General features: G+C 33.3%; 1 pseudogene; it reads left to right on the top strand.

Moving 5' to 3' along the window:
* The first annotated feature begins 25,740 nt into the window (after positions 1 to 25,740).
* Positions 25,741 to 60,525, top strand: LOC121474058 (annotated as a pseudogene).
* Positions 60,526 to 72,089: the final 11,564 nt, after the last annotated feature.

The following is a 72,089-nucleotide window of genomic DNA, read 5'->3' as shown; positions in this document are numbered from 1 at the left end:
TGGATGTTATTCTGTATGTTGGCAAATTGAACACCAACAAAAAATAAATTTATTATAAAAAATAGTAGTAAAAGAAATATATGTTTATGTATGTTGGTCATGTGTGTTGGGCTACGGAGAAGAAGTAACCTGTGACTATTTTTTCTTCCAGCATCTCTATCCACCAGTTTCTATTAATAGAACTTACTCTCCTGACCACTTAGGGTTTGTAATGTGATCAATGTTGGGAAAATCATAGCATCCAAGGCCCAGGACAAAATGATTGACCAAAGGCATGCTTGTACCTTGAGCCACTGTGACAACTGGCTTTCACCCATGGAATTTTCTTCTTTCTTTCCTTAGATCCCCAAGAAAATATTCTCCTTTCTCTCTGATATAAAGCTTTTAAGATAATATTTCAAGAACTCCCAGGAATCCTGCTAAACACACACACACACACAAAGTCATGAATGGTAAGAATCAAATCAGAAAAGAGATTCAGATTATAACCCAAGTATTCAATCTCTGACAATCCTAAAGCTGCCCCGTTTCCTGAAGCTCTGCCCTTAATTCTCTGGGTTATCCAGAGCTCTTCAAATAAGGTGTGTGTGTGTGTGTGTGTGTGTGTGTGTGTGTGTGTTTAAATCATTCTTTCTTCAGTTGAATTGGGTTTCTGCCACTGGCAACTAAAAATTCCTGAATAATGCAGTTAACTTCCAACTCTGACATGCTTAGATTCTAAGTTACTATGTTTGTCACCAGAGACATACGCAAGACTATTTCAGTATTCAATAAATATGAAAAGGTTAATGATCAAAGGGAGCCCTTTCATAATTAAATTTGTCATTGGTCTTTCAGGCTGTACTATATTTAGCGTTTCAATCATAACAGCTACCTGAAATAGTGATCTATAAAAATGAAAGTGATGAAAACATATGATTAAAAAAATGATTTCCTGCCTTTATTCATCTTCCTTAATCTACTTAAAATAATTTATGAGATTAAGCTTCATTGGAATAGTATCGTTGGCTGTAATATTAATTTTCACCAGACTAATCCTCATGAAGGACAAGATCACATCTGTTTTGTTTAACACTGTATCATATAAAAGATATCCTGTTAACATTTCTAGAACTCATATATTATTTTAACTCCACTACTTGCTTTCTTGACACCGTGAGCCTCTGATGTCTCTTCTCAGAGCCTCAGTTTTCTCTTCTATAAAAACAGATATGGGATAGTGACATGTTATAGGTATTCAATGAATGTTTTCAATTTCAGAGTACGGACAACTGGCAAAGACAAGCTAATAAGAATTCATAGACCCATCCACCACTGATATGTGACCTAGAGCAAGTTACTTAACTTTATCTGTACCTCTTAAGAAAAGTGCAGTGATTCTCCTTTATATTTCCCATCTCCATCACCCTTGATATCAATGGTTTGTTTCTTTGCCTCATCCACCTCTTCAAGAAAATAATTTCCAGTGAATATGAAATATAGAAACTTAAATTACTATATATCTTATGCAAGTTCTTTTAGAAAATAGTTTTAAAAGTGATGCTATGTGTTCACATTTTGTAAATTATATGCAAAACTTTATATTCCTAAAATTAGTATTGTTTATTTCTTTTACATGCATAATGTATGATGAAAGTAATATACCCATAAACCAGAAATAGGGATAAGATAAGATCAACAGAGAATATCCTTGGAAGTGATTAAGAAGATAGAAATTAAGATGGGATGAATAAATAAGAATTACCTCGTTTTTTAAAACTGAAGAATTATTTGTGTGTATGTTTTTAAAGTATGAAATGATGGAAAGTGAGGAATAAGGTTCATTCTATGATCACGGCTTCATCAAAAATGTATGAAGCACAGATGAGCAAGACTGGGAAAACAGGTCGGGGTTGGAAAAGTAAATATAAATTCCATTTAAGCTACCCTCTAGGTGAAAAATTCAAGTAACAAAATGTAATATATTGAGTCTGGGACTACGGGTCAAAAATGAGGGTTGACTTATGAATTTGGAAATTATCAGCACATGTAGTATTTAAAGCCTGAGAACAAATGTTATTACTAATAAGAGAGCACATCCCAGAAAGAGAGCAAGAATTAATTCTTGGGTTATACAAACGCTAAGAGATATGTAGGTGAAGAACTCACCCAAGAGAAACTTCAAGGGTCCAGGGAGATCAGAGAAAAATTAGGATAGTGGCTTTCCCCAGAAATTCAATAAAGAAAGTGAGTCATGGATAGGATGTTCAAAAGCTGAGTCAAATCATGATACAATGACGTAGAATTGGCCATTGGGTTTGAAAAGGAATTCTTGGAAAAATTGACAAGAACATTTTCAATAGGGTGCTGTATATTACTGTATATTATATCTTTATTGAAAAGGTAAAATTAAGTCAGTTGATACAGAAAACATTCTTGAGAAAAAGTTTTTTAATATGGACAAGATAAATAAGGTAGGAGTTTGTTTCATAGAAGTGTTTTTAAATTTTAACATTAAGTGTGAGAGAGCTTTGTGTGTATGTGTACACAAACTTGAGGAACAAAATATTTTGGCTGATGAGGTGAAATTTACTCAATATATAACAGTCTCTGCTCTTAGCTATATTGAAAAAGAAATTTCTCTTCATAACATTTTTTTAAAAAAGCCAAGTAGATGGAAGTATACAATTGAAGTCCTATTTTGAAGCATTCTTGAAGTAAACCAAACAATTGGAAAAGCATGCTTTGAATAAAATAAATGAATAAAATCTCATGCTTACGTAAATGCTCAGCAAACTGTTTCATTTCTGGGTATGACATTAATTATGTAAGTCCACAAAATCGCAAACAATTTACAAGGTAGTTTTTTAGATAATTACTATTTGCTCTTCGTGGCATTTGCTTTAAATCACCTCTGGATGTCATAAACTTACAATTCTTGGTTAGATATGGGTAATACACTATGGGAAAAATGTAAAAATAAAAATATATGAAATATTTAGGCTATCAAAACAAATGGAAGTAATACTGTCGCTTGTTCCACTTAAATTAATACTGGACATGTCCATATGTCGAAACCTTGCCTTTACACAGTGATCTATTCAAATCATTGACTTAAATGAGATTCTGTGTTTATCAAGTACATTCACAAGATAGAACCAAAGTATCAATTGCATTTAAGCATCATTCTGAACTTGAAATGTTATTTTCATAAACATGATTCATATCAGGTACAATTCTTATGAGTGGCAAAAATTTTGCATAATAAAAGTGTTTCAAGTGGTAGGTAAACTACCATTTAGCTTTCAAAAATCTAGGTAAACAATATCTTGGCCGAAATTACATATTGGTTAAGTGACGCATCTTCTAGTACTTAAGTCCAAAACATTTTATATTTTCCTTCCATAAAATACAAATAACTATATGTTTCAGAGGATTTTATTCCCATTTTATGACCTCATCACTCTTTATAGCTGATCTCTATGAAATAGCATAGTTTCTAGAGAAGCAAAATACATATATCTTTTGTTTTAGAGATGAATAGTGCTCACCAGATACCTCAAAAACATTAATATTATTAAGTTAGAAAAATCTCTCTCTCATTCACTCAGTTTTGCAATGTATTTCGTCAATGGACACTATGAGAGAAACAATTTAAACCAAGAAAAAACAGTTTAACCTCTATATTCATCTGGATTTGGAACATAGTGAGAAAATATTTTAGGAAATGGAGAATACTGTTTTCTCTCTGATATTTTGTACTGATAGCTTTCTACATGTAAACAATTTATGGAGTTACTAAGAGTCTCATTTTCCTTCAGAATATTTAACAGAAACATACTTATTTTGAGACCTTCTTCTAAAGAAACAACCTTGTGCTAGGAACTTTCTCAATCTAATAAAAAGTGTCTATGAGAGACTTACAATTAAAATCATGCTTTATGGCGAAAGACTAAAAAATTCCCTCTAAGATCAGAAATAAGGTAAGGATAACTGCTCTGAGATATTCTATTCAAAGTAGAACTAGAGAATGTAGCTAATGTAATAAGGTAAGAAAAGAAAATATTGCACACCATAAATTTTGATGGTTGTTTGCCAGTTCTTATTTAGTTTTAAATATTTTCTTAAATTCTTTTGTGAGTTTTCCTTTGACTCATAAAATACTAATTATATAGTGTAATTTCCAAATATTTGTAAATTGTCCCCAATTTATTTGTGCTGATGCTTTCTAAGTTAACTGTAGTGTGTTCAGAAAACATTCTGAACTATTTCAAATTTTTCACATTTATTAAGACTTGTTAATTTATGGTCTCTCTTTTGTGTTTTTTTAAATTTTTATTTATTTATGATAGTCACAGAGAGAGAGAGAGAGGCAGAGACACAGGCAGAGGGAGAAGCAGGCTCCATGCACCGGGAGCCCGACGTGGGATTCGATCCTGGGTCTCCAGGATTGCACCCTGGGCTAAAGGCAGGCACTAAACCGCTGCGCCACCCAGGGATCCCTCTCTTTTGATATATCCTGGAGAATGGTTCATGTGTGTTTGAAAATAATTTTTATTCTGTGTTACTGGAATAGTGTGAAACTCTAATGTCAAGTGCATATACCTTTATACTTGTTATATCTTCCCAATATATTGATCCTTTCAGTATTGTAAAACACAGCTTTATAAATCTCTAGAAATATTTGTTTTCTTAAAGTTTATTTTGTATGATCAATTAATATAACCACTCCTGATCACTTACCATTTTAAAATGTTATATATTTTTTCCATTGAAAATATTTTTAAACATATTTGGAAAAAAATAGTTTGATCCTACTTTTATTGTATATAACAATCTGAGTTTTCGTGGGAGTGCTTAGTCTAAACTCATTTAATATAATCATTCCTATGATTGTATTTATGCCTGAAATTTTGCTACTTATTTGCTACATTATTACATCTACTTTATTTCATCTGTTGATATACTAAATTCAGTGTGTTAAATAAATATAATGATATACAAGTTCTAATTCTTTGTTGATATTTTACCTATATTTTTTACTTTGTTTCTTAGTGGTTTATCAAGGAATTATAATATATATCATAATTTATCACTAATTCATGTAAATTATTTTTTTTAAAACACAGTAATCTGGAGCACCTGGGTGTCTCAGTAGGTTGAGAATTTGTATCTTTATTTCAGTCAGGTCATAATCTTGGGTCGTGAGATCAAGTGCCACATCTGGCTCCATGCTCAGTATAGAGTCTGCTTGAGATTCTCCCCCGCACCCTCTCTCTCTCTGCTTCTCCCCACTCTCACACACACATACTATCTCTCAAATAAATAAATACATATTTTTTAAAAAATACAGTAATCTTACTCAAATCTTGCTCAAATCTTGCTCTACCCTTCCTTACCTGTTTTTATTATAATTATATGCATCATTTGCTTATATTATAAACTCAACAAAGTATTGTGATAATTATTGGTCTATACAATATTACTTTAAAACATTAAGTTAAAAATTTGAAAATATTTCATGAAGTCTTTTATGTTTTTCAATATATTACCAATTCCTTTGCTCTTTTGTTTTTTCCTATGGATTATTGTTACTGTCAGGTAACACTTCTTTTTTAGACTTAAGGAATTCTGTTATTTATTGTACAATAAATATCCTAATAACAAGTTTCTCGGTGTTTTTTTTTTAATTCCAGGAATGTATTTATCTTACTTTCATTTCAAAAGAATTTTTTGACTGATATAAAACTCTTGGGTAATAATTATTTTTTTCCACAACATAAAATGTTTTATTCTATTATATTCTGAATTAATTTAAGAAGAGATTTCCATGTATGGAAATGTAAATGGTATAGCTGTTCTTTTGAATATGGTGATACCTTGCTCTGTTGCTGTAAATGTTCTCTGACTTTGGGCAATGTGTTTAGAGTGAATCATTTTGTGTCCCTCCTACTTGGGATTCAGTGAACTTATATATTTATATTTTTTAAGAAATCAAATTTGTTATATGTCATTAAATCTTCTAATAGAGTTTTTCTTCCCTTCCCCTCTCATCCATGAGTCCCAATGCACATATATGTTTTTAGTTACATCCACAGATCTGAAGTTTGTATATATGCATTCAAATGTACATTTCTTTCTGTTGTTCAGGTTTTGTAATTAATATTGATCAAAATTCAAGTTCACCAATTCTATTACCTGTCACTTTAAATATGTCTAGCATGATTCATATTTATTATAATAATTTGAAGAGTGCTAACAGTAATTTAGAAAAAAAAATATATATGGATAGGTTTATCCATAACAAGCATAATCACGGGAGGATTTAAGTGGGAAATTGTTACTTTCCCTCGAAATTGGAAAAGATAATGCTCAATTGTCCCAATGCTTCTAAAAAATTGGAATTTTGGGGATTCCTGGGTGGCTCAGTGGTTGAGCGTCTGCCTTCGGCCCAGGGAGTGATCCTGGAGTCCCAGGATGGAGTCCCACGTCAGGCTCCCTGCTTGGAGCCTGCTTCTCCCTCTGTCTGTGTCTCTGCCCCCACCCCTCTCCCTGTGTCTCTCATGAATAAATAAAATCTTTAAAAATTTTTGGAATTTTGTCTTACGATAGAATAATCTTTCTATTTTAAGATACTAATTATACATTTACCAGGTTGTTTTGTGCACCAAAGCCATAATTTAAAAAACATTTACTAGTGGGTAAATGTATAGTCTCGAAAGACATCTACTTTCTTATTTGTAATAATTTTAACTTATTTTAAAAAATAAATCGTGGGGAAATCTTCATAGATTAAATACTTGCCTATGATTAAATACTTCTGGCAGCAAGAGACTAACTCAAGGTAATAAATCTGACTGCAAACATGAAATCCATTAGAAAGTCCTTTCCAATACTGAGCCAAAGTATTAGCATCTTTGAATTCCATCTGTAAATCTTTACTTGAGCTTCTATGACCATATATACTTTTTTTTAATCTTAATTTTACAAAGTAGACAAAGATTTTGGGTGAGCAACAAATCTTTTGACTCTCCGTTTTATTTCAAAATATTTGCTACTATGTTAGTTTTTCTTTAAAAGATTTATGTATTCCAATAGAAAGGGAAAGGGAGCAAAATAATTCAGGAGGTGTTTTTTTTTTTTTTTTTAACAAGGTGAAACAGAAGCTTGAACTCTCTTTTTATGAAATTTATACTGTTATTAATGTAGTCTATTATCAATTACTGGCTTAGGTAAACACAACTTATTTTCCATATAGATTTAAAGTGAATCTAAGTCCATTTGCTTGATTTTAGAAATGTCTATGATAGTGCTTTGCATTTAGTGTCAAAAAAGGCTGTTGTAGTATCAAATGAATTGTTAGTGACATAAATCTTTCCATCTGTGTGGGTCTCAGTCTAAGTCTTGACTTATTTAGCAGAATAGATACATTCAGGAAGGATTAATCAAAAACTGAATTATAGTAAAAAGAATGCATACTTAACCATTCTCTATTTTATCTGCAACATAATTATAGGCTTGTTAAAGGACCAGTCCACAAAAAAAGACAAAATGAACAAAAGTATATACAGAGCATATCTGAGTGTTGGCAAACATACCAAGCATGTGGGCTCCCACCCACTGTATTCACAGCCAATATTTTTCAGATCATCTTCTGTCCTTAGCCCTCTGAAATATGTTCCTTTAAAAGTTAACAAAAAATATGCCTTTGTTAAATCTGAAGAATAAATTGGCTATGTTTGAAGTATGATAATTTATTTTGATAATTTCTCTACAACCCACTTACATTTTTACTTGGGCTAATTTACTATTGAATTATTCATAGCCTGATTGCTGTTGATTTGACTTCCACCAAAGTATTCATGAAAAAAGTATATACATATTTTAAAGAGGGACCATTTCTTTAAAAGTGCCAAAAAGTGTTATAAATGCTTCCTGTATAGTGTCATTACTTACAACAACCCCTAAATGCAGGAACTATAGTTATTCCTACTTCACGGGTAGAACTAAAGCATTGAAAAGCCATTTAATATGAAAAAGATTTTTAAATTTTATTTTATTTATTCAATGACATTTAGAAGCAATTTGAGATCAATGTGCAATGGTTCCAGAGCCTATGCTCCTAACCATTTCTGTTACTGAAAAACATCTACCATTTTATTCTTTATAATTAATTAGACTTTTAAAAAGGAAATAAATCCAGTGATATCTTTGGATTAAGACTTATATTTTATTAATGAGGCACTGAATCACTCAATAAAGAGAAGAAACACATTTCTGTATTTATTCTGCCTATAAACAATCCCCAGCTTTAAAGTGAATTCATGACATGAACTTTCCTTTAAAATTGTCAAAGATCAAAAAGTAACACAAACTGTTTTGACAGACAATTTTATAGAACTATGCAATATAATATAAAAGAAACATGAATATGTTTTAGCATTCATGAAATAGAAAAAATGCTAAAAATAAATTCATGTAATGATACCTCACCAAATTATTAAGTATGTTATACATAGGACCAAGTTGGCTGGGAGAGATAAATAATGACTTTATCTTTTTTCTATGCCTCAAATTTATTAATTTTTTACAGTGTGACTTTACCTTATAATATTAAACTTAAAAATTTAAATCAATGAATACTAGTGACTCAAGGGAACATGTTAAATACCCAGAAGAAGTAAACATATTTCTCAAGTTGACTCTATCATAGAACACGGTATTTCTGTTTTTAAAAGACTATTTTTCTTAATTATAAGATGTTTTAAGAAATTAGTTAATTTTATTTATATTTTTGAATCAAGGCATACTGGGCAAATAAAAGCAAGAATCATGTGACATACATATGAAATAAACTTTTAAAAACATTTTACAAATATATCTTTTCCAAATATTTTCACCCAGTCTGTAGGTTGTCTTAACAGTTTCTTTTGGTGGGCAAAATTTTTCATTTTAATGAAGTAGAGTTTATCAATTATTTATTTCATGGATTGTGGCTTTGATGTAGCTAAAAAGTAACTGCCATGGCCCAGATTATTTAGGGTTTTTTTCCCTATGTTTTACTCTAGGAGTTTTATAGTTTTACAGTTTACATTTAAATCTCTCTCATTTTAGTCTATTATTATTATTTTTTAATCTCTTCCATTTTAACATCCGGAAAGCTGTGTTAAAGTCTGGGTTTAGAATTTTTATTTTTATTTATTTATTTATTTATTTATTTTATTTTTTTGTGGAAGTCCAGTTGTTTCAACACCATTTGTGGAAAAGGCCCTTTGCTCCATTGTACTGCCTTTCCTTTTTTCCAAATACCAATTGACTGTGTATATGTGGGTCTCTTACTGGGTTTCCTGATCTATTCTATTTATCTGTTGATCTGTTTTATCACCTATCCTATGCTATCTTGATTCCTATAAATTTATAGTAAGTCTTAAAGTTGCATAGTGTCAATCCTCTAATTTTGTTCATTTCCTTCAATATTGTGTTGACTATCCTGGGTCTTTTGTATCTCCATATAAACTTTAGAATCACGTTTGTTGATATCCACAAAACAACTTGTTGGGATTTTGACTGAGACATGATTTATATATATCAGTTTGAGAAAAATTGAGTTTCTCAGTTTTAAGCATGATGTTTGCTATAGGTTTTTATAGATTGTCATTATCAAGTTGAAAAAATTCCCTTCAATTCTTACTAAGGTTTTGTTTAGTTTTGTTTTATCACGAATTAGTATTGGAATTTTGTAAAATGCTTTTTTCTGCATCAACTGATATGATCATGTGAATTTTCTTTTTAGTCAGTTGGTATAATGGATCATATTAATTAATTGATTTTTGAACGTTGAACTGGTTTTGCATTACCCAGAATAAATTCAAGGTAGTCATAGTGTATGATTCTTATTAAACATTGTTGAATTGAACTTCCTAATGTTTTGTTTAAAAATTTTTGCATACATGATCATAAGAGACCTTTGTCTGTAGTTTTCTTTTGTTATAATGTCTTTATTTGGATTAGGTATTGGAATAATCCTAGCCTCCCACAATGAGTTAGGAAGTCTTCCCACTATCTTTATTTTACAGACAACGTTGCAGAGAAATGACAATTTCTTCCTTAAATGTTTGATAATATTCGCTAGTAAACTCATCTGCAGCTTGTGCTTTTTCTTTTGAAAGGTCATTAATTATATCTTCAATTTCCTTAATAAATATAGGCTTATTCAGAAAGTCTATTTCTTCCTCTGTGAGTTTCATCAGATTTATCTTTCAAAGAACTGGTCCATTTCAAATCAAATACGTGGATAAAGAGTACTTCATAAAACTCGTTTATTGTCCTTTTAATGTCCACAAGAACCATACTGATGTTTCATATAACATTGGCAATTTGTGTCTTCTCTCCTTTATTCTTAGTTGGATTAGCTAGAAATTTATTTTATCAGTCTTTTCAAACAACCAGCTTTTGCTTTTCATTTTCTCTACTGATTCCAAGTTTTAATTTCATTGCTTCTCCTCTAATTATTATTTACTTCTGCGGCTTAGTTTTATTTTTTTATAATAAATTTATTTTTTATTGGTGTTCAATTTGCCAACATACAGAATAACACCCAGTGCTCATCCCGTCAAGTGCCCCCCTCAGTGCCCGTCACCAATTCACCCCCAACCCCCGCCCTCCACCCCTTCCACTACCCCTAGTTCGTTTCCCAGAGTTAGGAGTCTTTATGTTCTGTCTCCCTTTCCGATATTTCCCACACATTTCTTATCCCTTCCCTTCTATTCCCTTTCACTATTATTTATATTCCCCAAATGAATGAGACCATATAATGTTTGTCCTTCTCCGATTGACTCACTTCACTCAGCATAATACCCTCCAGTTCCATCCACGTTGAAGCAAATGGTGGGTATTTGTCGTTTCTAATTGCTGAGTAATATTCCATTGTATACATAGACCACATCTTCTTTATCCATTCATCTTTCGATGGACACCGAGGCTCCTTCCACAGTTTGGCTATTGTGGCCATTGCTGATAGAAACATCGGGGTGCAGGTGTCCCGACGTTTCATTGCATCTGAATCTTTGGGGTAAATCCCCAACAGTGCAATTGCTGGGTCGTAGGGCAGGTCTATTTTTAACTCTTTGAGGAACCTCCACACAGTTTTCCAGAGAGGCTGCACCAGTTCACATTCCCACCAACAGTGTAAGAGGGTTCCCTTTTCTCCACATCCTCTCCAACATTTGTTGTTTCCTGCCTTGTTAATTTTCCCCATTCTCACTGGTGTGAGGTGGTATCTCATTGTGGTTTTGATTTGTATTTCCCTGATGGCAAGTGATGCGGAGCATTTTCTCATGTGCATGTTGGCCATGTCCATGTCTTCCTCTGTGAGATTTCTCTTCATGTCTTTTGCCCATTTCATGATTGGATTGTTTGTTTCTTTGCTGTTGAGTTTAATAAGTTCTTTATAGATCTTGGAAACTAGCCCTTTATCTGATACATCATTTGCAAGTATCTTCTCCCATTCTGTAGGTTGTCTTTGTTGACTGTCTCCTTTGCTGTGCAAAAGCTTCTTATCTTGATGAAGTCCCAATAGTTCATTTTTGCTTTTGTTTCTTTTGTCTTCGTGGATGTATCTTGCAAGAAGTTACTGTGGCCGAGTTCAAAAAGGGTGTTGCTTGTGTTCTTCTCTAGGATTTTGATGGAATCTTGTCTCACATTTAGATATTTCACCCATTTTGAGTTTATCTTTGTGTATGGTGAAAGAGAGTGGTCTAGTTTCATTCTTCTGCATGTGGATGTCCAATTTTCCCAGCAGCATTATTGAAGAGATCATGGGACTTCTCAGATTCTGTAATAACATGAACCAAGTCCTCATAAAACTAATTAAATTTCTCCCGCAGATCTCTTTCTTTGGAGATCCCTGATGAATACAATCTCCAAGCATTTGGGGATTTCCTACCAATCTTCCTGTTATTGATTTCTCATTTAATTCCATTTTGTTTGGAAGCAGACATTGTATGATTTCTTATTCTTTAAAATTTGTCAAGGTGTGTTTTACGGTCCAAAATGTGTTTTCTTTTCCTCTGTAAATGTTCCACGTACCCTGGATGAAACAGTTGATAGATGACAATTATATCCAGTTGACTGATGGTACCTTTGAGATAAACTATGATCTCACTGATTTTCTGTCTACTGGACCTATCCATTTGTTACAAAGAAGCATTGTAGTCTCCAGCTATAATCATGGATTAGTTCTATTTAATCTATGGATTAAATCATACAGATTCTGACACTTTGTTGTTAAATTTATACATACTAAGTATTGTTATGTCTTCCCCATATCCTCATCATTATCTAATGCCCCACTTTGTCCCTGATAACTTTCTTTGCTCTGAAGTCTGCTATGTCTGAGATTAACATAGATTCTCCCCCGTTTTTTATTAGTGTTAGCATGATATGTCTATCTCCATCCATTTACTTTTTTAAATTTAAATTCAATTAGCCAACATGTAGTATATTATTCCTTTCAGATGTAGTGTTTAATAATTTATCAGTTGCATATAACACACAGTGCTCATCATATCATATGCCCTCCTTAATGCCCATGACCCAATTATCCCATCACCCCACCCACCTGTCCTCCAGCAGCCCTCAGTTTGTTTCCTACAGTTAGGAGTTTCTCATGGCTTTTCTCCTTCTCTTATGACTTCCCATTCAGTTTTCTTCCCTTCCCCTATGATCCTCTGTACTGTTTCTTATATTCCACATATGAGTGAAACCATATAATTGTCTTTCTCTGATTGACTTATTTCACTCAGCATAATACCCTCTAGTTCCACTTACATTGATATAAATGGTAAGTATCTTTTCTGATGACTGAGAAAATATCCATTATATATCCATTCATCTGTTAATGGACACTTTGGCTCTTTCCACAGTTTGGCTATTGTGGACATTGCTCCTATAAACATTGAGGTGCCCCTTCAGATCACTACATTTGTATATTTGGGGTAAATACCTAGTAGTGCAATTGCTGGGTCATAGGGTAGCTCTATTTTTAACTTCTTGAAGAACTTCCATACTGTTTTCCAGGGTGACTGTACCAGTTTGCATTCCTACCAACAGGTTCCCTTTTCTCTGAATCCTTGCCAACATTTGTTGTTTCCTGTCTTGTTAATTTTAGCCATTCTCACTGGTGTGAGGTAGTGTCTCATTGTGTTTTTGATTTGTATTTCCCAGATGTCAAGTGGTGTAAAGCATTTTTTTCATGTATCTGTTGGCCATTTGTATGTCTTCTTTGGAGTAATGTCTGTTAATGTCTTCTTGTTAGACATGTCTCCCAAGGCAAAGGAAATAAAAGCAAAAATGAACTATTGAGACTTCATCAAGATAAAAATCTTCTGCAAAGTGAAGGAGACAGTCAATAAAACTCAAAACAACCTATGGAATGGGAGAAGATATTTGCAAATGGCATATCAGATAAAGGACTAGTACCCAAGATCTATAAAGACCTTATTAAACTCAATATTTAAAAAACAAATGTTGCAGTCAAGAAAATAGGCAGAAGACATCTATTTACTTTTAATCCGTATGTATTTTTTAATTTAAAGTGGATCTGGTGTATACAACATATAGTTGGGTCTGGGTTTTTGATCCACTCTGACATTTCTGTCTTTTAAATGTTACATTTAGGCTACTAATGTTCAATGTGATTATTCACATAGTATCTGCATATGTATCATATTTGTTACTGTTTTGTATTTGTTGCCCTTTCTCTTTATTCCTAATTTGTCTTCTACTGTTTGCCAGTTTGATGGGGTGTAATTGGACATTTCATGTTGTATTGTTTCTCCCCTTTTGTATCACATTTTTCTCCTCCTACTACTCTCCCCTCCTTCCTCCTCCCTTTTTCCCCTCTTCTTCCTTCTCCTTCTTCTCCCATTTTTAGTGGTTGCCATAGAATTTGCAAGATGAATAATCCAAACCCTCTTTCAGATAACACTACACCATGGGCAAATATAGTACATCATGTCTGGGTATCAAGAAATATCAAAATAATCCTAATTCTTCACTCCCATTCCTTGTAACATTGCTGTCATTCATATCATAAATAAATAGATAAATGTATAAGTATCTATCTATACATAATATATAATATCCATATACACAATAACATCTATATAGATATCTGTCTATACATATCTGTATATAATAGCCATATTATAGAAATAATCTATATAATATATATAATAATATATATAATTAAGTATAATAGCAAAAAAAGTTTTTATTGTTCCTTCACTTACACCATTTTTGATGCTTCGTTTTTCCTTATACAGATATAAGCTCCTGGCCTATATTATTTTCATTCTCTCTGAAGAATTATTTTTAACATTTCTTGCAAGACAGATCAACTGTCACCTGGCAACAAATCCCCTTAATTCTGTTTATCTGGAAGTTATTTCTCCTTCATTTTTTGAAGGATAGCTTTGCAGGGTACAGAATTCTAAGTTGTTACTTTTTCCCCTCTCAATAATTAAAATATTTCACATCAGTTTCTTCTTGCTTGTATGGCTTCTAAGGAGAAGTAATCTATATTTTTACTATTCTATAGTTAACACATTTTTTTCCTCCCTGGCCTCTTTCAAAATTCCTTTATTTTTTTTTATTTTCTGTAGTTCAAATGAGATATGTCTAGAGGTAGATTTTGTTTTTGCTTTATGTAAGTTTGAGCTTTTTTTCATTTATCCTGTATAGCATTCTCTGAGCTTACTTGATGTATAGTTTGGTGTCTGATATTAACTCGAAGGAAATTCTCTGTCATTATTGCTTCAAATATACTTTTTTTCTACTTCATTCTCTCTTTTTTTCTGCTTCTGGTATTCCCATTACACATAAGCTACACATTTTGTAGTTGTCCCACAGTTCTTGGTAACTCTGACATAGTTTGTTTGTTTTCCAGGATTTTTCCTATTTATGTTTTAGTTTTCAAAATTACTATTGACACATCCTTAGGCTCAGAGTCTTTCTTCAGCCATGTACAGTCCCTTCATAAGCTAAAGGCATTCTTCATTTCACTCCCTCTTCCTTTAGTGTTTTTGGTCATTAGCATTTCATTTTGATTCTTTCTTAGAATTCCCATTTCTCTGCTTATGTTGCCCATTTATTCTTGTATGCCAACTGCTTTATCCATTAGCACACTTAGCATATTAATCATAGGTAGGTTTCTTAAGATTTTATGTATTTATTCATGAGAGACACACACAGAGAGAGGCAGAGACATAGGCAGAGGGACAAGCAGGCTCCCTGCAGGGAGCCTAATGTAGGACTCAATCCCAGGACCTTGGGATCATGCCCTGAGCCAAAGGCAGACTCTCAACCACTGAGCCACCCATGTGCCCCCAATCATAGGTGTTTAAAAATTCTCAGTTTTAAAATCCTAACATTTCTGTCAGGTCTTGGTCTGAGCTTACACTGTCTTTTTAAATTGCTATTTATTATTATTATTATTATTATTATTATTATTATTATTATTTTGCCTTTTGGTATGCCTGGTAATTTTTTCGTGATGCTCATACATAATATGTACTATTTAAAAAGAGTTTTGGTTATTAGGCTAGTATTACTATTATTGGTTATTAGTAACATGGTGGTAAGGCATGTTAAGACATATTCTTTTGTCCTATGATTCTCAGTCTAGTACCTCTGTACCCCAAACTTAAATAATGCCGTGCAGTGTTTTCCTCCCTTAGGATAGGAGGGCTAGAGTAGGCTAGAGTAGTGTCTGTCCCTTTCCAGAGGTCAGTCAGGCTCTGAAAAAGCCTCAATAATTCAGGCTTTAGCAAAATAGTGTTTCTTGGGGCCAAGACTTGTCACAAAAATTCTCTGGAGTTTTTCAAAATGGTTATTTTTCTCCTCCCTCTGCCAGAAGCAGGAGGGGATTTTTCGCTGATATTCACTTTGGAAATTTTCTGGAGGTAAAACTCACAAAAGTAAGGGCACTCTCCCCACCATGTCTGGGTTTCCTGGAGTTTTTAACCTTCAGAGTTGTCCACAGTGAGTCTCTGCCAACTTGTCAATTACAATTTGGTTTTCCCATATTAACACTGTTCCCACAGAGATTTCTGCTGGTGGGTTCTCCTTCAATAACTTGTGATTCTCTGTATTCACCTGTCTCTCCAATTATGGGGGCAGAGTTTTGCCCTATAGCTTCATTGATAGATTAAGAAAAGTTGTTAATCTTTCAGCTTCTTTTTGTTTTTATTTGTTGTTAGGACAGAATAAGGACTTCCAATTTCTTTACCTGCTAGACCAGGATTCAGGAACTTTTTTTTTTTTTTTTTTTTTTTTAGTTTTATAAGATGCTACACTGCTGTAAATCCTTAAGTTTTGAGTATATATGATTAATAAATAAATAAACTGCTGTCGATCTCATCTGTCAAGTATCTGGTGCTATGTTAGTCATCCTCAGGAACCTAGAGTGGAAATCCCTCTAGTAACAAAAAGTGAATTATTTAAATATTATGAATAATACTTAAATATATATTTATTTATTCATATTATCCTGAAAATAGACATGAGATTTATGGGGCATGGATAGATTGTTATCCTCCTTCCCAGAAACAACTGCATTTTTTCCCCTTTGCCCTTATGCTATATGAGCTGGATATCATCCTGTATATGGTGGATTTTGTGCTGTAGAAGAAGAACACCCAAATTTAGGATATTTTAGGAAATTTATTTTAAATTGTTTTTCTTTTTTCAGCGTCAACCCTAATATGCATACTTTCGATTTCCCTTTCCTATGATCTATATCTATAATGTTAACTTTAATTCACTATATTCTTTCTCATTATATATAAAATTATAGCAATATTTTTTTTTATCTTCTGCATTCTCATTGTGCTATCAGGTCTATTTTCTTTTGTGTTTCTTTTATATATTCTTTATGATTTTTTCCTCCTTTCTTTTCATTTTGTCAGAATTCATTTCACATTCCACTGCTGTCCTGTCATTAGATTCTACTTCTGATTTACTGTTATTTGAATTTCTGGATGTTTACGCTTGGTGCTACTTCATAAACCTGACTGTGTCATTATAAACAAAAAATGTGTTGAAAATACGTTATCATGTTTTTGTTATCGAAACCTTTTTTTTTTTTTTTGGTGATTTTTTTCATCTTTAGAATTGTCCTATTGATCTTTTAAAATATTTTGTGAAAGCCTGCTTCTATGGAGCTTTGAGTATTCCTTTTCCAGCGCTTGTGTTGGACTGAATTAATTCTCCTGCACTAATAGCAGGAGGCTTCAGTGGAGTGTAAAAAGAGGGGAGCTTTTCAGGCTTCACAGTTTCAGGTTTCCCTCATCTGTTATTACAGTAGTAATTCATGCCACCTCTGTGTAGCCATCCCTCCTGTGACCCTTAGAACCTATTCTATTTCATGGGGACTTCTACTGATAAGTTGGGTTTTCTTTGATATTTTTTTACAGTCTGCTGTCACCAAGAGACACAGTCCTTTCTTCAAATGTGAAGCCGTCACTTTTAGAAGACATATTTGGTAGAAACTATGAGATCAGTCACCTCTGGGCACTCCCACACACTTTTGCACCTTCTTTCTTCTCAATTCACAGTGACAATTCTACACTTAACTGCAGATTTTTCTCAGGATGAGGCTTTTTGTTTTCTTCTGGAAGTGAATATGTGCTATAGAGTTCTGAAATATGCAACCACAAGATGCTTTTTCTCCTTAAGGTACTTCCTTGACTTCCCATGTGGTCTCACTAGCTGGCATTGCTTTTTGGCTACATTTTTACCACATGTGAAATTTGGAGGCATTTCTCTGTGCTAATTTAGCTGAGAATGTAGTTTTTAAAATCTTCTGATTACTCTTGATGACCTCATTGGTTTTTGAATGAGAAGTGAAGAAATTACAACTAAATTGCTGCCTTGTCTTACCAAGGATGAACATTTTTGTTTAAAAAATGTCTCTAAAATTAACATTCAAATTTTGGCATATACTTTCATGTAATTTCAACCTATTTATATATAGTATCCAGAAAAATTTGATATATCATCATCACTGCGTTGGTTTAGAAAAAAATGAAACTGAAAGCCAGATATTGACAGATCCAAATTATTCTCAACAGTCTATTATCACACATACATGCATAAAAAAAATTTAAATTTCATTAAAACGAAACTAAGAACCAGTTTCTCTTTAAATATTCACTTAGTTCATATTTATAATATTCCACCTAAAATATTCAATTAGAATTTGTACTATTGGTATACAAAATTGGAAGATATATACTGGAATAAAGAGAGAAATCTAGTTATGAATTAAATGTTGGGATTTAGGGAATGTGATAATTATTCATCAATCGGACTTACAGTAAATATTTTAATTTTATTAACTTGATCCAAAAATTCTGTTAGTACTACAAAATAATTTATTTTGTTGGTGACATTTTTTCCAACTTTCTTTCTTTGCATTTTTTTCTGTATTTCTCATATTACTCTTCAAACTAATGTAGCTTTTATGATCCAAGAATTCTCTCTCTCCTCTCTCTCTCAATACTAGTTTAATTAATGTAGCTTTAGTGACAAACTGTAATAATTATTTTATATTATTTTATATCATTGCCTCATATGACATATTGCAAAAATTTAAATCTGTTGTCTTTGAAGTTACCTATTTTAAAGCTAAATGGCAGATTTAGATAGAAATACATATAAATTATCTAACCATAATTCCTTTTGCCTAGTTTAAGTCATTATTATCACAATAGCTCGGAAAATTCTTCAACTCACTTTCTGGAAAACAATAGTGTTAAAATCCATGGTATCTCCAGAGGTAGGTGGATAAAACATTATAGGCAACACAAACTAAATATTAAAACGTGATTACATATATATATATATTTTTTTATTTTAGGCTGTATATTTTATTTATTTTTATATTTTAAAGATTTTATTTATCCATTCATGAAAGACACACAGAGAGAGAGAAAGAAGCAGATACACAGGCAGAGGAAGAAGCAGGCTCCATGCAGGGAGCCCGACATGGGACTCAATCCTGGGTCTCTAGGATTCCGGCTTGGGATGAAGGTGGCGCTAAACCGCTGAGTCCCCCCCCCCCGCCCCCCGCCCTGTGCTATATATTTTAGTAGTAGGGATTCTTGGTGTCTGTAACTCTCAGCATTATTTTTTTTCCATAATGTTTTAAGATACTTCATCGCTCATTCAGAGAGCTGTAAATATGTTATATAAATTAAAATTATCCTGATGTGTACAAAATATAAAGTAGAAAGTTACCTGAATTAGCAATAGCATAAATTAAATTCTGTAAAACACCTGAGATGATGAAAAAAAAACTTGTCATCATCTAAAATAAATATAAGTTAGAGCTTAGAGAATTTCTAGAAAACAATATTTGTAACACCATGTAAGAGCCATCTGTCAATGCAGAGGTGGATTTTAGAAAAAATATGACAGGAAGCTTAAGAACAGATGAATAATATTGAACTCCATATGATTGTAGATGCTGAGGTCTAATTAAAAGAAGAAGAATCAAGCCAGTCTAAATTTAAAGCTCCCGAGACTACTTTCTCCTCCTCCCCAGTGTCCCCAGTGTCGATTCATCTGCTTACTAGTCTAGGAATGAGTTATAATTTGGCCTGGTTACGGTGGCTAGTTCCTTTCTTTCTGATCATTCAGCCTGTTTGGAGTTAGGAGAGATTCTATGGTTTAGTTTTGTTTGTTTGTTTGTTTTAATGAGGTAAAGTGTCTTTTTGTTTAATTTTAGTATAGTTGATGCAAAATAGATTAGTTGGAGTTGTACAACATAATGACTCAACAGGTCTATGCTATGCTATGCTCACCACAAGTGTTCCTATCCTTCATTTCAACTTTATTTGTCCTTTTAATAATTAATTTAGATGAATGGAGGAAGCATCTATAAGCTTTTTTTTTTTTTTTTTTTTTAATGATAGTCACAGAGAGAGAGAGAGAGAGGCAGAGACACAGGCAGAGGGAGAAGCAGGATCCATGCACCGGGAGCCCGACGTGGGATTGGATCCTGGGCCTCCAGGATCGCGCCCTGGGTCAAAGGCAGGCGCTAAACCGCTGTGCCACCCAGGGATCCCTATCTATAAGCTTTTAAAGAAATCAGGAATTATGAGTTTTTTCAACTTTATCACCCTAAAATGGCATTAGGTAAAAACTCACTATGACTGATGAAATAAAAGAAGCACATTTCAATTTGAAATTAAAACGCACACAATTATTTCTAATGTTATTTAATATAAGCATATTGCATTCTCTCAGTCTGTAAAATAGGCACTCTTCGGGAGATAAACACATTCCCAGTAATGTGACTTACTTGCCTATTATCACACGCAGTGTAGAAAGAAAAGGGATTGAAAAATGAACTTTGACTTGAGAATTCGAGCTCAAAATTCAGATGACCTCAGTGATTTTTGAAATCATATTACTATAATATGTGATTTGCTTTTGGATACTGTAAAGTAGCACTATATTAATTTGAGAATAATCTGTCCAATGGGATTGTACCAGGCACATAAAGACTATACAGATCACTTGAATATTCTGTTTACCTCATTTTTCAAATAGCTAGTTTTACACATAATCTTCAGATGCTTTATAAGTACCTATTAACGTTCCTTATAGTGATGTTTTAGTATCATCACAATTTTACCCAGCACCAAACAAAAAAATCAAAGCCTCTATTTTTCTTTGCTTTTAGGATTGTCTGGAGAAGAGAGGTGCATGGCAGATATTAGTTGCACAGACCTTTTCAAAATTTGTCACATCTGACATAAGCATGACAGTAGGGATTGTAGCCGCGTGATGGGAATTCCATTGTTGTTACAGCTTTCCTATCTCTTTAGCAATAGTACTTCTCACTACAGTTCACTAGGTGAGGAAAGATAGAGCTTTTACTTCAGAAAGCATTGGATTTTTATCCAACTGCCTCCACTGTAAACTTTAATAGCAGTTTTTTTTTTTTTTTTTTTTTTTAGAATATCTACCTGTTCTCTGCCTGCCATATCTTTTTCCAGAACAATGTGGAGAAAATGGTAAGATGCCTAATATGATTATGTAATTGTCATGTTTTAGTGATAAGAAACATCTTTCAAACATGTTTCACAATGTCAACTTACAGGAGTTCTTTAGATGGCAAAGAATTTTAAGTGGGAAAAGATTTTAGAAATTACTGGTACATTCATTTATATGCTAAATAGTTTTCCTAAAGTTTTACAATGTATTAGTGACAGGGTTATGAAAAGAAACGTGGTCTCCTGACTCTAAATTATCTTAATTATCCCACAGTCTGCTCATTTACTAGTTACAACTTTCAAAAAACATTGAGGAAACCACCAATAAAATGAGATAATAAGTTAATGACAAGGGCTTTTAACTTGAAGATATAGACAGGTGGAAAAATCTTTTTTGAAAAATATTCCCTAAAATGTATTTCATTTCTTGCTTTAACCATAATGGATGGTAGAAGAGTGATTATCATAATTCCTTAATTATAAGTATTACATATAAGGTATGAAAGCAGAGCCTTGTTTTGCACAAGAAACCTCTTCCCAAACTGGCAAAGAAAATTCCAAAATATAATTACCTTTGTATAGCAGATAAATAAAGGAGAATCATGGGAATGAGCTAAGTGATCTATAATGCCATCTAATTTCTCATCGTTAGATGTTAATGTACCTATGGAGTCACCTGTAAATAATAAAAACTGCACATGTTAAAGCTTCAAAAAAGATTCCACTTACTCAAATGTGTTCTTTAATATGTCACTTAATGAAAGCAAAAATTGAGAAGTATTGAATTTACACTTTATATATTTCACCGTACACATCAAAAAGTAAAGACTATTCAGTGGATTTTCAATAATTTCTAGTTCCTTTTCATAAAATTATTAAAAACCCTAAAAGAAAAAAAAATGCCTGTTTTCTTTCCATTTCCAAACTTGACTGACTTGTCTACCACCTTGCCCTTCCACTTCACTCCCTGCTTGGATGTTGATTCCTTTTTGTTTGTTTGTTTTTAAAGACCTTATTCTCAATTTTGTATGGTTTATTTAATCAAGTTATTTCTGAACAAGGTTTAGTTTGTTGATACTAATGGAAACTTACTACTTCCAAATTTAATTTTTACAGTTTTACTGTTTTACTTTTAAAGTTCGACCTTTTTTGTCTTGTTTTGTTTTTACTTGTTATAGTTTGCCTTTATCACATAGGTATAAATGGGAGTAGTTGAGAGTTGTATCATATCAATGATAGAAAAACAATTTTTCCCTCCTTAGAAACGCAAGCATCATGCCAATTTAGCAGCCTAAAGAGAGGATCAAGAGTTGCTAAAGTTAAGGGATTGAGAAACAGGAATATGAAAACAAGAGTTCAACAGCTGAAAGATGAAAAAAACAGCACAAAGGAAAATTGTCTAGAAATTATTTTATTTGCTTATTTGTTTTGGTAGCTTTTTTATTTTTTACATTTTTGATCCAATGAGGACAGGCTTCCTGGTTTTAATTTAGTTCAAGGTACTGGGAAAATGTTGAATAATGGAAAGGAATGGCGGTGTGTGGAGAGTGGGACAGGGAGAAAGAGTGATTTTCTTCTTTTGTAATATAGCTTGAAAATTTCCACATTGGGCAGGAATGTCATCAATGTATCATTTTCTCAATAAAGATGAACATTCATCCATAATCTAGCTCAGTTTAGTTGTTTTAATTTACATATTGAACATACTATACAGTAGAACCTATTTATCAACTGTCAAATACACTATTAATATGTCATAAATATTTCTATGTGAAGAGAGAGTAAGATGACCACATTGGGGAGGTTAAGGATAAGAGCTGACATTTTACAATAGGATGTGCAAGGTCATATTTTAATTTCATCCTCTCTACAACTTTCTGAGTTAGGTGCTATTATTATCTCAATTGTATAGACATTGAAGCAGATATATATAGAAAAAATATCTAGAATATCAAAACCCAAATGAATACTTGAGAACCAAGGTATCTGCAGTAAACTCAGTATATGGGTATTTTGAAATACAGAAACTTTAAATCCACTCATAGTAAAAAAACTTGAATGTAATTCAAATCTCCTAATGGTCTCAAGTCTTTTTTTCTTTTAAGATTTTATTTATTTATTCATGAGAGACAGAGAGAGAGAGAGAGAGAGAGGCAGAGACACAGGCAGAGGGAGAAGCAGGCTCTGTGCAGGGGGCCCGATGTGGGACTCGATCCCAGGACTCCAGGACCATGCCCTGGAAGGCTTGTTTGAATAAAAATGTACCACATAAACTCAATGAACTCATTATAAGAAGCTCTGGGTTCTGTTGAGTTTAAATAGGATTGAATTAATGACTGTTACACATGCAAGGACCCCAGAGAGTCCCTGTACTACTTTCTAAATCTCCAGATAAAGAACCTGAAACCCAAAGAGTTTGAATGCTTGCTTAAGTCGAGGAATTAGTTGTTGGTAAAGCTTTGATTCAGATTTCACAACTCAGAATTATGGATTCTGCACTCTTCTATCACCCAGATTAAAATTTGGTTGGAAGAATAACTATTTAGTAAAAAAAAGCAAAACAAAACAAAACAAAACAAAAACCAGAGAGGTTATAATTTGGTTGAAATGCCTCATGAAGTCTATTTCTGTTCCTCCAAATGAAAGTTCCTTGCAAAATAAATGTGTATATAAGTTGTAAAGTTTCCCTCAATATTAATTTAAAAGGAAGCTATCAGTATTTCTTAATATTATGTATCAGAATTGTACTGAACTCCTAATTGAATGTATCTATGACAAACTTTAGATTGATAAAAATTTGATATTAAAAAGGAAGCGACAAAACTCCGGACTGTGAGTAAAAAGAAATGTATTCGATTTCTAGATTAATCTTTAAGTGAACTATATTTCTTTGTGGAAGTCACTTTGTATCTCTAAATCTAATTTTCATCATCTACAGACCAAGGTATTGGACTTTGATAATATTTATTATTTTTAGCACTATATTTCCATAATTTTGTTTGAACTTTGATTACCTCACTCCTTTTGCAATTCATTTTTAACTGCAAGCTCTATTTTCTGTCCCCTTTTTTCCAAATATTCTCTCTACTTTCATATTCATTTTCTTAACATTGTTATAATAACAGAATTCATGCAGAATCCTTCATCAATTGCTAATTTCATTTCATTTATTTACTTATCAAGATTTCATTTGTTTATTTATTCATGAGAGACACACAGAGAGAGGCAGAGACATAGGTAGAGGGAGAACAGCTTCCCTGCTGATTAGGTGGCCAAAGGCGGATGTTCAACCACTGAGCCACCCATGTATCCCCTGCTAATTTCACTTTAAATAAAAATCAAATGCATTAGTTTGAACTTAAGACTCTTCTTTTTAATAGTAGGGTCCTAAACATACTTTCATCCTGTAGCTAGCTACCACTCCATGTAGTTTAGAAGACTTTAAAAATTATCTTTGTAGAAAAATTATATTTATATATCAAACATTCATGGATCTTCATTTCTTTTGTGTGTGTGTGAGTAAAGGGATAGAAGTTTATTAAGCAAAGAGACAGAAAGCTCTCAGGAATGAGAGGGGTCCCGACAGGGTTGCCCTATAGATCTTCATTTCAAAGAATAAACTGAAATTAAAAAAAATGGGTATGAAACATACTTCACGGTCCATAGCTATTCTCTTAAAAAAAAAAAAAAGGACTCTCTTAAAAACATCAAAATATGTAATTTCTGACATTTTTTTTATTTACTTTGACATTAAATATATATACCTGATAAATAATTTGCATGTTTGTCATTTCTTTTAACATAAGCATCATATAAAAAATGTTGCTTCTTTTTAACATACAAAAACGTTTTATTTTTTAGCCAAAAATGTACTTATATTGGACAATAGGATATGCCCTGTAAGGGCAGCATTTTTTTTTTTTTTTTAAGGGCAGCATTTTGTAATGGGAGTCACCTACTTAATTGCCATATATGGACAGCAAAATTTTGACTCATTAATAATGTAAAGAGCTCCAAGAAAATTTTTACTAGCATCTATTTGTAACTTGGAATTTTTTAAAAGACAAAAATCTTTTTACCAGAATATTAAATTAACATAGTAGAAGAAGCTCAGTTTGTTTCAACCACTCTAGCCTCAAATCAAAGTAAAATATAGATATGCATATAAATATTGTATTATAAATACATACATATGCACATATATATGTGTGAAGATCTATTTTATATGTCAAAAATGACTGGACTAAGGGGTACCCAGATAGCTGGTAAACCATTATTTGTGGGTGTGCCTAAAAGGCTGTTTCTTAAAGATAATAGTATTTACATTGGCCCACTGAGTGAAGGTCACCCTCACCAGTATGGGTAGGTTGAGGAATCACTGGAAGAGTAACTTTCAATGAGTAATAAGATGGCTAGAGCCACCATCAGTAGAATTCCAGAAGTGATCAGAAGAAGACTGTTGTGAATGCAAAAGTGGGAGAGGTGAGATGGACACAGGGGAGGTGGAGGGGATGGGACTCACACTAAGATTAGGAGAAACAAAGCATTCTGTGGCAAACACCAGGCAGATACAGTTTTGAGCAACTGATAGGTCAGTGCCTCTTCCAAACTCATCCCTAGACAGCTGGAAGAAGTGAGATTTACCAAAAGTAGAGAGAACAGATGTTTGGATCAAAGAGGTAACAACAACAAAAAGTCGATGGATGACAGAGTGCCACCATCCTTCAAAGGTAAGCTACCACTATATCTCCTTGAACCTCCTATTCCACAATCATTTGAATAGTCAGAAAATCCAACTATATACCTATCATCGAGACTCACTGAAGCTTGTGAGAAGCAATAGCAAGGAAGAAAAGCAGCAAAATAAAATATAATAAAGCTCTTAACCAAGAGAAAACAGAAGTTTTAGGATAACTAATATCTTCAGAGAGATCTTAGAATATTGTGTACAAACGTAAAATAACTATATAGATTGGTTTTTATAAAAGATGTAGATTGTGGGAGTGAAAATAAAATTAAAGGACAAAAATTCAGAATGGACTTGACTGAAGAGTAAATTATTGAGCTGGGAGTGGGCTAAGAAAGATCTAGGAAGACAGAAATAATATATTTATTGAAAATAGAAAATAATTATCAGAAAAATAATATAATTATCAGAATATAGAAAAAATTTATGAAGAAGTAGTGAGTGGAATGACTGAGTGTGCACTTTGGATTGAGACTGTCAGGAACTAAATCCTGGTTTCTCTTAATATCTGCATCAACTTTGACAAGTAATTTAGCCTTTCTATTTTTTTCACTTTTAGAATACAAATACTAATATGAATAGTAGTAGTAGGAGTAATATAATAATAGCTATTTTTTAGAAATATTGTGGAGTTCAATTGTTAATATACGCAAAGCCCTTACAAGTGTATTTGACAAAATTAATTGCTTGGTAAATATTAGCTAGCATTAATATTGTAATGGCGAAATTATGCCATTTTATCATCACCCCTTTAATTTGACTCCTTGGAAGCATAATGGACTTGATAGTAGGGCTGGTCTATTGTTTTTAAGGGCTTTCTGACTCGCAGAAATATAAGCACGTGACCGAAATAAACTCAAGAGTCCCTCAGGAGTTACAGGAGACTATCACAATGTACAACCATGTGTCAAGGAGACAAGAAGTATTTTCATTGTTCTTTCTTCTGTTCTACCTAATGTGTGTGAAATTCTGTCTAGACTTTGTAGTGTCTTTTGCAGACTGCCTACAATATGCATTGCACTATAGATATATACCACTTTGTAATAAAATTATTTTCTTTCTTTTCCTTGTTTGGGGGAGAGAATTCTGTCTTGATAGGATTTGTTTTTTTTTTTCTCAGCACTAGATTTACAGACATTGCAATGTCCATTTAGTAGAAGTTCTAGAAAAAAAACACTAAAAAAATGAAGGAGTGGATAAGATAATAATAACAATGAAAAAAATAGAATGAAGATGACTTTAGTCAAACAATTAGAATTTTCAGATTAAAAGGACTCAATTAGGGATGCCTGTATGGCTCAGCGGTTGAGCATCTGCCTTTGGTTCAGGTCCTGCTCCCGAGATCCAGGATCCAGTCCACATCGGGCTCCTTGTGGGGCGCCTGCTTTTCCTTCTGCCTATCTCTTTTCCTCTGTGTGTGTGTGTCTTTCATGAATAAATAAATAAAATCTTTAAAATAAATAAATAAATAAATAAACCCAATTAATTTCTCTTTAAATGGAAAAAAAAAAGAGCTCACAGTTAATTTCATTGTGATGAAATTTAAGAACACTAAGACTCAAGATTAAAGTCTAAATGTTCCTAGACAGAAGAATAATACTCCAAAGGAACAAGAATTAAGATATTATCACAACTTGGCAAGCTCTAGTTAAAGATAATAGAAATAGACCCAATGGAGAGAGAAATCTATGATGAATGAAATAATGTGGCATCTGGATTTATTTATCAATTCTTTTTCTCTTAAGGACTGGTAAAAATACTTTATCAGGATTGACTAAAATAATTTTCTGTATATTTATATGATCTTCCTTTCTTATCTTCCTTCGTTTCACTTCTAAAGATATATCTCATCTTACTTTCATGTCTCTCAAATCACTTTTTAATCCACATAGCTCTGTGATTCCTCAAAAACAACACTCAGTGTTAATTCAAGAAAATCGGACACTATAAGGTAGGTAAAGATGAAACTCTAAATTTAAAAAAAATGCTCTATCAATTGATTTCTAGATGACTTTATTTCCTTCCTCTGGAACTAATATCAATCTAGTTTATTTTACTACATACCAGACAGTGGTTTCCTTTTGTATTTGTGTTGTGCTCTAGTAGTTTTTCTCTTTTCTGTGTGTTTTTCACTAATCTGTGATTATGTTTTGTCTGTTGAAATAATAAGCAATGTTTTTCCAAGCTGTCTTTTAGGGGGGAGAAAACAGATTTCTAATTATGTAGAAATATTCACATCACAATACCTGTTAGAAACTATCACATTTTTCTTTTATTTGCAAAAGCTCTGGGTAAATTTTAATCATTTAAGATAATTTTCATGTCACTGCCACACATAATTTTGTGGCGTATGTTTCTTGGTCAATATCCATTCCTTTAGGGAATCGGTCTTCCTGAACTCCATATGGTCTAAGATGATGTGTCAATGATCATCTCTATCATTCTCAAAAGGGACACATTATCCCTGTGGTCACAAAATTGATTCAGAGAACATCTGACTGAAGCCAAGTCATTTATGTGTTTTCCTCCCAGAGTTGGAAGGATAGATCCTCTCGTTCCCATATATTACAATGTAGATTGCATTTGAATTTGGACCATCTGAAATCAACTCCCTTACTGCATCTAAAGAGCATAATTAGAGAATGAAATCTATATACGGAAGTAAGGTAGAATGGGAATGAAATGAGTAACAGAAATTTGACAACATTTCTTGAATTCCCAGTTTCCAGCTGCATCTTATACCTATGGGTTTCCTAATTAATTCAGCTTTCCTTTATTTGCACCTGAAAGATTCTCAACCGGTACAGAGATATTATCTCAATTTTACATAAGAAAAGACTAAGATTAAGAATTTAAGTAATTCTCTCAGTGTAGATGCATTCACATATATATGTGCATCTGTGCACGCTTATTTATCGATCTATTTTTTGTTTGAGACATTCTTTCTCCTTCCAACATTGCAGAACAATAATATATAACAGATTCCATGTTAAGTAGGCATCTATAATTCATTACCTAATATCCTTTCTGTTAAAACATAAAATAAATAGATCGACAGATAAATAAGATAAAATAATGAAGTAGACCAATAATTGATCATTTAGAATTAGTCCTTTCTCCTTTCCTCCAAAATCATTTAGTTACTAAGGCCATCTTCAAACATTCATTTCTCAAGACATATTGTGGCGAGTGGAATTTTGTTGGAAGATTTCTTAGAGGAATTTACCTACTACTTTTCTCACCATTTGGTACACCAGCCTTATTCTTAATAGTAGAAGCTTATCTCTCTCATGGTTTATAGTATCAATAAACATCACTGAAATAGGGAATAAAGAGGCAGAATGCCCAGAGATTCACTTAATCCCAATCAAATAATTAATCCTGGGGTTGTAATTGGGTGTTTCCTCAGGGAGTATTTCCTTATATATAGCTACTATAAAGTCCTTTACTCAGATCCACTAGGAAAAATATAAACTGTCATTTCTCACTTACTGGTTTTTCTATGTAGAGTCTTTCAACATGTGTTCTTGATTTATGGATTTCAGCTGCTTAATTCCATGGCTAGTCATGTCCTGTATGTTTCTGGAAGTGGCCCAACAACTGTACAGCATTGACGATGAGACATAATCTCCCTCACCCCCAATGTATTTCCTAAGACTAAAGGTCCTAAACTGTCTGAACTCTAAGTATTAGAGATTTTTCTATGGTTTATATATACATGATCTTCAGTGGGAACATAATGATTTACCTTTTTTCAAATGGGCTTCCTTAGTCTTATAGATAACATGAGATCCTTAAGGAATCCACAGTCAAATGTAACATTTGGCAATGCCACACAGAGAATCAAGTATCTATTCTTGTATTTGAAAACTTTTGAAAATATATTTATAAAATTTTCTGCAATATATTGTAAAATCTGTTCCAACTACCCATGCCTCTCCTTGTTTCTATATTTTCAGAGTCTCCCCTATTGAAGAAGTACACTTCTCACTATAATGACTTTGGGACTGTCTATATGACTTACTTTTTCTTAAAAAAAAAAAAATGCACAGATGGGACATAAGCCATATCTGAACCTAAGTTCCAAGAGGAGGATTAAGGTTTTTCTTTCAGTCTAGACCCTGAATGAATACTCCATAAACAGCACAAAGTCTGACCCATAGCAATATATAAAATGAGCAAGAAATAAACTTTTGATATTCTTTTAATTTAGGACCTATTATTACAGCATAACTATAGAAAGCTAACTAATATATTCAGACTGCTTACAATTCTAAGTAATTTATTTTTGATGTCTCACACTAATTTTGAAAATCATTTTTTCCAACATTTTCTTTCCACTTTATAAATATTTGCTTCATTTCACAAATTTTATTTCTTATAGTGACTAATGAAAATCTTGGTTAATCTTCAAAAAAACTGTTCTGATTAGAAGAATCTGCCTATTGATGTTCTCTATGATTCCTTTAAGGCCTTTTGAATATATCTGCTTTCATTTCATATTAGTGTTAGGGGAGGTCTTTAAGAAGATGTGACCATTGGTTGGCCCTTGAGCTGGATCCAGACAATTGGCAGCACCTCACTGCCTCCTCTGTCTTCCCAAATGTGTGTTCTGTTTATGTCCCCTGCTCCTAGAAGCTGCCTTGAGAGGCAGATACAGTCTTGAGATAGTAATGTGGTGGTTAGACTATCTGGACCATGTATGTGAATGAGTCCAGTGAAGGTCTGTAAATAAACTTTTAAGATTCTGGTGGGCAGGTGCAGGAATCAAATCATCTTGCAGCCACACAAGACAATCCTTATAAGCAAGTTCCCTTGCTTATTAAACCTACCACTTACCAACTTGGAGTGGTCTTTCTTCCCTCTCAATTGTCCTCCACATATGGGGACCAGTTTCATAGCATACCCAGGAAGCCCCTGAAGTTGCAAAGCAACAATAACAATTAGAAAACTTTTCACTGTGCTTCTACTCATTCAGATTATATTATTTATTCTTGCATTTTACACTGTCAACTAAAATACCTAAGAATTACTTTTAGCTTTCTCTATTGACATTTTCTGTTCTATACTCCAGGTTGTCACAAAAGTGTTTCAATAGACTTCCTCATTAATTTATAAGGATAAGAATAACAATATTCTTAAAAATATTGACTTGAAGCTGGAATAGTTAAATTAGTTCACTGGAAAATAAATGTATTCTGTTTTATGTTATATCTATTTTTTATTTCAACTTATTTTGAAGATTATTTTTATATCCAATTTCACAATGTTACAAAATCAAAGGGCCTACTTTTTTATTCAATCTTTTTTTGGTGGTTAGTTCCTGAGTAACTTCTATGTCTCAGAGGTTATGTTGTTCTTGATTTGGCATACCAGAGATTCCTGAGAAATATGAAAAATATAATACATAATTCAGTGATCAACTTATAAGTTTCAGAGATTAACAAAATCAATGTAAATATTAAGAAATACCTGTCATTAATTCTTCCACTAATGTAAATGTCATCTTGGGCAAGTCACATAAACTCTTATTAGTTTAGTTTTTTTATTTAAAAATTAAAAATTAATATTTTTAAATTTCATATGTTTTAAAGCAAAAGCAAATAAATATATATGTACACCTATACAAATATATAATTTATAGATACATATTCAATGCAAATTATCAGATTAAACAATTTTTACTCTGGACATTATTATAGTAATCTGTAAAAGATATAACATATTCCTGTATTCTTTATAGTTTCAACTCTACGGGCAGAAAAGTTTTCCTTTTTTCCTTTTTGATTTCTTGGCTGCTCTAATAATTAAATTGACATAAGACAGATGAAAAGGAAAGAATGTTTTGTATGCACAGGAGCTCATAAACATTTGAGACTCAAAGAAGTGACCAAAGCAGGCAGCTCTCATACCTTAAGGACAAAGAAACAATAGATTTGTGAATAATTGATAAGACAGAAAGTTTGGGCTTGGGGTACTGAATTTGTAAAGTAGTAACAGGGTTTGTTACAGCCTTCTGGGCCTTGAATTCCTATCTTTGCTGATACAGTTTCCTCCTTTCCTCTTGTTACATGAAGACTATCTTTCACATGGGAGATTTATTTTCAGCTTTCAGGGAGGTTAAGGATGCTCAGAGTGTCCTTGCATTGGCTGTTTCTTAGTTTACTTCAGTTCCAAACAACCAATATGACAAAGTGGCATATGTGGGGGAGCCTGCCCTGAACCCCATTAGAACAAAAGTGTAATAAAGAAAGTGGAAATTGGATTATTAAAACACTTTCTAGTCCTGTGTGTATACATGAGCTCTTCCACACACAATTACCTTTAGTCTATAAAGCATTAGTTTTTTAGAAACTGCCTTATAGACACAACTCTCATTATCAAAGCATGAACACTATCACAGCTGTTCATGTCAGTATTAAAATGATTAGGTTCAAATAAGTTTTGCATGTGTAAAAAATAAGACTCTTTTCTCTTATCTCTGCCAAGTTTTTCACTCATCTACCCTCATTTTATTTGAAGTATGTCAAGATAAAACCATAAAAGGTAAAACTATGGGTTTAACTTCCAGCTGTTAGTCTACACATAATAATTAGAGAAAAATGTGAAAGAAGTTTCCATTTGTTCTCAGATTTGTGTACAAGTTGGTATGGGATATTATGTTAAACATGCTAATATAGAGCTGATATTTTAATCACTTTATACATAAATATATTTATATATGACAAATATACAGTTCTGCATATATATGCACGTATAAATACATCATTTATTTATGCATAATATAAGCATACATCTGCAGAAATGGTACCTACAAGTTGTTACATTTTTATCCAGAGTTACATTATTGTGCAAAACCTATTTTCCCTAAGTAATATGTTTTTCCTTCTTATATATGAGTCAATACAACTTTTCTCAGAACATGTTATTTTTCACTCTTTCCAGAAATGAAAAATAAGTGACCTGCCTAATTGGGAGGTTGTGTATCAAAGGTACCTTTGATTCTACAGTATAGCTCTGCATTCTCAAGATTGTTTCACCCCATTGTCATTCCCTGGCAGATTTGAATGACAAGTCCAAAAGCCACCATTTTAAATTTTGTATAAAGAGAAGAAAAAAGCAGACAATTTTATGAATAGTTTTCTTCCTTTCTATAATAAATGGGGTTTGTGTTTTTGTGCAGCCCAGTTAAAATCTATAATTAGAATGACATGGATGCATCAAGGAGGATTCAGCAAACACCAAGAAACTGCTAAGTGTAGCTGAAAGGTTTATGAATACCAAATTAATACCCACTATGGAGCCACCTTTAAAGTCACATTTACCGAGGGAAATGTAAACTTGCTGAATGTTATTGAGAAAGCAAACATTATTTCAAGCTCCAGGCATGCAAGTACAGAACATTAATAACCACCTATTTCTAGCTTTAATCCATGCAATTAAAAAGGTCAAAAGTGTTAATGTTGATAAAGGTCTTTTAGAAAGAGAAGTAGTCGATGAGATTCTAATTATTAATCATTATCAAGAAAAGTCCTGACAGCAATTACCACACCATCATAAAATAAGTATCTCAGATGACTCCCAAGAGCATAAGCACATTTTCCATAAACAAACTAAAATTTTACATTATTAAAGACACAGGGATAAAGGTGTATTTCATACATCCAACACAACAATTATGCTAAGATTTGCAAAACATCTTCACAGACTGAATATGTTTAGTGTGAATTATATTAAATAGTACCTCATACGATTTTTTACTATTGATGTGTTCTCTCAGAAGATGCAGTCTGCACAGGGCACAATATTTGCAAAAGCAATCAGATATTTGATTTGAGTTCATTATTATTGTAATCTTTTGGTGATAAAGTGGCAAGATTTCCATTTTAACACAGAAAAGACTCAGTATTATTATAAAATTTGTGCTCACAATAAGTCTCTAATTTAGAAAAGAAAAGTAAACATTGAAATGTTAAAGTAAAAAATGTGACTCAGAGAAGATGAATCTAAGGAACTTAGAATCGTGAGATATCTTCTAAAGTTACTTATTAATAATTTCAGTTTGTGAAAAGAAACAAGAAAAGATATTTAGTAATAGATATAGCTAGTTATTCATTGATTCACTTACCTAGTGAATCCCTTTATGTCCCAGTAAGTGTACTAGGCACTCATTATATACTTCCTATACTTAACATAGTGTACTAATATTGTATGTCAATAAAAATATTTAAAGGGTTACATAAAAATTTTGGATCAACCTTCGTTAATTCAACAAATATTTATACTAGTCATTGTGATAGGTTCTAGTGATTAAAAATGAAGAAAAGACCAATTCCTTGTCCTTAAGTATCTCTAGTTCTAGTGCTGTTCATAGCAACATAATTACTTTGACAAAAGTGTGTTAAAATGTTGAGAGCTCAAATGTTACTCTGCCCTAGGGTATCTAAGAAACACTTTGCAGTACTATCAGATAAGCAATGCAGTATGGGATGAGTAATATCAGCAAGTGTGTGAAAACTCTGAGAAAGAATAAAATTAGAACAACAGAAATGACAATAACAACAAAACTAACAAAATATACATATTTATATTTCAATGGAATTATCATAGGAGTCAACATTGTTAAAGAAAAAAAAAATCAATGAATTTGAAGATAGGTCAATAGAAATTCCCCTTTCTATGAAATGAAATAGAAATAGAAATGAAGGTAAAATAGAAATAGAAAAAAGGTAAAAAAAAAATAAATAAATAAAAATAAATAAATATAAAAAAAAAACTGACAACAAAAACAAAACAAAATCCCCACACTATCCAGAAACTGTGACACACTACAGAAAGGATTAATATATATGTAATTGGAATTGGAATGAGAAAATAGAAAGAATTGAGAGTAAGAAATATTGGAAGAAATAATAACCAAGAAATTTCCAAAATCAGTGTTGGACTCCAATAATGTCTTATTAATATCAGGTATTATCTAACAATACAGTGAGAAGGCACTTTATATCCCTTGTATCCTCCCCCAAACCCTAACCCACTCTCATAATGAGAAATTAACACACAAAGCCAAATCAAAGGGCATTTTACAAAATGCTCAACTACAAGCTCTTCAAAAGTGAGAAGGTTGTGAGAATTAAGGAAAGATGACAAAACTAAAATATACTGAGGCATTAAGGTGACATGAAAACTAAATGCAATGTGATTTCCAGTTTTGAATCCTAGTACAGTAAAAGGGCATTATTAGGGCAAAAAAACAAACAAAAAAACAGTTGGTAAGTTTGAATACAGTCCTTAGCTTAACTAATAGCATTGTACCAATGTTAATCTCTTGATTTTGATAAGTACATCATGATTATATAAAACAATAACATCAGGGAAAATTGAGTGGAAAATAGATCTTTCCATTCTATCTTTACTACTTTTTTGTAGATCTAAAATTGTTCCAAAATAAGAAATTAAGGAACATTAAAAAGTAACTTGGATACAAAATATATAATCATATATAAACAGAAGTATAATGACAATGTGATTCTGAAAGTTTTCTGTATTTTAAAAAAACCTATTCTTTATTTTCATGTTTTTCTGTTCTAATGACTGGTATTTATAAAATATACTTAATCTTGGATTAAAAATGTTTCATTATTGTCTCTATTTATTAATCACAATAACATTTAAGAAGGTGTAAATTAAAAGCTATTATCATTATTAGAAAATTTTAAAGTCTAAAAGGAGAGTTAGTTATACACTAAGGAGCTAGACGTTTGATGGATTCTCACATGAACAAAAGACAAAAATATAAATGGGGATTATACTTGGAAATAAATATTTTGATTATATTATACATACTATTTCTTATTTATATTAAATAAGTGTTTTGGCTATCTTACCATTACACTTTATGATTACTCAAATGCAACCAATTTCATTAAATTTAGACAGGACCCCAGAACTATTACAAAAATATGTTTAGAAAGGAAATAGATTCATTGAGTAGAAAGATAATCATTATAAAATCTGTTAACTAAAACTCTTGTCTAGATAATTAAGAGGCACACAATTCCATGTTAATATGTGTATGATATAAAACCCTATATAAATTATAATATTCTGGGCTCCTGGGTGGTTCAGACAGTTAAGTGCTGACTCTATATTTCTAGCTCAGGTCATGATCTCAGGATCAGGATATCAAGCCCCACATTGGGCTCCACACTCAGTGGGGAGTCTGCTTGAGATATTCTCTCTCCCTCTTCCTCTGCCCACCCCCAAGCATGCTCTCTCTCTTTAAAATCAATATAAATAAATCTTTTTTATAAATCAAGTATAATTTTTATCTAGTAGTAGGGTAATGTAAAATACAAAAATATCCAATTTTAGTGCATTCTAGTTGTCTATGCATTTTTGTCCTTGTGCATGTTTATTATTCTTAAATAATTATTTAATGTAGCTTCTATCATCTTTACATCTCTCAAATTATTATTTCTGCTCTGTTCTTGTTTTCGTATCCTATTGAGGACAATGATTTTTATTTCAACAAAATTCAGCAGGATATGTGTAGATATGTGAATCAATAGACATGTGAAATATTTGCAGAAATGCATTTTGATAAAGACAATAGGTAAGAGGTGCATCTCTTCAAACATTCCTTATATCCACTACTTCATATTCATCCCGCTAAATTTTTCTAAGCAAAGATAATTGTGGTATACTAAGAAATAAATGGCATGAGATTTAGCGAGTAGGAGTATCCTATTTGTACTTCACACCAAAACTGTTAGGCTTTCTCTTCTGCTTTCATTTTTTTTTTTAAATTTTTTTTCTCTCCTGCTTTCAAATCTGAGATAAAATGTAATTTTATATCTTTTTCAGTCATCCAGTTCTTTAAGATTTTTATTAATTCTTAACTTTTCTATTAACATTCAATAGCGCCTGAACTTTTGTCTGCATTATAGTACTCATTGCCACTGCTATGGGTACTATATTGTACCATTATAGCAACTTGCCATGTTCCTGTTATTAATATATTGTTTTATTATTGCTATTTCAGTTGTCGTATGATCTTGTATCTATACATCGCAATTAACATTTTAATAGTTCAAAATACAAATATGTGGCTGAATAAAAATATTATGTAAGGTTTAAGTAAATGTTGCAGAATATATAATCCACATGGTACAAAACCATTAATTAGAATGCAATGCACATGTGCATATTATCCGTTATTCCAGCATATGCCATGAGTGAGAAATGTAATCAGTGAGAGAAAAAAAGAATATTGTTGCATGCTATTGTAGGACACTGGCAAACCATTTTAGCTATAAAACTAGCATTATATGGGGTTATCATTTTTTGTGCCTATACAAAATTCTAATTTAGCCACTCAGTACTTTGAAATTTCTTTCATCAGAATATTCATTCCAAAGACATGTAATAGAAAGTATAATAGACAGATTTCCGATTTCAGCTCTAATGAGAATACAATCCCCTGAAAAATTATAATACAATAAGAAAAAATCTGAACCAACAGTTGGTAACTTACTTTGTATTCATCACAGAACAGAGCTTGTAGGGCAGATCCTTTCCTATAATCTAGAGAGACAAATGAATCCAGAATCACAACCATGAACTGTTTACCTTGAGCAGAAGTCACTGAAGCCATAAACTGCTGCAGGCAGTTTAAACATTTAAACATTTAAATGGTAATTTTGATTAATCTTTGGAGTCTAGGTATGGACTAGCTTGACTGAAAAGAAGAAATATTTGAGGTAATAACGGCTAAGAATTTTTCCAAAATTAATGACAAGACACTGAATTTCAGATTTAGGAGTTTCAGAGAACACCAAGCAGGATAAATTCCAAAAATATCTATAACTAAGTTTATCATATTTAATATGTATTAAAACCAAAGCAAGGAGAAATCTTAAGAGAATCCAGAGAGACATGTCATAAAGACATAGAGGCTTTAAGTGAATACAAATAAAAAATAAGATTGTCTTTAGTCTTGGCAATATTTTGGATATGATGTGACATAAAAGGCATTAGCAATAAAATGAAAAATAAACTGTAGGATTATGCCAAACTAAAAGGCTACTTCACAACAAAAGAAATCAACAAAATTAAAAGGCAACCTAAGGGGGCACCTGGGTGGCTCAGTGGTTGAGCGTCTGACTTTGGCTCAGGTCCTGATCCCTGAGGCCTGGGATTGAGTCTCACATTGCGCTTTCCACGGGGAAATGGGAGAAAATATTTGCAAATTATATATGTGATAAGGGGTTAATATCCAAGATGTATATTTTAAAAACTCACAGAACTGAATAGAAAAAATAAAATAAAACAACAAATAATCCAATTAAGATATGGGCAAAGGATCTGAATCTATGTCTTCCAAAGACAGGGAATTGGCCCACAAATAAATGAAAAGGTACCCAGCATCACTACCATAAGGGAAAATGCAAATCCAATCACACTGAGATATCACTTCACACCTATTAGAATGGCTACTAACAAAAAGATAAGAGATAAATCTTGATCAGAATGTGGAAAAAAGGGAATCTTGGTTCACTGTTGACAGCAATGTAAATTGTACAGCCACTCTGGAAAATAGTTTGACGGTTCCTCAAAAATAAAAATAAAAATAAAAATAAATTACCATATGATCCAGCAATTCCACTTCTGGGCATATCTCTGAAAGAAATGAAATCACTATATCAAAAAGGTATCACCACCCTTGTGTTAATTGCAGCATTACTTAAGTTAGCCAAGATGTAGAAACCACCTAAGTATCCAGGGACAGAGGAATGGAAAAGAAATTTACATATATGTAAAATATATATGTATCTTATTTTTATATATTTATATATAAAATTTATACACTTATTTTATATACTTATATGTAACTTATTTATATATATTATATACATTTGCATATATATAATGGAACATTATTCAGCCACTTGTGACAACATGGATAGACCTTGAGGCCATTATGATAAGTGAAATAAATCAGAGAAAGACAAATACTGTGCATTCTCATTTATATGTGGAATCAAAAAAAAATCAAACTCAGTGTGCTTGCAGAAGCTGGCACTGGAAAGGCCCCAGTAGGCAGGGACAAAGACAGGATAGAGAGGAGTGAGATGGAGACAGAGAGACAGAGATACAGAGAGAAGGCTGAGTAGGTCAGCATGCTAACAGGTCAGCTCCAGGTTTGCCCAGGCCCACAGGAGACCTTTCAACATACTTTTAAGAGGTGATGAAGGTATAACTAACCATACTGTGGCGATCATTCACAAAATATACTTGCACCAAATCATCGCATTGTACATCTTAAATTCACACAACGGTATATGTCAATTACATGTCAATAAAGCTGGGAAGAAAAAAACCTTTTAAAATAGTTCATAGCAAATTTGAACAAAGTTAAATAGCGAAAACAAAAATATCAGAGAAAACTACAAATAGATACATACTTGGGCTGCCCAGTTTCATTTTACTCAACAACAGATCAAGGAACTGACCAGTTTGAGACATTACCCTCTCCAATATTGGGAAGCAAAAGGTCAGAGCAGGATCACTAGTGTCGAGCGATGACTTTTCATTCCCAATTCCAAGAACATGCTGAAAGACTTGACCTACATTCCAATATCTTCACTGACAATAAGCATACGTACAACAAAAAACAATGAGGGTCCCCTGATATATCACCTACATAAAATTAGACTCTAAGAGTGTATTTTATATTACTGGCTCTCTGCACATCACAGGCTTGCTAAGCTCTGTATATAGTAAGAGGTAAGCTTGGACTGTATTTGGTGGTCTATTTTGAAATCTATAATCTGTGTTCACTTTAATAGCACCAGTATTATGAGTATATTATCTAAATAACTTCACCAAAGATGCATATTAAATCCTAATATTGACAGCTATGAATTTCCAGCATCATTCAAATGGGAACATTCTATAATTTATCCTTCATAGAATTATTGTTTTGGGCTTGTAAACTTGCATCCACATTTTTTTTTTTTTACTATATGTTTTGAATTCTGTATACAAGTTTCTTCCTGGGTCCTCTTTTTTTAAAATATTTTATTTATTTATTCATGAGAGACACAGAGAGGAAGAGAGAGAGAGGCAGAGACACAGGCAGAGGAAGAAGCAGGCTCCATGCAGGGAGCCTGATGTGTGATTTGATCCTGGGACTCCAGGATGGTGCCCTGGGCCAAAGGCAGACACTAAACTGCTGAGCCACCCAGGGATCCCTTCCTGGGTCCTCCTTACCATTAGTACTCCTTACCACGAGTACATAGTTCTCGTCTTGCTATATTTATATTAAGCAATCTTCATTGATCAAATAGTAATTTAGCATCCCATGTAATTTTTCTATGTTTAAATTCTAGATCTATTGGACTTTAAACTAGTAAGCAGCTATGATGACTATAATTTTATTTATACACTAACAAAAAAACCCTACAAAGATATGATTCAACTATTAAATATCTATAGAAGAACATAACTAAATGAGTTAAACCCCAAAGAAAGATTCTTGCTAATGAAAAGTTTGAGGAACAAATGTTAAAGGATCTTCTACTGAGATAACAGCAGTAGATTTTGAATTCAAATAATGCCATACTTTATTAAAAAGTGTCTGTACATGGTTTGATGTATGTGTACATAAACACCAATATAGATATACTGCCCCTAATTCATGTTAATATTCCTAACCTTGATTTATATTAAATTACTATTTATGAGTATTATTAGAGAGATGAAGTAGATTAGTGGTTGCCAGAGGATGAACGGAGGGAAAGATGGGGATAGAGTATTCTTTGGAGTGACTAAAAAGTTTTGAAATCAGAAAGCTGGTGATAACACAAAATAGTGAATGTACTAACTGCCTTCTCATCAAAATCTTATTAATGGCCACTGAATTTTAATTTCATAAAAGTTTTATGTGATAAAATATTTTTATTCTGATCTTTTCATCAAACTTTTAAAACTTAACATCCATTCTTAGTTGGAAGCCCCTATAAAAACAGGCTGAGGGCTGGAAATGGCTTGGTCTATTCTGCTCCTGCTTTCTCTATTTATGGAAGTTTTATCACATCGAGGAAAACAAGGAGATCACTCTAATTTTTGCTGAGCCAGTGTGCTGCAAATCAATGCTCCAGTGTTACTGACCTTGCAAAAAATTCCTTTAAAGTAGAAAACAATGGGTTTGTAAATATTGATTTTAAATAATATAAGCTATTTTCTTAATTGCCTTTTGAAATGCTAAAATTTTCTAAGCTTTATAAATTCATTTCTAGTAATATAACTGAATTCTCCAATTGAATTTTTTCTACAATTGAATTGTATTGGCAAAAACTAAAAAGTCCAGATTGTTCAAAAATAACCATCTTTCTTTACCTGTTTTCCCATTATAATTGTTGTTTTAAATTTTCTGTGCATATTGAAATTATCACTTGTGAGTGTTGTATTTAATTAGGATAGTGCTATATATACTTCTTTGCAACTTTGTTTTTACATGTATAGCTCCTTGCACTTTCCCTTAACAAACATTTCACAATGTATAATTACATTAATGGGTGAGTGATTATTTGAATTGATTCATTTGAATGTATAATCAACGCATACAGTATTAATGACTATATAGTACAGTGCTTGCCACATAGTAGGCACCTTCCTCTTTTAGACTTCATTTTATGCTATTATGTGTATATACAACCTTTTATTAATATACATTTGGATTGTACATAACACTTTTACTGATATATATAATTGGATTATTTCATCAGTTTTTATCATAAACAATGGTTTCCCAAATATTGTGGTAAAAATAGAATTGCCTTTTAGAAGGTAGGCACATTTTATAATAATACTATTAGCAGGCCTTTCATATTGATATTGTTTTGACAATAATCATATATAATTTCTCAATATCCCCTAACATACAAGGTGATTCTGATCATATACCTTTCTCTCTCTGGAGCCTTGACATTGAACAGACAGGTACAGTATAAAATCATTGATTATCATGCTTTATAATTTGGGGAGATCATATGAATTTGCATAGAAGTATTCAGATGAAAGTGCAGAATCAAAACAAATATTATTTGAAAATAAACTTGACCTCATGATGCAGCATTGTTTCTGTAAAAATGAGCTTGGAATTTAATTAAAGAAGAGAATATTTAACAGGTTTCTGGCAGAGGCCTTTTACAGATGGTTCTTTGTGAAAACACCTAGTTTGTTTCACACCGAAATGTTTCTTTAGCAGAGTTAAATAAAATCACAATGGTAACAAAGAAATATGAGCCACAGCTAGAGATTCTAGATTCAAAGCCAGGTGGTAATATTGTCTGATTGAAAACTACAAGCAAAATGCCTAAATCCATTCAAAAGCAGTTAAGCAAGAAAAGTAATTCAAACTGGTGACTATAGACTATAAGAAACTGACGTGTCTCCACCTACTGGCTTTCCACAGTGAGCTTATAAATGATGTATTTTGTGTGGGAGGGTTTTTAATTTGTCCTAGGAAGCTTCCAAAAATCTGTCTTTATGTTTGGAATGTACATAATATGGTCTTTTGTAACTGTAAACAACAACCAAAAATGGACTATTAACTATAATACGATCACAATGATATTTAAGAGTTAAGCGGTACTTGATTGTGTTACATATCGCCCAAATTGCATCTTATAAATAATTAAAATGCATATTTCCCAAAGAAACTTAAGGATCAAGAAAAAGAATTTGAATAAAATGTAATATTCTCATTATAAAGTGGAAAAGTATATATGTTTCACTTGGTTTAGACGAAAATAAAAATGTTCAAAACATTGCAAATACAAGAAGTTATATGCAGAATGTAGAACTTCAAGGACACTTTATGTAACAAGTCATTTCTGTTTAATAAAGCTTACTTATCTGCAGTCTAGTCTTTGTGATATTTTGTAATGGAGCATTCATAATTTGGCTGAAGCCATTAACATCCCCAACTCAGATTAAAATGTATGCACAACGCCTCAAAAAGCTTACTGGACTGTGTACTGATTGTGAATCTAATAGTTATGAACAATCAAGTATATTTCAGTTTATTCATAACTCAATTTGAATTTCTTCACCTTTCTTCATAATACTCCACAGATTTGGAATTCATATTAAAAAAAAAGCCTAATACCTTTTGTTATAGTTGTTAAATATAGACTCTTATAAAGAAGTGTTTAAATAATAAAAACAATATAGACTATAAAAATGTGTTTTTAAAATTTTTCTTCACAGATAAGGTGATATATCCTTTGTAGGATATACCTGGTGTTTCTGAAATCTGGACATTTATTGTAAATAAGATGTTATTAATGTAGAAGACCCGAACTTTAGGGCAGAAAAATCCCATATTATAAGAAATTTTTGATTTATGTTTAAGATTAAATTATATTATAATCAAAATTAATAATGTTTGAAAATTTTCAGTGCTTTTTTATTTTAAAATTACTACTGTACTGTTTTAAAGTTTCAGAGAATCATGACAGAAAAGTAAAGAGCAGTCTTACCATTCAAAGGTAATCATTGATGATGTCTATAAAACACTGACAGACTTTGTGTGCTTTTTCTTTATTTAATAATAAACATATTAATATATTCAACTCTGCAATCCAAGTATTAACCTGACATATTACCATGTACCTCTCTGCATATGAATAATTACAGAACAATTCCATATGTTGATCAAGACTCTTTTGTTTGAATGTGATATAACTACTCACCTGAAAGATGCTAAGGGAAAGGAGAACTTAATACTTCAACCAAATCCTCAAAAAAAAAAAAAAAAAGTCAGTGTGGGTACCTGATTCTCAGGGGTAATTACAATTGGTGTGTATCTTCTTTCTGATATTTTCTATCTAAGTCTTCTCTGTGATTCTCTGTATCTCATTTCTACTTTTTACTGGACTTTACATATGAAGAGGTTAGCATTCCCATAGAAATTTGAAGCAGGGATTCCCTGGGTGGCTCAATGGTTTAGTGCCTGCCTTCTGCCCAGAGCATGATCCTGGAGTCCAGGGATCAAATCTCGCATCAGGCTCCCTGCATGGAGCCTGCTTCTCCCTCTGCCTCTCTCTCTCTCTCTCTCTCTCTCTCTCTCTCTCTCTCTGTCATGAATAAATAAATAAATAAATAAATAAATAAATAAATAAATAATATTTAAAAAAATTTTTAAAAAGAAAGAAATTTGAAAGCCCTACTGTAACTGGCATCTTCCATCAAGTAAGCCCGATTTAAACAGAAGAACTAAGTGTCCCACCAGAAGGTTGTGCTGTTTCCATATGATGATGGTGTGATCAGTCTAACAATTGTTACCTATTATCTTTAACCACCATTATCTTAGCCTACAATTGAAAAAGTCTTCTTGCTAATAAACCTTATCTTTTTTTTTAAGATTTTATTTATTTATTCATGAGAGACACACAGAGAGAGGCAGAGACACAGGCAGAGGGAGAAACAGGCTCCATGCAGGGAGCCGGACATGGGACTCGATCCCTGGTCTCCAGGATCAGGCCCTGGGCTGAAGGCGGCACTAAACTATTGAGCCACCTGGGCCCTAATAACCCTTTTCTAGTCTGCCCCCACTAGCCTAAATTCCTCACAAGTTACCAGAGTTGTTTTTATTTTAAATATAAACAAATCAGGGGTGCCCGGGTGGCTCAGTCAGTTAAGCATCCAACTCGTGGTTTCAGCTCACATCATGATCTCATGACCTCACAGGTCTTGAGATGAAATCTTGTATCTGGGTCCATACTCAGTCTGCTTGAAGATTTTCTCCCTCTGTCCCTGCCCTCACCCACTCTCTCTCTCTAATAAATAGATAAATCTTAAAGCTTATTAAAAACTATAAATATATATATATACATATCTATATACATATATAAATATATCAGATTAAATCACTGCTCTTAAAATCTCCCAATGGTTTTCCTTTGAAGTAAAGATAAATCTGAATTCTTTAGCATTAATTGACATGGTCATAAGTGATCTGGTCCTGCCTACATCTCTGGTCTCATGTCCTTCACACCCTCCTCCTCACTGTCCTCCAGCAAAATCATCTTCTAACCTTTTCTCATATACATTAACTCTTTGTAGGATTACAAATTCTTAAATCATGTCTGCGTACCCCTGGAGACACAAAGACACTTTCAAGAAGACCACAAGGTCAAACTTATATTTTATTATAATAGTAAGACTTTATATGTCTGTTAAGTTTCATTCTCTCACCACTTGCAAGAATTTTTCATGGTGGAATTTTCAGAAGTCTATGTAAACTATGATATCCCACAGATACCCTCTATCATGCAGAGATTAAGAATTTTGAAAAATGTGCTACACTGACATTCTTCTGCATACTTATTTTTTGAAAGATATCATAGTTATATTAAAATTATGATTTATTTTAACATGTAAGGAGTTTATTATGGTTTTTAAGTTAACCATTAAATACTATACTTTTTATTTCACTTTTAATTTCTAATATGGCAAATAGTGATATAGCCCCCAAAACAAAAGTTCTTTGAGGTCCTTAATGATTTTTAAGAGTGGAAAAGTGATCTTAGGCTAAAGAGTTAGACACTACTGCACCAGATCTTTGAGCTTACTTCTGTTTAAAATATTCTTTCCCAGAATTTTCACATGGCTCTTTTACCATGCTGTTTCCATGGCCTCTTTTTCAACATGCAGATCACTACTCAGATGTCAACTCTTCTGAGAAGCCCCTCCAGTGAAAGAGTGAAAGAGATGCTCCTTTATTTGTAAAATCTGTTCCTTTGTGTTAGCTTATTATATATATATAGCTTATTATATATATAAAATTATTATATATTAATAATAATAATAATTATTATTATTATTATATATATATAAAATCTCCCATTTTTAAGCATGTGACAAAACTGACTTAGAAATATTATAACAGGGCACCTGGGTGGCTCAGTCAGTTGAGTGTCTGCCTTTGGTTCGGGTCATGGTCCCAGGGTCCTGGGATTGAGCCCCTTATTGAGCTTCCCACTCAGCCAGGAGTCTGCTTCTTCTTCTCCCTCTGCCTGTCCCCCACAACTCATGCTCTCTCTCTGTCTCCCAAATAAATGAAATCTTAAAAAAAAAAAGATTATATCACACTGCATCCCTGTCAATAATACACAAAATTGTCTACTAAGTCACACTCTCATGTATATATTGTAATGACAGACTTTAAAAGTTGCTAATGCTATAAGCCGAAATAAAGCAAGCTTTTACAAATGTGTATTATTTTGATAATTAGCAAGAAAAATATATATTGCATGCAGTTCTAATCATATTTGACTTTTATGAGTTGATGTCTTTTATTTATTTCTGTATTTTTCTCTATATTTTTCTATAATTTTCCTTTTCTAGGTTTATACAGTTTAACCTGCTAAATGTGTATTTGCATATATACGTAGATATGTATGTGTGTGTATATATATAATGTAGATAGATTTATAAATATATACACATACATATTTCACCTGTGTTAGAATTAAACACACATAATGCTGTTTAACAAATTCATTGGTTAATATCTGATTTTCGTGGTGCAATGACCATCAGTCTATGAACTTTTGACTGTCAATTACACCATGAAATATGGCTTTATTATTGATACACATCATCATCACAGGTAGCTATTATATGATTATAATGTCCTAAGTTATAATTCATCTCTGAATTCCCCACTCATAATTTTAGAGAAAATTTTTAGTTCCTTCAAGTAGATTATTTTGATATTTCATTGTATTCCTGAAAAAGTTATTTTCTACAAACTTTTAGAAATGATTTTGCTTCTGTTCTTCTAAGGCTTAAAACAGAAGTCATAAATCAATGTCTTCAGGGGTAGAAAGATAGTTTTAATATCTAAAGGAAAAGTTACATAATAAGGTGTAGTGGCAATGGTGCCCATCTAACGGATGTTAAGTCCGACTAAAAGCATATGCATTTTGCATAATTAATTTTGGTCAAGGAGACCTATTTACTGGTTGAGAATCATTCCAACAGTTTTCAGGCTTTAGAGAGTGGAAATTTTATATGTTTAGTGAAAACTATCATTCCTTATAAATTTCATAGAATAAATTCCTCTTTTCCTTAAATATACAGACATGTACAACTTGGACATGTGTCCATACTATATACAAAGATATATATGTATGTATATGCATATATATAAAATATTTTTACTATCAGTTCAAGTTAGATATACAGATATTTTTTGTCTTAGTATTGGGTATATGCTGGAATTTTGAAATTGGCAATAACAAAACATACCAAAACCTTAGTTATAGTAAAAAATTTGGATGTAAATCTAGCTTGTACCCAACAGAAGAATTTTTGTATAATATGCATTTGTCTATTTGTTTAATATCTTCCTTCCCAACTAGAAGAAGTGAAGAAACCAATTGAAAATACCAGTAATTGCTATTATCTCTCCATTTCTGCCTAGGTTATCTTTCAATATTTGATTTTCCTTGGAATGAGTTCATTTCATCTAAGCCTTTTTTTTTCCTCATATATATATATTTTAATGATACATTTATATATATATATATATTTTAATGATACTCTTCATGGAAGTTATTCAGAACCTAGTTATGAGATATCAATTAGAAAGTACTGAAAAAAAATGTAGTATCTGTAGGTGCTGTGTACTTTAGTTATACAACTTCTCAGTTAAGTGCAGCTTAAATTGGAACTCAACTGATATGTCTCAAATAAATTTTCTCTCTTTCCCAGGCATTTGAAAAACTTGCTATAAACCTCAGGTCTTCTGCTAATTAACATCGGTAATTAACTTGTTAAATGGGTCAGAGTTCCTTGTATTTTTTCCTTGAAAAGCCCTTAATGATCAATTTTTTTTCCTCATGGACTGAGAATGATTTAATCATTGATTTGTGGTATATAGATAAAAGATATTTCTATTTATCTTTGGCTTTAATAATAACTGCTGGGAGAAATAGAATGTCAGTGATTTTGTTTGATATGGCATTTGCCTTTTTTAAGATTTTATTTATTTATTTGGAAGAGAGCAAGGAAGTGTGCATGCACATTAGTGCGGGGGTGTGGGGAAGAGACAGAGGGAGGGGAAGAAGCAGGATCCCCACTGAGCGGGTAGCCCAGTGTGAAGGTCCGTCCCAGGACCCTGAGTTCGTGACCTGAGCTGAAGGCAGACACTTAATCTGACTGAGCCACTCAGCAGCCACTTGGCATTTAGCTTTTGAATATGATATCAAATGTGATATAATAAAGAATTTTACATTTTGATAGTGTTAAGTATAAAATGGAAATATATATAAGCACAAAAGAAAATACAACGGTGTCCATGTAATTAAAGTAAATGAATAAAATAATAATCATAAAGAGATTTGACTCAATAATACTTATAGAATTAAAGGCACCAATTTGATGAATGTTTATTCAATAAGTTATGTATTCCAGCTTACTCATTGACATGCTTCATTTCTTTATTCCTTTTCTTTTTTCCTTTACATGGTGAAAGATTTTAAGTTTATGTCATTGATGCAGAATTTTCTAATTATGCAACAATTAATTGATCCTTAAAATGTTGCGTATTTAAATTTTTTGATTTATTATTTATGGATCAGAAATTTTTTGAGAAAGAAAGAATTTGGAAGATACTTTCTGATTTGGTCAAAAATCATGAAACAGATCTAGTAAGCTGGAGATCTGAACATTATTCTGACAGATGTGGGAAATAAGGGCTGCACCTGCCTAACTCGGCCCTGGTTTTCAATGCTTCACTTGCACTGGCTTTCAGCCATTGCCAACCATGGTACGAAAGAGGTATATAGTTAACATTAAGTGACAAGGTCACTACTAATGATGTCCTGGAGGGCAGCCAGTCTAATCCCAAACTCTAAATTGGCCATGTGGAAGGAAATGAGCATGAAATGTGAAAAACTGTTGCATTTAAATTCAGGGATAATAATACAAATAAATATATATCTTCTATGCTTTACAAAGCACATTAACAGGGAGAATTTGTTATGCTAGTCACAATTAAAACAACGAGGAAGGGCAGTGTTTACAAACAACAAAATCCATGTTCTGACGCAAATAGCATGTTTAAGTTCAGACATTAATAAAAAAAAAAAAAAGATGCTTTCTTAAGTAAGAGAAAGATAAAGAAAAAGGAAGCCCTACGTGATCATTTGAGTTTAAAAGTGGTAGCCAATACAAAATGTCAAAGTACCCCTGTACATATAAAACAATAGTAGTCCTGATTGCAGATGGAAGTAGAGAAGGGGGAAAGATAACGTCTCTACAGATAGGAAACCTGACAGTAGATGCCCTTTACAGTTCTATCCGGATGTGTGATTCAGTAATCCCTTGACTCAATGGTTTGTTAAAGAAAAGGTTCTCTCTGCATGGAGCCTGCTTCTCCCTCTGCCTGTGTCTCTGCCTCTCTCTCTCTCTCTCTCTCTCTGTCTATCATGAATAAATAAATACAATCTTTTAAAAATAGAAAAGGTTATGATAAAATAAAATAAATTTGATTTAAATCACTAGCCCTTATTTTCTTTAAGCCTACTAGCTACTCTTAACAGTTAACTACCTTCTCTTTGTGGCCCTGTGGAAAGCAAGCGTATATTGCTCTTTCACTGAATGATTGTTTATCTACATTGTGAGCCACCTAGTCCCTGCTCTCTCAATTTCTTTTTGTTTTAAAATGGAAATTATTAATTTTTTAGTTCTTTACACAGTGACCTTACAAATATAAACTTAAAATCTATGTCCTATATATATTGTTGACTATCATTCTCTTTAGCTCTTTTTTTTTTTTAAGATTTTATTTATTTATTCATGAGAGACACACAGAGAGAAAGAGGCAGAGACACAGGCAGAGGGAGAAGCAGGCTCCATGCAGAGAGCCCAATGCGGGACTCGATCCAGGGTATCCAGGATCACGCCCTGGGCTGAAGGCGGCACTAAACTGCTGAGCCACTCCGGCTGCGCCCTCTTTAGCTCTTATTAGAAGCTATCCCATAGTTCCCATTTCTACCTTAGGTTTATATAATGTTTGAGCCAGGAGAACCCCACAGAAACACCAAAGGTGACTCACTTTACTTTACAAATGAGAAATGTTGACTAAAAAAGGTAATTCTAACCCTAACAGTTCAAAAGAAAGTGCGTTCACATCCCAGTCACTATTGTGCCACTATTATTTTAAGAATAGCACTGAAAACCAGACAGATACTTTAATAATTCTGATAAAATCTAATAATTGAGGTCTGAGTATTTTTTTTTAAGATTTATTGATTTATTTTAGAGAGAAGTGGGGGAAAGGGAAGAGCAAGAGGGAGAGAATATCAAGCAGACTTCCTACAGAGTGTGGGGCCTAACGTGGGGCTCAATCTCATGACCGTGAGATCCTGACCTGAGCTCAAATCAAGAGTCCCACGCTTAACCAACTGAGCTACCCAGACGTGCCAGGTGTGATTGTTTTCTTAGACAAATACCTGATCCTTCTTCAGCTTACATCAAGTAAAAAACATGCTACTTTAAAATCATGCCAAAAGGAGGAGAAAACATATTATTCAACCATGCAAGACTAATCGTGTAATTCAGAAATGAACGCACAGGCCTATTCTTGAACGTAGAGGTGAGCGAGCCTGAGCATAACTGCCCTCAACTCACAATTTAGCAAATGGCAAACATTGCTAAATAAAACCCCCAAAAGTGATCATCTAAAATATTGGGTATATTTACCAATAGACCATGTAATAAGTTACCTATATATTTCAAAGCAATCATGGCTATATGTGATCTATAACAACAAAATATGTATTTTATATCAAGATAGAAAAAAAATAAATAAAAATCATGGTAGGGGTATGTGTGTGTGTATTTTAAGGATTTTATTTTTTAGAGTAACTTTAGGTTCAGAGCAAAATTTAAAGGAAAATACAGATGTTTTCCAGACACCTCCTGATGTCACATGTATATAGTCCTCCCCATTGTCAACATCCCCATGGGAGAGGGACATTTGTTATCATTGATGAACCTACACTGACACATCATAATCACTCACAGTCCATTGTCAACATTGGAATTTATATGTGATGTACATTCTGTGGATTTGGAAAGTTGTCTAATAGCATGAGACCATCATTATAGGTTCATACAGAGTATTTTTCATGGTCCTAAGAATCCTCTGGGCTCCACCTATTTATCCCTTTCACCCTATCCTACCTCTGGCAACCACTGAATTTTTACTGGCTCCATAATTTTGTCTTTCACAGAATATTATATAGTAGGAATTCTACAATATGTAGCATTTTCAGATTGTTTTTTTTTTTCTATTTAGTAATATGCATTTAAGGTTCCTTCATGCCTTTTTATGCCTTGGTAGTTAATTTCTTTCCGGTGAGGAATAATGTCTTTTTTTTAGTCTGTTGATGTGATGCATTACATGAATTGATTTTGGGGAGGCTTTTTTAAAATTTTAATTCAAGTTGGTTAACATACAGGGTTATATTAGTTTCAAGGGTAGAACTTAGTGATTCAAGACTTCCATATATTACCCAGTGTTCATCACAAGTGTCCATCTTAATCCCTATCATTCTTGCCATAGCCTTGTCCTGTTCTTCCATTTGGGATAAATTGATCTGTCTCCTCATTTTGTCTAAGTCTCTGTGCTTGTTTCTCTGTGTTAGGAAAGTCAGCTACATCTCCTGTTCTTGATGGTAATGGCCTTAAGAAGAAACAATCCTGTAGTGCCCTGCAGTGAAGTGTCCCCTGTTCCCTAGGGCTGGGCATGCCCGAGGGCATCTCCAAGTGTCTCCAATGTGTGCTGCTTGTCTTCTGCTATTGTTTCTTGGCCACTTTATCCTTCAAGTCAGTCATCTGCAGAGGCTCTCTTTGCCTATTGTGGCCAGTGTTTGGTCCCTGGCCTGAATGTAGCACATTTTAACTAGATGCGCTCTGGTCTGCTTATGAAATGAGACATGTCACCACTGCTGCCATAACTGAGGCTCCATAAAACTTCTCAGTTGGGAGAAACGATGTGAGGGAGTTTGGGCTGGTGTTCTGGGGGAAGCGGCTGCTGCATTAGGAATGAGACCAGCCTGACTAGGTGAGGTAGTTCCATGGGAGTACAAAGGGGCAGGGATTGGTGTAACCAACTTAGATAGTGAGTGCTCCCAATGTGCTTGTTCCTACCTGTGCTTATGCTGAACGGTGGGGAGGCAAATGGTGCCAGCTAGTTCCTTTGTTCCTGGAGGGGTCTCTTCATGGATGCTGTCTCTCTGGACACACCCCAGAATGGGCAAACAACCTCCCCATTGTGAGCCCCGGGTGCTCTTCAGATCACTGTTTCCATGCTATATGTCCATAGGCCATTTGCCAGTTTTTGCTCCAAGAGAGCAGCACAATATTCTGTGGGCTCTATCATAGCCAAGTCTGCTGACCTTTTAAAACTCCAGGATTTAAAGCCCCACTGGTTGCAAGAACTCATAAAATTCAGCCCCTCTCACTTTCCAAGTCAATTGCTATGGGGATTAGTTTAGTCTCTATGTTAGTATCTCCTGCCCTTCTCCTTGGCTGGGGCTCCTTTCCCACTGTAGTGGTCAGGATCTACTTCTCTCCCAAACTACATTTCCACACTTCCTACCTTCTTCAATGTGGCCTCTTCTCTAACTTTAGTTGTGGAGTTTGTTCTGTTAGTCTTCAGGTCAGTTTCTGGGTATTTAGCATGATTTTACAATTATTTAATAATATTCCTAGGATGAGTTGAGCCTCTGGTCCTCCTACTCTGTCACCCTCTTCCAACCTCTTCTACATTAATTGACTTTTGAATGTTGAAAAACCCCTGCACACCCAAGATAAATCCCACTTGGTAATAATGCATAATTCTTTTCATACATAGTTGATTTGACTTGCTAATACTTTGTTGAGAATTTTTGCATCTTTGTTCAATAGAGGTATTGTTCTGTGTTTTTTGTTTTTTGTAATGTCTTTGTCTAGTTTGGGTGTTAGGGTAATGCTGGCCTCATAGAAATATCCACTGGCAATAAATTTCTTCAATTTCTGTTTGTCTAAAAAAGCATTTCACCTCCACAGGAAAAAATAATTTCACAGAATACAGAATTCTAAGTTGATTGTTGGTTTGTTTTTGTTTTGTTTTGTTTTTCTTTCACCTCCCAACCCTTTGAATATTTCACTCAACTCTCTTCTTGCTTGCATGGGTTTTGAGAAAATATTGGATGTGATTCTCATCTTTCCTTCTCTATGGGTAAGGTACTTTTTTCCTATGGGTTTTTTTAAGATTTTTTTTTCTTACTTTATCTTTGATTTTCTGTAGTTTGAAAGTGATATGCCTATGACTAGTGTTTTTGGCATTTACTCTGCTTAGTGTTAACTTAGCTTCCTAGATCTATGGTTTTGTGTTTGGCATTAATTTGAGGAAATTCTATCATTATTTTTTTTTTCATTTTTTTGTTCCCTTATCTTTATTTTCCATCTGATATTCCCATTACATGTATGTTATGCCTTTTGTAATTGTCCCACAGTCCTTAGATATTCTATTATTTTGTATTTATTATCTTTTCTTTTCAGTTTTAAAGTTTCCATTGATATATCTTCGGATATATCTAAGAGACTCTTTCCAGAAGAGTTGTTGATTTTTCAATCTGTTCAGATTTTTACTTGTTAGATGGCATGGTGACTTCTAAGCTCCTTACATGCTGAACTAAAACCCAGAACTGATTTATTTTTATAACACAATTAATAATACTCTATATCTCTATAATATGATCAGAGTTCTGTGTCCATTCTCAGATCGTTCTTGTTCAGGTGGACATTTGGATTGATTTCTATGAGTTGTGACACACATTTTTTTTGTTTTTTTTTTTACTTCTGTTCTGATATTTGATAGTTTGGATATTGCAATTAATGACTTCTGTCTTATTGCCTGTAATTATTTGAAAATGTAGCCAAAGTAAATGTCTCCTTACCCCACCAATCCATAGGCATCTATAGCTTAGAATCTATTGCTCTCCAAAGTCCTCAGCCCACTTATTCCTTTTCTTATCTCCTTTTCCTTTTCCTTCATTTAGCTTAGAATTTCTTAGAATTTGGCTCTTAGATCTGGGTTTTCAGGAACCTTATCAAAAGAAAATAAGAATGTTGCAATAGTACCATGCAGAAACAATGACAATTGTCTCTAGTGCCGTAATTCAGCATTCAATCCCCAAAATACTTCATTCACTCCACGCCAATAATAGAATAAAATTATAGCTTGATATTTCAAGGAATTTGTAATACAATAGTGAAATAAAAACATGTACATATTACTATAACAGAATGTCGTTTAAAATGTGGGCCAACAAGGTACAAGGTGTTATTCAATTTAATTCAAGGAATACTGAGTGTATTAACAAGCACTATGCTGCAGGCTGGATGGAAAATGATGTTTTCTTAGCAGCTTTCTGTCTAATGAGAGAGACAGGAAAGTAAACAAACCATTATGATACACTGAGAAAAGTGCTATGATAGAGGAATGTTATAATAGTTCAAAAAAAAAAAGAGTCACATCCCACACACTACTCTGTTGTAATGCAGGCTTTTATTTTTTGCGGTTTTTATGATTTTAAAATAATACAAAAAACTTCTAAAGATCCTTAATGAGAAAAGTTGCATTAGATATTTGGCTGAATCCAGAAAAAGTATATATGTTGACAAGTTCTTTTGCTAAAACTTAATGCTATTGAGAAATGCAAACTCAGGCAGAAATACTCTCAGAGACTTTCATCTTTTAAGATAGCCCCAATTCTTTTTAAAAATTTCTTTGGTCAGCAAAATTCTGTTAATCAAAACATAGAAGTTTACACATTTGCCAGGTAACTTCTACAAAAGGATAAGCCATAATGTTAACTGTAATCAAATACAAAATTTTAGAAGCATAAACAATTAAAGCAGAATAATTTGGAATAGGTAGCTGGAGAAGGCTCCCACACATCACTTTAGCCTCTCAGAGTTTATTCTTTAAGTTACATTGGACATCGGTTTAATAACTAATACTTCACCTAATTCAGTGTATATTTTTACATTTTAGAATTGATAAAAACAAGTTAACATAGGTTTCCTCACTTCAGTCCCATAAATACATTTTGAAGTAATCATTGTCCAGTTTTAGAAAGAAGAGGAACAGAGGTTGGAGAAGATAAGAAACAGCAAGCTGGGCAGCGTGGATGGCCCAGCGGTTTGGCAGCACCTTCAGCACCTTCAGACTGGGGTATGATCCTGAAGACCTGAGATCGAGTCCCACATGGGGTTCCCTGCATGGAGCCTGCTTCTCCCTCTGCCTGTATCTCTGCCTCTCTCTCTCTCTCTCTCTCTCTGTGTATCTCTCATGAAAAAATAAATAAAATCTTAAAAAAAAAAAAAAAAGAAAGAAACAGCAAGCTGGCTAAGGCATACCTTGAGCAATGTCTTCTAATGTCACATTCAGGAAATTTTTCTAAAACATTTCAGCCCCTGCAGAATGTTGGCTCTAATTTATTTTTACCTTATAATCTATAAGTTTTTGGTTGGGGTGGAAATTTTCAATATATAAAACCTAAAATAAATAAAAGTTCTAAAATATTTGATGTCCTCCAAAAAGGCTTTGTATTAACTTCATGTAGAGTTTTCTTTCAACAGAATTTTGTATTCATTAGTTTAAAAATGTATGATTATGACCACTCATCATACCCACATCCTATAATTTGTATTGAGTATTAAAAAATACGTTTTATTCTTTAAAGATACTTAAAGAAAGGTCTAAAACAAACAAACTGAATAAAGGAATTACAAAATGGCTCAAATGACACCAAATAAGTTTGTTTTCACATCACATTAGTAAGCTTCTGTATTCTCTAATTTAAACATGTACCTTCAATGTGAGTGATATAGCTTCCAAAGGGACAAAAATTGGTATTCTTGGGGTATAAAAAATGTTAGATATTAAAATGATGTGAAGTCCTCCAAAGAGCCATAGTACATCAACAGATATATAGTATATCTTTGGTATTAAATGTTACAGAGGTGAGCAATTAGGGGGGAAAATGGTGTAAAAAGGCTAGCAGGGGCAGGGAACAATAATGAAAAAATAATTGAGACATACAGCTCTAAAGATTATGTCTAACTAGACCCCACAATCCTATTTTGTAAAAACAGAGGTGGTGGTGGCAGCAGTTGGCAGAGAGAGAAGAGTTAAATTGTTGAATTTTAGGAAATGGAAAAGACAGATTTAATATACAAGTCCACTTATTGACAGTGACAAAATTCCAAATGCTGCTTTAAAATTTAAAAAATTCTTATAAACTGGTATCTAAAGAAATACAAATCTAGATATCCCTGAGATCACATTTCCCACCTTCCTTTTGGTAGATTAGCAAAATGCTATTTTAGCAGAGCTGAGTCAACTCAACAGAAGAACAACCTAATAACGTCTGATGCTAGTTTCAGAGCCCCCTCTCTTTCCTTCCAGTGAAGCCACTTCCCTGACCTCTGAAACCTTCATCACCTGGCAGTCACCTGCACTCTCCGTTATTTAAGTGATGAATAAGTTTGGGGGCTGTGGTCTTCTTCTAGATTTAATTGCATACTGTGTCCCACCCAGTTACATCCAGACTAAACACAACCCTGACTTGAACTGATGTGAGGCTATTTACTGCCTATACTTATACCACTTAATGTAAATTTTCATTCCTGAGACACCAGAAAAAGTAACATATTTATGAACAGAGCGTTGCCCCAGACCTCACTGGAATGTTATTATATATACAGAATATTAACTGTATTACCTTTCAAAATTCAAAAAAAATTAATTTCAAAAATTATCTGGCCCCAGGGTTTCAGATAAAGATGACAAGCATGCAGGTCAAGTTTTGCTGGGGAACTTGAGATAACATAGCAAGGTGTGTGACTGCAAAATAGGGAAAGGGACTATTTCTGTGAACAGTGGGTTTGTGGTTAAAAGTCGGTTAGATATGACACAAAAGTGACACAAAAGGGATGAACCTTAGAGATGCTTTACTGAAATCTATGATCCTTTACTGCGTATCCTGCAGGCCTGAGCACCTTCCAACTGATAGTGTTTACATTGTTTTGCCTTAGGGTTCCCTCTGAAGCCAAGGTAGGGTGTTCCCCTCTGTAAGACAGCAGTCTTCCACAAATGACTGGTAGTATTTGCTATATAAATCCTCTGATTTCTTTATCTTTTGAAGCAAGTGGATTTTAATAATTTTCCCATGGGGTTAAATTCCAGTTGGCCACAGCATAGCTGGCTTGATAGCATCCTCTATTGGCTGTCTTCACTCTCTTTTGTTAACTTCTGTACTTCTCTACTGGTGTTTACTAACTTTTCCAAATAAACTATTTATGCTTTCTTCTCTCGATCTAATACTGAGGGAACTCAAACTAAAACAGAGACTTTTAATTTTTCCAGTGTTCCCTAAGAAACTAGAGTTCTTTGATTGAATCCCACATCGGTATCAGGGCTTCTGTTACTGACATTTTTCTAATGGTGTCTGTCTGCCTGCCTGCCTGGCTTTCTAACAATTTGTTTGTTTGTTTTTTTTCCTTATTATGATTTTCCATTAGTCAATTAATGCTTTTGCAAGATCAGCTTAAAACCAGTACTGTTCCTTTCAAGCTGCTTGATTATTTAACCTGTTGTTTAATTCCACAACCTGCTGAAAATTATGATATACCAGCTGGACTAAACATCTATCAAGCATCTCCATTGGATCCAAATGCTTCTCTATGTCAAAATATCTTAGTTTCAACAGCATAGATTCAAACCCAACCATGCTCAGTCTGTTTTATTTCACTATAATTAAGTGGGCTGTGTCTAGTCATGTTCTGAGATAATAAGATCTTACGAGTCATGATAATTATCATCATCATAATAAAAAAGTTATGGAGGACGTACTAAGTGCCATGAACCTTGCTAAATGCTCTACTTTTGTGGCTCATATCTATGAACTAGCTCTGTTTATCATCACACTGAGACCTGGAATAGTGAAGAAATATACTCAAGGGCATACATCTGGGATGATACAGAGTAGCAGTTTGTCCCCAGGACATTAGATTGCAGAATCCAGGCTTTTAACCACTATATAGTGATATCTCTCTAAATTCTTTCAAATGAAAAATAAATTATTTCAAATCTAAGAATTTTAGTCCCTTGAAAAAAGTCAGTCTAGTGTTAATCCTTAGATGCCCTATAGCCATGACCTCAGGTCCCTAAGAAACTCCTTTTATTCAGGGAAATTCCAAGATTCCCAAGACTGGTAGCCTGTAAATTTAGCGTTTTCTTTCCTTTACTTACTGTCTTTCACAAATCAACAGTCTTAACTGAGCAAGACATATAATTGCTACTAAAACTCCAACTTTTGAACATTTGTATTATATGACTTATGCTGAATAACATGTTAGGAGCAATCTTTAGACATTTAAAAAAAGAACTAGATAGATATGTCATTAAAATCAGGGCTTATTTTATCTCTCAAGACATTGTTGTATTACAAATGCTTGTTTAATAGCTTAATCATTACAAGATGCTTGTGTGATTAATATCTACTTATTATTTAAATCCTTAAATGGAGCTTTCCTTGAAAATAACCCCCCATCCAAACACTGATATTTAGCACACAGATGTATGATGAACACTGAAGCTAGCACTGCAAGCTTTGCAAGCACTGACTCAAAATAGTACCTTAAGTCAGGCATTTGACATACATTATTATGATAAAGCCTCCCAACAACCTTGGACGGTATAGATTATCTGCATTTTCTTTTTCAGAGAGACTGAAAATGAGAAGATTTTGACCCACTGCTCAAAGTCAATAGCTTTTAAATTAGGAATTAGGGATCCCTGGGTGGCGCAGCGGTTTGGCGTCTGCCTTTAGCCCAGGGCACGATCCTGGAGACCCAGGATCGAATCCCACGTCGGGCTCCTGGTGCATGGAGCCTGCTTCTCCCTCTTCCTATGTCTCTGCCTCTCTCTCTCTATCTCTCTGTGTGACTATCATAAATAAGTAAAAATTAAAAAAAAAAAAAAAACACTTTCTAAATTAGGAATTCAATTGGGATTTTAAGTTTTTCTCCAATGTTTCTATTTTTAAGAAAACTTTAATTGTAGCACAATATACATAATAAAAGTTTCCATTTTAACCATTTTCAAGTGTATAGTTCAGTGGCATTAAGTATATTCACATTGTTGTGCAATCATCACCATCATCTATCTCTAGAACTTTTTTCATCTTCCCAAACTGAAACTTGGCATCCAATAAACAATAATTCCCCATCATCTCTCTCCATGGCTTCTGACAACCACTACTGCAATTTCTGTTTCTATAAATTTGACTACTTTAAAAACCTCATATAATTGCAATCATACAGTATTTGTCTTTTTTGTTACTGGCTTATTTCAGTTGGCATAATGTCTTCAAGGTTTCTCCAAGTTGCATTAAGTTTCAAATTTTCTTTCCCTTTTAAAGCCAAATAATAGTAAATATGTATCACATTGTGTTTATCCATTTGTTTATTAAGACACACTCTGGTCACTTCCACTTTTTGACTATCTTGAATAATGCTGCTATGAACATGGGGGTACAGATATCTGTCAAGTCTTGGCCTTTTATTCTTTTGTGTATATACCCAGAGATGGAATTGCCACATCATATGGTAATTCTACTGTTAATTTTTTGAGGAAATGTCATACTGTTTTCCACAGAATTTATACCATGTTACACTCTCACTAGCAGCATGCTAGTGTTTCCTTTTCTTCACATCCTCATCAGCACTTTTTTTTTTATATATAGGAGCCATCTTAATAGGTATGAGGTGGTGTTTCGTTTTGGTTTGAATTTCATTTCTCTCATGATTAGTGATGTTGAGCATCTTTTCATGTGCTTATTGCTCATTCGTACATCTTCTTTGGAGAAATGTTTATTCAACACCTTTGCTCATTTCTGAATCAGATTGCTTGTTCTCTTAATGTTGAGTTGTAGTTCTTTATATACTCTGGTATTAATTCCTTATCAGATACATGATTTGCAAATATTTCTCCAGTGTACTGGTTGCATTTTCAATCTCTTGACAGCATCCTTTAATACACAGAGATTTTTAATTTTGATATAATCCAATTTATCTATTTTTTTTTCTTTTGTTGCCTGTGCTTTTGGTATAAAATCCAAGAAATCATTAACAAATCCAAGAGTGTAGCCTTCCTGTGCTGTTTATCTCTATTGCTCAGGCCAAGGCACTGTCAGGATAGGCAAGTATCACAGTCTTTGTACTGCCAGAAAGCTTCATAGCCACCAGTGAGATCAACAGTACAAGTGGCACGATAAATAGTACAAGAAAGTCCATTTGGGCACAGCCTTGAAGGCCAACCCTTTTGGAGACACTTCCCATACAAAGGAAATTGTGCTGGAAAAAAGTAGGGGTTGGAGTCAAATAGCCAATTTTTTTTTTTTCTATCAGAAAGTGTGTCCACCTGATCAAGAATAGCAAAAAGAAATCATAGTCTTGTACCCAATGATAGTTGAATTTTATTGAGGAAAACTATGAAGTTCTGGTTGTTGGATTTGGTCACAAAGGTCATGTTTCCAGTGCCTCAAAGTAGTCGTGGTCTCTCCTTTGGTCCTATACAAAGGCAATAAGGAAAGATAATAATAATTTTTGACAATGAAAACATGATAGTAATAAATTAATCTAAGAGCACAAAGCTATATCTCTCTATTTTCTTTTAGGAGGTATACTCAGACTTTCTCTAATGTCTTTGGTTAATTTGGTTAATTTGGTTAATCTTGAGTTAATTTTTGTATATGGTCTGAAGCACAGATCCAAATTCATTTGTTTGCATGTAGGTATCTGGTTTTCCCAAAGCCAGTTGCTGACAGTATTATCTCCCCACCCCACCGTTTAATAATCATGGCACCCTTGTGGAAATCATTTGACCGTAAAGGAGAAGGTTTATTTCTGGGATCTCTATCTCATCTATCCATATGTCTCTTTTTATGCCAGTGCTACAGTTTTGATTCCTTTATAATAAATTTAGAATCAGGAAGGGCAATACCTCCAACTTTGCTCTTTTTCAGGGTTGTTTTAGCTATACAGAATTCCTTGGGATTCCAATTTAAAGTTTAAAAATATCTTTGCAAAAACCATTACTGGGATTTTTATATGGATTACGTCGAATCTGTACATTGTTCTGAGTATATTGACATTTTACCAATATTAAATCTCCCAGTCAATGAACTCAGGACATAAACTTTCCATTTATTTTTGTCTTTAACTTATGGGATGCCTGGGTGGCTCACTGGTTGAGCATCTGCCTTTGGCTCAGGGTGTGATCTTGGAGTCCCAGGATCCAGTCCCACATTGGGATCTCCCTCTGCCTGCTTCTCCCTCTGCCAATATCGCTGCCTCTCTATCTCTCATGAATATATAAATAAAATCTTAAAAAAAAAAAAAACTTAGCGACATTTGGTATTTTCTGGTGTACAAGTCTTTTGCCTCCCTAGTTAAGTTTATTTCTAAGTATTTTATTCTTTGTGATGTAAATGGAACTGGTTTCTTAATTTTTAATCAGATTGTTCTTGCCAGAATGCAAAAATACAGCTGATTTCTGTATTGATTTGGTGTTCTGCAAACTTTCTAAATTTATTACTTCTTACAGGATTTGGGGGGAAGGTATTTCTTTAAGGCACATTGTTTTGCTATCTTACACTGCCTCTACTATTAGCTTGAATTCCATTCACTATCTATACAATTGTGGCAAAAGCATAACTCTTATTTGTTTTTATTTCCATCACCAGACTATGAAAATAATGATGAAAACAATAATAATAACAATGTGATTAAGAACACAGATTTTGGCAGAAGTTGATTTGGGCCCTTTACTTTACTTACTTTGTTACCCTGAGCTTCTTTATTTATTGAATTAAATCAGACTCACCTAGGCTTATCAAGCACAGTCACTTGCTAGTGCTTAATATGTGAGCCTCAGATTTCTCTTCTATTACTTGGATATGATCAAAAGTTGTAAGGATTCAATAAAGAGAATCAACACAATGTCTGCCTCATACATCAGTAAATGTTAGAAAATGTCATCTCACAGTATCCCCACATCAAATGAAATAATATGCATGAAAATACATTGTGATACAGGAAACTCTCTTATACAATAATAACTTTTAAAGCATGTACTCTTTCATTTACTTCCCTCTGAGGAAGACATTTTATCCCACAAGATTTTTGCAGGAATAATGAGTTCCTACCCCTGGAAGATGAAATGAGCATTAAAATACTCTGCGCTTGCCTTCTCCCACTAGACCACTAGAATCACCGACTGATCATGAGAGGCCCCATTATCTCTGCAATCCCTTTGTCACTACTAACAAGTACTTTCTAAATATGTAGCTACTTCACATGAAAACTATATATAGTAATTCAGGCATACTTTAATAAAGATTAATGAGTTTAGATTTGTAAAACACTTAGAATGCTGCCTCATATACACAGTACTATATAAGTATCAATAATGAAAATAGTCATGTGAAAAGTCATGATCTGCAAATGCTGTCTCTATGTCCTGCTTAAATGGTGTGATTTTGTGATTATGTCTTATACAAAATTCTAATAATGTCAGGATAGAAGATTCAGCAAACAATTTTATCGTTTACTTCTATCCACTCAGCCTTAATTGATAAATACTTTTATATTTTTTTATAAAATATTTGGGTACTTTACAAATTTTTCTTCAAAGATTCTGGAGGCTTCTTTTTTCTCTTACATACCTCATGATAGGTTATGATTACTTTACTATTTACTTCTAAGTATTACATCAGTTAAAACACCAGTATTGATGAACTCCGTGTTAAGCACGGGATTGTTACCTTTGGTTCTACCACTGGTTAGTGAGGAAGTCATTCTGAAATAATAATTAAGAAATTTAAGAGGAAGATTTGGTCAGTGCAGGGAAAGCCAAAGTCTTAGTGCTGCCGAAATGAAGCTTTGGCATTACAAATTGCTACAGAACAAGTTTTTTTTTTTTTTTTTTTTAATTTTTTTTTTTTTATTTATTTATGATAGTCACAGAGAGAGAGAGAGAGACAGAGACACAGGCAGAGGGAGAAGCAGGCTCCATGCACCCGGAGCCCGACATGGGATTCGATCCCGGGTCTCCAGGATCGCGCCCTGGGCCAAAGGCAGGCGCCAAACCACTACGCCACCCAGGGATCCCCAGAACAAGTTTTTTAAGGAACTTCATTCACTTTATGACACTCGCTTAGGCTAAAATCATACTTGGTTATGGAAATAATCTCAGGTCAAAGCTGTAAAATTTAATAGGATGTTCAGCTCACAGAGTAGCTAATGAAGACAGTGATCAATTTGGAATCACCTTGATACTATGAAACTGAATTATGAAATGTATACTTGAAAGAAGTATCAGATTAATGTGGACAAACAACAACATAAAGAAGGAGGGAATTAAGCATCTCTCAAGGATACATTCGAAAGAGTCCTTAAAGGAGCATCCTTGCTGTTATATAAGGTAGTTGTCCCTTCACATACTAAGTGCCTCCCAGAAATTAAAAAAAAAAATCTGAGATCACTTGTATCAATAAAGGAGATAATAGATGGTCATAAAAAGTTAATTTTTTCTATGCACATAGGCAAGGTAAACAGAACCACTATTAATTTTGGCAAATGTTCACAATTATTATAGCATCTACTGTGAGCCTGAGTGCTAACATAGCTAAGTGAAACTGTGTTTTTTATTTGTTTTATGATAAGCCTTCATGATTCTATAATAAAATAAACCATAAAAATGAAATGGTTAGAATTAAAGGTAAAAATAGTGATTATGAATAAAAATATAACAATTTAAAATTTTTTAACTGACATGACATAATAAAGATGGATGAGCTTTTGAATGTGCCTTTATAATAGAGAAGGTCTTACATTTTGTTTTCTGAAATGCAGGCCTAGCTACCTTTGTCGCATATAGCAGTCACTCCATTTCAATGTAATGTGTTTGATGTAATTTTTTTCATCTAAGAATTATAACCTAACTTCTGCATTAAATATATTTATTAAAGCTCTATTTTACACAATATCTATAAGTTAGTATGGTAGCTACTACAATATTACCATATTAATCCATCCAAAAACAAAGTGAAAAAATATTGCTTTATGAATTGTAATTGTAAAAAAATGAAAGTTAAGACAGGTTAATGTAAAATAACCATAAAGGAACAATACAAAATGCTATACCACAGGAAAATAGTTCCCAAAAAATGATAAAGGGAAAAGAGACTGGTAAAGGTGATCATTACAGGAAGACTGTATTTATACAAAGTTCATCAAAATGGTCTAGTCATTCACATAGTATTAAAAAAAAAATAGAAAGTAAAATTAAGACCCTCTAGAACAAGAGGGAGATGATCCAATATGATATTCCTTTTGGTGGCTCCCATTATACATAATATAAAGTCAGTTACTTTCTTATGGCCAAAAAATTGTTCATGGTCTGACCACTGCTCACTTTTTTCTATTCTTTCTCTCACCAATCTCCTCATCCTACCATGTGACTCATTTCCATGACAAAGCAAACATATCCCACATTGCAATTTTACTGAAATGCAGTTGACAGGCAATATTGGTCTTCCAATAATGTAGTCTGAGACTATCATGCTATTATACTTTAATTTTCTGTGCCTGAAATCCCTTCTATTTCTTCTCTCTTTGTTATTTCCTGGTCTCAGTTCTATTTGTGGGATTCTTGATAGCAGGAGCTATGCTTCACACATTTCTGTATCCCGGATCAGGCCACATTTAAAGTCTAAACAAGTTAAGTAACTAAAATATATGTGTCCTATTATAATACTGAATATTAAAAATAAAAGATATCAGAAAGATAAAAAATGATTCCAATAGATATATAACACAGGATTAAATTTACAAAACAATGTATTGCAAGCTAAAAGAGGGCTTTTTTGTTGAACTACTATTGCTTATTTGGTGATGTTTCTAGGAGGAAAGAATAAAATAAAAGCATGCAAAGAGAAAAAAAAACACTGAACTGGGATTTGAAATACAGGGGAAGTCCCATATCTACTATTAACCAATTATGTGGTGAGGGAAATAATACTTCATCATAACCATCATGAAAGAAACTCCTATATGCCATTCTTCATTATATTTGAATTTATATCACATTTCAGTAAAGATTGATATTGATTTTTGCTATATCATAAGTAGCAAGAAGTTTCATAAGCAATAATGCAGTTAATAAATGGAAAATTTGAAACATTTCAGTTTTGATTCTTTTCGTGTGCTTTACTTCAATGATAAAATATGGTCGACAATACATTATGTTGAAACAACAGCACAGTTAGTAGGAGGTGTAGCCTAGGAGATCAGTTTTTGATCTGGTAAGTTTGACATTCCTGTTTTACTATGTGGGAGTCTTTTGTGCTGCTCACTGATAATCAGTTTTCTACTCTTTCTAGACATATAGAAGGCTGAACCTGCTGAATGAATCCCTTAGGTTTGGGTGTTTGTAGTACTAGCTACTGAGGTAAGAGAGGGAAATGTCACGTTATTTCTAAACTGTAACTTTTAATTCCCAGTGTGATGAACTCCTGAGTTCTCTTTTCTCTGCTAGGATGATTGTGGGAACACATGTTCAGATGGAGCTTCATCATCCCTGTCTCTAAGTAAACCAGAAGAGAAAATAAATATCTTCTCAATCAATAAACATTGTTTGTTTTAAAACACTAAAATTTTGAAGGCGCTTAATCTCACAGTATAACCTAGTTTATCCTGATTGTTAAAGAAATTCGTTCACAGATTTGAAACCTGACATATATAAAAGCCTAAATTAAGTGGCATTAGATTAGGTGTTCAGAGGAAGGTAATGAGACAAATATTATTAGAGGCTTAAAAGGTAGGGATTAGGAACAGGATAACTATGAAGTTAAATGAAACAGATTTCAGGACCCCTGACTTATATGGGCCCATCACAAAGCCCTAGGAAGGAATCTAGTAATGTGGTCCCAGCAACTTTACAAGCAGACATTTTTGCAGAATGTTCTGACATCAATACTATAAAGTCACTTTATTAAGACCATTGTCTCTTTTTACTCTAACTACCTCCCCATCACCTTCTTCTTCATGCTATGTTACCACAACCATTTCTGGTATTTGTCTAAGGGAAAATTGAGTTGGAAATACATTTAGTTTGAGTATAATAGAATGAAAGAACATAACACAATTTATAACTAAGTTTTGATATCCATGCCAGTGGAGAAACGTTTTCCATAATATTCTTGAAGTTCTCTATGCCAATTCACCTGGTGTTATGCAATAGAAATGTGTCCTCTAGCATCTGGCACAAGGAGAATGTGAGTTGTGGGGAGTAACAAGACGGGTATGCATGGACATAGAAAGTAGTATGTGGAAGATTTTTTCCAGTTTTCCAATAATAAAATTGTAAGCAAAATATTTGTTTTTTATAAAAGCCTGGTCAAAACTGAAGTTCTCTACTATATGTAACATAGGAAATAATGTGATACATATAACTGTAAACATCAAATACATTTTTAAGTGGAATTATAGAATTCATCAGAATTCCCTTATGTTGAGGGGCAAAAAGAGGTACACTATTACTGTGAACAGCATTTCTATAAATGAAGTCTTATGTTCTGTGTGTCCAAATTGTCAATAATGTTTAAAAGGATCTACCATATTAAAGGAAAAACAGATGTATTTTTCTGTTCTATGAAGAAAAAAAAATAACATTCAATGTAATATTAAGGTGCAGTAAAAGATAATATAATCAAAAAGGCAGAAAAATGTATAGGTATATCATAAGAAAGATTTTAAAATTTTGTGATGCTTCTGGTATTTATCATACTTTTTATTTGTAATTATTTTGTGTTTTATCTTTTCATCCATAAATACCTAAGTTTGTGTTTATAATTTGGTGTTCTTTTTTAAAAGAGGGTTTGAAGCTTTTTCCCTGAAAACTTTAAGCCACCCTATCATACTGATTCATACTTTAGGGTTGTAAAGCTTTTAGCAAAACTTGTTTTTGATCATTTGGGATTCAGATAATATCTAATAAACTAATAATACTGAGGCTACAGGTTGAAATTCAAAATGTTAATAAAGTATGTTTGTTGTTAATGGCTGCAATTGGCAAGGTATTGAGAGAGATGAACCCAGAAAATGACTGGCAGTAATGAATGAAAACAGACAAAACACTTAAATTCAGAGCCATATAGACTTGGAAGAAGAATCTGCTATTCAATCACAGGTAGTAAAATACACCATTTAAACCAGTAAAGAAAGATATTTGTGAATGAATATCAAAGCATTTTTATTAGCAATAGACAAAAACTAGAAACTCAAGTGTCTATCAATAGATAAAAAGATTTTTATATATCCATAAAACTAAATACTATGCAGTGATAGAAAAAATAACTATGTTAAGTATAACAAACAAAATTCGATTTTGATCGAATTATAGACAATTATAGACAATATTTACAATAGTCCCAAAAACTAGATCAATTATCGCTTGGGGATAAGGAATAGAAGGGAGGATAGATACAAAAAGGCATAAGGAATATTTGCAAGTGATGAATATAGCCATTATCTTGGCTGTGGTGATGTTTTTGCAGGTGTAAAGACATATAAATACCTAATAGACAATACACTTTAAATATGTGTACTTTATTGATTGACGAATATAGCTCAATAAAAGTATAAGTAATTACTGTGAGAAAAAAAAAGGGTGATTAAAACTCGGTTTTGTTGCAAAGGATCAAATCAAGAAAGTGGCCATCCAACATTTCTTCTCCCTTCCTTTATATTCCCTTTCACCATTGTTGGGAAATATCAGGAAGGGAGACAGAACATAAAGACTCCTAACTCGGGGAAACGAACTAGGGGTGGTGGAAGGGGAGGAGGGCGTGTGTTGGAGGGGAAGGGGTGACGGGCACTGAGGTGGACACTTGACGGGATGAGCACTGGGTGTTTTTCTGTATGTTGGTAAATTGAACACCAATAAAAATTAATTAAAAAAATTTAAAAAAAATAAAATAAAATAAAATAATAAAAAAAAAAGAAAGTGGCCATCCATTCATTGTTTAAAGTCTCTGATGGGGGGGATGGAATTAATGCCCAGCGTATCCTCACAAATGGAAATATATGTATCTGTCACAGAGAAAATATATTGAATTAGTGGATTTCCCAATGAAGTCTGAGAAGATGGGGATATCTATAAATAAAGCATATGTGAGAGTGAGGAAAAGTGAGGGAGAACAAAAGAGAAATAATTGCATTCAATGCAAATGCAAATCTTAAAAAAAAAAAAAGCAAAAATGAGAAATATTCTAGAAAAGAGTTTGTATTTGACCATTAGCCTATGTTGCTGATTTGGAATCAAGTAGATGATAGGTCCACTAAGGTTTTAGCAAAGTAACATTATCAAAGAAATATAGACCCTAGAGTAAAAATGGGTCTATGTCTGAGGTGTAAAACAATCCTTCATTCTAAATCCGTAGAATGTACAACACCAAGCGTGAGCCCTCATGTAAACTATGGGCTTTGGATGATTATGATGTGTCAGTGTAGGTTCATTAGCTGTGACAAATGTCCCACTCTGGTGAGGGGTGTGGATAATGGGGGAAAGTATGCATGTGTTTGGGGGCTTGGAATGTATGGGCAATTTCTGTACCATCCCCTAAATCTTGCTCTGAATCTTAAAACATTCTGAAAAAGAAATTCTAGGGCAGCCCAATGGCCCAGCAGTTAGCATCACCTTCAGCCCAGGGTGTGATCCTGGAGACCCAGGATCGAGTCCCATGTCAGACTCCCTGCATGGAGCCTGCTTCTCCCTCTGCCTGTGTCTCTGCCTCTCTCTCAGTGAGTCTCTCATAATTAAATAAAAATGAAATTTAAAAAATTATAAAAAATAAATTTTAATAATTACACAACAACTTCACAATGGAAACAAAAGGCAAAGTTCAGGTTGCAACCTTCTACAAGCTGACTGCCAGCTGAGAAAGCTTCTCACCTTCTTGCAACCCCATCTCCTACCCCCATTCACTCACAACCAGGAAAGCATGCCTCTCAACATCAACTTTCTCTCTAGTGTTACATTAATTAAACACGGAGGGCATTAGACTGAGGTGGTTCTCATGTCTTGACGGCCTACGTGAGCAAACCGAAAACTAAGCCTGTAAGTGGATTTCCTCAAAACTAAGGACAACCAATCACAAACAGACAACTAGACTTTAAGCTATAGCTCATCAATAATTTCCTTGTTCTGCTTCTACCTCTTCTCTATAAATGTCTTTCTCTGAACTCCTGTCATTGGAGTGCTCCTAACTACTTTCAGTTTGCTGCTGCCCTGATTGGAATTGATTTCGCTCAAATAGACTCTTAAAAATGTTACTATGCCTCAGTTTATCTTTTATAGTAGCTAACAATGTTATCTTTTTGTTAAAAAACAACTACTAAAACAACAAAAAAAGAACAACAGAAAAACCAAAAATGTAATGGGGGCAACGATATGACATGACAAAGAGCCTGTCGATTTTGATCTTCACAGTTTTGGCAAGGGTGGGTTGGTGAGGAGCAGAATCTTAAGGAAGGGACACCCTCACAGCACTCTGAATGGTCGAGATAAAGTAAACTCGCTTTTCTTAGTAAACCAGCTTGTGGACTGGCTGGTCCTCTTTGCTTTGACTTTTAATATATTAGAGAAAGAATGCAATTTCAAGGAAAATGCTAGATAATGAAAAACAGGGTGCTATTTGTCACATTCCTTTAGTTGCAAAATATCAACAGATGTTAATTACATTAAACTTTTTCATGAATTGTAAAATCATAGACTTGATACTTTTACGACTTCTATTTACATGAACACACATAGATTATTCATAACAGGATATAATACAATATCATCACTTAAAATTTATGCTCTGAAATAAGACCGACTCTTAGAACATTCAGACCATAATACTTACTGGCTGTGTGGCTTTGGATACATCACTTAGCCGTGTATGGCTTCAGTTTTTATCTATAAAATGAGCACAAGAATATTATCAACCAAATGTAGTTGTTCAAAGAATTAAATGGGGAAAAAAAAGCAATTTTATGGAACCAGCTTAATGTCTGGCACCAAATGAGTGCTCAGAAAGATGCTATTATCTTTATTACATGAAGAAATCAAGTTTTGAAGTTGTCACAATTTTTTTAAATGTCTCAGATATATTAAAATAAAAATTTCCTTTGCCTACGGCCTACGCACACATACACACATACACCAAGGGCCTAAACCTTTTCTTGGGAGAATAGCACTGTTGGATAGCTCCAGTTTTTCATGAATTTCTTCAGAAAATGAACTATGATCTGAAGTTTTCTTTTTTATGAATTATTCTGAAACTATCAGGAGGGTGAAGAGCTAATTAAAAAGGGTTTTTTTTTGTAGTAAATCTCTCCTTGGCCTAAAGCCAAAAGATCAGAAAAAAAGAAAGATGCAAAGAGGAGAAGGTAGCCTGGTACTGATGAATTTCTAATGAATACTGAGGGTCAACAGGTCAGGCTATAACAGTGTGAGGTGCCATAAATAATTTTTACTCACTTGAACCTGCAGCCATTTATATCTTTTATGTTTTCTTCAAATGTAAATGTTTGTAGATTTTGAAGAGTAAAAAAAAAAAAAAAAAAAAAGTCAATTTAAAATTCTGCAATTCTATAATTCAACTAATGATTAAAAACAGAAGATGTATAGGAATAAAATTGTTTTGCCAGGAATTTAGTAAGTGGTAGAAATGATATAATAATAGTAGTGCATGCAGATAAAGGGGTGAAAAGAACAAGTCAAATACAACAGTATTGTTAGCTTTGGTTGGGATTTATTTGAGGAATAGAGTTTAGGCCAGTCATGATCTCGGGTGCTGGGATGGAGCCCCATGTCAGGCTCTCTGCTCAGTAATCTGCTTTTCCTTCCCCCTTTTGTCCCTCCCCCGCCTCAACTCATGCTCTCTCTCTTTTTCTCTCTCTCGAATAAATAAATAAATAAAATTTTAAAAAAGAGTAATTATCTAAGAATAACATGGTGGGTTTATGCTAGTGACAACGGATCCATACTCCAAAACAAAATGCTGATAACAAGATGTAGGTTTTCTTTCTTTCTTCCATAGACCAAGAATTACCTTGACTCATTGTTTCCAATTTCTCTCTTCCCATTATTCCTTCAATCTACTCTTATCAGGCTTTTATGTCCACCTTTCCACATCAAAGAAGTTTTTTGTTTGTTTTATTTTGTTTCTCTTGTCAACATTAGCAATGACATCTACTTTGCTCCATCTCATAGCTAAATTTCAGTAGGCATTATTTAACTTTTCAGCAGCATTTTAAAAATTGATTAAAAAATAATTTATTTACTGCCTTTCCATAGTATTACACACTCTGGCTTTTTTATTCCCTCACTGATCACTCCTTATCAGTTTTCTTGCTGGTTCTTCCTCATTTCTGTGACCTCATTTCTTTTTTTTTTTTTAATTTTTATTTATTTATGATAGTCACACACACACACACACAGAGAGAGAGAGAGAGAGAGAGAGAGAGGCAGAGACACAGGCAGAGGGAGAAGCAGGCTCCATGCACCGGGAGCCTGAACATTGGATTCGATCCCGGGTCTTCAGATCACGCCCTGGGCCAAAGGCAGGCGCCAAACCCCTGCGCCACCCAGGGATCCCTGTGACCTCATTTCATTAAAGTTGAGATGCAGGGGCATACATCCCTAGGATGCCTTTAGATTTTTAGTCTACTTACTCTCTTAAAGATCTCATGCAATCTGTGTCTCCCAAATTTATATCTTGTCAACCCAAACTACCCTTCTGAAGTTCAGAAATAAACACATGCCTCACTATTTGACACTTCAACTTAGGCAGTTTAATAGAAACCTCAAAATTAACATACCCAAAAGAGAGCTTCCAATCTTCCCCCTTCAAACTTGCTGTGCTTATGTTTCCATCTGAGATAAGGACAATTCTATTCTTCCATTTGTCAGACCAAATAACTTAGACTCTTCTCATTTGCTCATGTCCTTCATTCAACTTGTTAGCATGTCATGTTATTTCTATATTCAAAATATTTCTGGTATCCAAGCATTTTTCAACAGCTCCACTACTAAGCGTCTTGTTTAAGCC

Source organism: Vulpes lagopus, chromosome 12 (genome assembly GCF_018345385.1).
Source record: "Vulpes lagopus strain Blue_001 chromosome 12, ASM1834538v1, whole genome shotgun sequence".
Lineage (NCBI taxonomy): Eukaryota > Metazoa > Chordata > Mammalia > Carnivora > Canidae > Vulpes > Vulpes lagopus.
Note: the sequence above shows the minus strand (reverse complement) of the source record. Positions and strands in the feature narration are given on the sequence as shown.